Source organism: Pinus tabuliformis, chromosome X (assembly GCF_031772625.1).
Source record: "Pinus tabuliformis cultivar Carrire ecotype Pingquan chromosome X, CPIR1, whole genome shotgun sequence".
NCBI lineage: Eukaryota > Viridiplantae > Streptophyta > Pinopsida > Pinales > Pinaceae > Pinus > Pinus tabuliformis.
The window spans coordinates 152667689-152739777 of NC_142308.1; the positions used below are offsets into that span (position 1 = coordinate 152667689).

A 72089-nucleotide genomic window follows, 5' to 3' on the forward strand; every position below is an offset into this window, starting at 1 on the left:
ATTGCATTTTTCACCCAAACGACAGATGGAGAGGTCTGGGGACTCTAAACTTGTCCAAATTTCTCGACCATGTACCATCATTCATGATTTTTCATGCTGAATCCAAAAATATAAATTTTTTTCAATTTGGAGCTCCCTATCATAAGCGTCGCGCCAGTGGCGTGGCGCATAGAGCCTGGGCATAACGTTTTTTGCAGGAGACTTTTGGAGGCCTTTCTGGTGTCCAAATTGGGCGCAGGATAGCGCGTTCGAAAGGTATTTGAGTCTACTTTCCAACCCAACTATAATTTTTCAATTTAGAGTTCATTTTCCCTGTCAAAAATCAAATCTCCCAAGACTAGTCAAAATGTGCCCAGTGAGGCTGCCTCAAGGCAGAGTGCTGTTGCGGTCAACTTTTGAAGGTGTTCCTCAACTCAAAATTGAGCTCATGATAGCTAATTGGAAAGATATTTGTGTCTAGTTATCATTTTACTCATCAATCAAGTCATTTGGCTAACCGAGCTAGCAGAAAACTTGATTTTTCCAAGGTCACTTTAGAGTTGCATCAATTCTCCCGAGGCAATTGTATTTTTGACATTTCTCTAAAACCATGACACCTGTGTAAAAAGTGAAGGATTTTTTTCTTCCTTGGCCTATTTTGGACAAAAACCTCTCTCAGTTTTCCAAAATTCATCTTTTCTTGCTCAGAAACATCATTTGAGTGAATTATTGAACCTTCCTCTAGCCTGCAAGTATTATTGAAGCACTTTGAGAACAACAATTTGCAAACCCTAGACCTAATGACTGAAATGAGTCTTGTCCATTAAAAGATCAAACATTGACTATCATGGATTTTAATAACTTTGATGAAAAGACCTAAGCCAGCAGGTACAAGACATGAGGGGAATGAACTGACAAGACCCTTCCGTCAGATTATGGCATGCCTCTAGCGGAATGCAGCTGAGTGAATGGAGCGAGACACCTAAAAATGAGATGCAGAAAGAGTTTTGATCTCTGACGGAGGACTGACAAGACCGACTCTAACATTGGCTCCAATGGGGGATGGTAGCTCCAGCTCCTTGGAGGTGCCAAGAACTGCAGATCTTTGGGTGAGCAGACAGTGCCTTCGTCCATTGGGCTATGGAGTCATTATTTCGACAAACAACACAAGACTTTGACACATTTATTGACTGGAACTTGACTTAAACTGACATTAATTATGAAACCAACATGACTGAAAAAACTGACTCAATGCAAAAGGAAATGACTCATGACTGACTTAACTAAAACAAGAACTGACAAAAATTATTCAATGGCAGCAGTCCATCAAGATTCGAGGGTTTCAAATTATGATGATAGCCACCTGCATATTAATGCAATATGTACAATCATGTGTAATGTGTCTTCCAATATAACCAATCAAGCAGATGCCTTCTTGATTGATTCTCCTGATCAGATCTCCTGGTCAACAACAGATACTGGTAACTGGGCATCCAAAAACACAGTCGACCATGATCTCCTTCATCACTGAATACTGCAATAATCACCTTCACTGCTGATTGCAACAAATTTGCCATTGGATCATGAAAAACATGAAGATTTACCTCCTGTTTAGGAAACAAGATGTCTTTTTCTTTTGATGCTGATCTTCCTTCATAATGTTCTTCAGAAAAAGTATGGTCCTGGTCCTCAAAAATTTCTGAACAAGTGGATGAGCATATTTCCTCTTCAAAAAACATTTCAAAACATGAGACATATGAGGAAGAATCTGGAAGGGAATCCTGAATAGTCTGGTCTGTTGAAGTCTGAGTATATGGTAGGTCATCTTCATACGATATGACAACCAGATTCTCATTACATTCATCACATTCATCAATCATGAGAAAAGCAACTTCAGATGTTTTTTGAAACCTAACACTAACATTTCTATCATCTACCATAAATTCATCAAGAGGAACTTTTTTACTTGCTTGAGCAACGATCTCATCTTGCTGTTCATGAGCTGACTGGATTACCTCTTCATGAAGACTGTGTTCTGCTGACATGAGAACATTCGGATCCAAAACTCTGTCTTCTTCATCCCAGATGATTTCAGCAGCAGAGTTCTCTTTCATGGGACTTAGTACAAGGTTTTCTTGGTCATCACAATCTGAATCTGAATCTGAAATGGGTGACTTGACATTATCACATTCTGGAATTAGAACTGGACTTCCTTGCATGTTGTCTTCTTCTATGGACAGATCTGAACCGACACTTTTTCTTTCATCACTTTCAGCCATATGGAACTCTTCAACCTGCTGATCTATTTCATGTAATTCATGTTGACTGTCAAGATGAAAAATTCCTTCATTTTCCACCGTACAAAGATCTTGATTCTGCTGCAATGTTTCCTGAGCATCTTGATGGGACTCCTTTAGTTTCTCTTCATGTTTCTGAAATGGATTCTCGTACAAGGCTTCCATGATCTCATCATCCATAAAATTATCATCCTCATAGTATTTTTCAAGGCTTTCAATAAAAGTAGAAGCATGTTTACAACAGTCATGAACTAGATTTAATGATGGATAAGATTCTTGATATATTTCAATGAACATGGCATGAAAATCCTTTAAACAGTAAATACAAGCAGGCGGTAAACTTTCATACCAAGATTGGGCTTCACCTTCCAGAGTGGCCAGGAATATCTTCATCAAGCAATCTTCAAGAAAATCAACCTTCAACTTGCGAATATGCATGTGAAATCGAACTAGATGTAAAGCAGCGTCCTTCTTACCATCATCTTTAAACGTAGGCAGATTCCTTGACCAATCTACCTTCAGAATTTTATTTGGAAAACCTGGGATGTGATCTCGGCTCATGGGAGCGTATCTTCTTGCAACCCGCTCCATTTTGAAAATCTCAAAGCTACTGATCTCTCTGCAGTGGAGTCACCATGAAGGATTGATTGTTGGATTCTTTAGTGAATGGAGTCGCCAGGTGAATGATTTCAGCCTTCTTATGTCTGATCGTTGTTCACCATCAACAATCAGCTCTGAACTTGAGATATGTATTGGGGCAAAACAATCTTCAAGCAAACCATTTTCGTTCCCCAGTATGGTCGCCACTATGTTAGCACCTAAATTTGCCTTAGGCTGAAGGAAGGCAAAATTCAGGGTAACTACAAACCACGCTCAGCCTCGTAGCTAGCCCTACGAGGACGGGAGAGGGCTCTCTCCGGGTCAACTCAGTAAAAAATAAACAATATGGTCTGAGATGATTTAAAATGAGAACTGATTTTAGGCTAGTAAATAGATATGAAAGAGAGGTAATTGATTGAATGACTGAATTTTCTGGGCTGTATGGGACCAAAGGATAACAGGGGCTGAGAAATTAAATCAACGATACAGAATATTTCGTGAGGCAAGATAGGCAGGAGGTTTAACAATCAAATTTGAAATATTATGGAGTGGAAAGACTGTTGAGAGGCTGAAAAGGGCATATGAAATGAAATCCTTTTCAGACAGAAGAAAACACACAGAACATGAATGCTTTCACAAGGCAGAGCAAATAACATGGATTCTACCTCTCATACTTAAAAGCATTCAATTAGAAATGATCATGAATGGATGGTAAAACATAACAAGGTACATATGAAACAGAAGGAAGAACAAATTGCTAAACTCATACCACAGGAATCTCAGGAATCAGAGCTGCATTATTTCATTAAAATCTCTGCCAAAACTGTACAATGCAAGTGCTGGGTTTTTCCTCCACGCTGCTCCCAGAAATTCCAACCCTTTACAAATGATTTTCAATACCATAAATAACCTCAGAGGTGGGAAAGCAAATCGATTTGAAGATAGGGAGTCGTTCAATCATCATTAATGAACTGAAGTCGAAGAGCCAACCGTTTGCCAGCGTTGCATTTTCCACCCAAACGACAGATGGAGAGGTCTGGGGACTCGAAACTTGTCCAAATTTCTCGGCCATGTACCATCATTCATGATTTTTCATGCCGAATCCAAAAATATAAATTTTTTGCAATTTGGAGCTCCCTATCATAAGCGTCGCGCCGCATAGAGCCTGGGCATAGTGTTTTTTGCAGGAGACTTTTGGAGGCCTTCCCGACGTCCAAATTGGGCGCAGGATAGCTTGTTGGAAAGGTCTTTGAGTCTACTTTCCAACCCAAATAAAATTTTTAAATTTGGAGTTCATTTTCCCTATCAAAAATTAAATCTTCCAAGACTGGTCAAAATGTGCCTAGTGAGGCTGCCTCAAGGCAGAGTGCTATTGCAGTCAATGTTTGAAGGTGTTCCTCAACTCAAAATTGAGCTCATGATAGCTCATTGGAAAGCGCTTTGTGTCTAGTTATTATTTTACTCACAAATCAAGTCATTTGGCTAACCGAGCTAGGAGAAAACTTGATTTTCCCAAGGTCACTTTAGAGGTGCATCAATTCTCTCGAGGCAATTGTATTTTTGACATTTTTCTAAAACTATGACACCTGTGTAAAAAGTGAAGAAGGTTTTTCTTCCTTGGCCTATTGTGGACAAAAACTCTCTCATTTTTCCAAAATTCATCTTTTCTTGCTTAGAAACATCATTTGAGTGAATTATTGAACCTTCCTCTTGCCTGCAAGTATTATTGAAGCACTTTGAGAACAACAATTTGCAAACCCTAGACCTAATGACTGAAATGAGTCTTGTCCATTAAAAGATCAAACATTGACTGTCATGGATTTTAATAACTTTGATGAAAAGACCTAAGCCAGCAGGTACAAGACATGAGGGGAATGAACTGACAAGACCCTTCCGTCAGATTATGGCATGCCTCTAGCGGAATGCAGCTAAGTGAATGGAGCGAGACACCTAAAAATGAGATGCAGAAAGAGTTTTGATCTCTGATGGAGGACTAACAAGACCGACTCTAACAGGCCTCGTTTGGGTAAATTGTTACATCAAGTTCCTGGGGTCGTAACTTTGGCATACGATCTCCGTTTGGCTATCATAATACCTAGTTTCGAAGATCTCGAAGAGGCCAAAAACAAACTAAGAAATTAGTTAAGGTCTCTTCTGGTCTATCAATTTTCCCTAAAAACGTCTTTTAGTCCCTCAAAATGGCTTCAGAAGTTTATGACCCGAAAAACTACCAAAAATAGTAAGTTGTGCTACAATTAAGGAAACTGAAAAGAAACAACGGTGGGGGTCCAAGTAGAATAGGCGGGTGACCACCGATATCAACCTAGATCATGTGTATAGTAGAAATGTGGTATCTAGAAAAATCAAAGATGTTTTCAAAATGAAGTCGCATAAAGAGAGAAAGAGCAAAAAAATAAAGAAGGATGGTGAATCAAACTCTATAGAAGAAAATGAATAAGAAGAAGAACCACATACTTTGGCATTAAGGAGATTGGTTCAAGAAAGAAGGCAACTAGAAATGTATAGTCCACCTAATTTTTGTTCAAATTCTTCGTTGTTTATTACTAATGATGATCCTAGAATCGCAAGGGAAGTAGTGGATTTAGAGGATGACAAACCTTAGAAAAAGCACATGGTTGAAGAAATTTCATCCTTGGATAAGAATGAGGCTTGGGACCTAGTGGAGTTTCCAATCGGAAGAAAGCCCATTGATAGCAAATGGGTGCTTAAGAAGAAGTTGAATGCATACGACAAAGTAGAGAAATACAAAGCTCAGTTAGTAGCAAAAGGTTATTCCCAGGTAGACTTAATCGACTTTGTTGACATATTTTTTATCAATTGCCAAGTTAACTTCTATTAGATTTGTTTTATCTATTGCTACTCTATTAGATTTATTTCATCTATTGCTACTAATTTTGATTTATAAGTAGAATGGATGTGAAGACAACATTCCTACATGGGGATCTGGAAGAAGAAATCTACATGAAACAACCATAAGGGTTTGCTAAAGGAAAGAAAGAGTTGGTATACAGGGAGAAAAAATATTTGTATGGATTAAAACTATCACCAAGGATGTGGTATTAAACACTTGATACTAATATATTGGGAATTAGCTTCACAAGGAGCAAATCAGATCACTGTGTGCATTTCAAATTAGTCGGTGATTGTCTTATTTATTTGGTGTTGTATGTGGATGATGTGATGCTAATTGGAAATGTTAGGGAAATCATCTAGGAAGTGAAAACTTGGTTATCCTCTAAATTTGACATGAAGAATCATGGTGCTGCAATTTTCATTCTGGGCATGGAAAGTAAAAGAGATCAGGCAAATAGGAAACTATGGTTAAATCAAAAGAAATATGTTGAGACAATTTTGCAGAGGTTTAATATGAGAGAATGTAAACTGGTAAAGGTCCCTATTCCTAGAAGTGTGCAGTTATCTCAGGGAATTTTTTAGGGGAAAAATTATGTTAATTGACTATTTTTTGGATCATTTTTTCTGAAAAATAAAAATAATCCTTTAGTTAAAAAAATGACTATTTTTCACATAGATATGATTAAATTGATAACAATCACCAAAAAATTACCGTTTTTAATAGGAAAATACATGATTTTATTGAATATTCACCTATATTACTATATGTATGATTTTTAATATCAGAATAATAACCTAGAATAACATACATAGGTATACTAGTTGAATCCTTAAAAAATACCTTGAGTTATCTATAAAGCAGTGTCCCAAGACACAGGAAGAGGTAGAGGACACGTTTTGTGTTTCATATGTCTATGTAGTTGGAAGTTTGATGTATGTAATGATCTGTACTAGACCAAACATTATGCATGTAGTGGGATTATTGCACAAGTATATGTCAAAACTAGGGAAGCAACATTAAACAACAATAAAGAGGGTTTTTAGGTGCATGTCATTACTGGTTATGGATTGTGCTACCAAGGAAAATTAGGATTGAACAAAGTGTTGGATATACATGACTTTATTGATGCAAATTAGGTTGGATATCTGGATCATAGAAGATCTACAAGTGGGTATGCATTTAACCTATTTGGAGGAGCAATCAACGGGATGAGCAAGAGACAATTTGTAGGGACACTCTCAAGTATAGAAGTTGAACACATGACATCTACTCCTGCAAGTAAGGAAGTAGTATGGTTACAAAGATTGTGTCAGGTATTGGGTTCGTACAACACGCTGTGAGGATAAATTGTGATAGTTAGATTGCAATCTTCCTAGTGAAGAACTCAACATATCATTCTAAGACAAAGCGTATTGATGTTCATTATCACTTTATGAGATATATGGTTGAAGAAAAGAAGGTTATGCCAATGAAGGTGGACACTTTGAAGAATGTTACAAATTCATTAAAAAAATCTATGAGCAATGAAAAGTTATTTTGGTGTAGAGAAACAATGGGCATTATTTTTTTATCATGTACTCATACAACCTCCTCTATGTAAAGAAAACAACAAGTGAGAGAATGTTGGGTATGCGTTATATTATTTACACGACTATCTCCACGCATTGTACGCTGCCCTGGGTGAAACATGGGGGTCATTGGGGAGGTATTATGCCCCCTGATTTAGGGGGTTTGTAAGGGGGTAGTATCTCCCCTGCGTAGGGGTTTGGGGGTAGTGACCCCTCAAAAAAGTTTGGGCAATTTTTTGCATCTATTTTTGGTACTTTTCAACATATAACAAAAGGTTATTCCCAGGTAGAGGTAATCATCTTTGGTGAGATATTTTTTATCAGTTGCTAAGTTAACTTCTATTATATTTCCTTTATCTATTGCTACTCTATTAGATTTATTTCATCTATTGCTACTACTTTTGATTTATAAGTAGAATGGATGTGAAGACAACATTCCTACAGGCAGATTTGGAAGAAGAAATCTACATGAAGCAGCGAGAAGGTTTTGTTAAAGGAAAGAAAGAGTTGGTATATAGGGAGAAAAAGTCCTTGTACGGGTTAAAATTATCATTAAGGATGTGGTGTTAAACACTTGATACTAATATATTGAGAATTAGCTTCACAAGGAGCAAAGTGAATCACAATGTGCATTTCAAATTAGTTGGTGATTGTATTATTTATTTGGTGTTGTATGTGGATGATGTGATGCTAATTAGAAATGTCAAGGAAATCATATAGGAAGTGAAAACTTGGTTGTCCTCTAAATTTGATATGAAGAATCTTGGTGCTGCAATTTTCATTTTGGGCATGGAAAGTAAAAGAGATAAGGCAAATAGGAAACACTGGTTAAATCAAAAGAAATATGTTGAGACAATTTTGCACAGGTTTAATATGCAAGAATATAAATTGGTAAAGGTTCCTATTCTTATAAGTGTGAAGTTATCTCAGAGAATTTTTTGTTAGGAAACCAGCTCACAAAAAGATAGAAAAGAGAGATCAATGCCTTAGAATTCAGCCTCTTCGAGGGGGAAACCTCCTTTACATTACATAAATGAACAATCCTTGGATGATACAAATGAAAAGACCTCCTTTCTATATATAGGAGTCTAAGGGGTCATAATATAATCAGAGCCGACATAACAATAATAATGTAAGGGCACAATAATAACAATAGTGGGCTTCTATGGGGCACAATAGTAACAATATGGGCACTACATGGGTACATCAATATAATAAGGGGGTTGTACTAATAACAATAAGGGGTTACACTAGTAGTATAGGTGCCTAACATGCCCATATCCTTCAAAAAGTGTTGTCCTCAATGCTTGAGTAGTTATTGATGCTTCTGTATAAAATTCTTATCCTCCCATGTGGAATATTCAGTGGGTAAGTTCTTCCACTTGATGAGATACTCTGAAATTGATCGATTTCCTAGCCGTTGGGTTCTTGTTTCTGTGGCTGCTTCAGGTTCCAATATGATTTTTCCTTCCTCTTCAAGTTCTAACAATATTGTTTGAATTGGGATATTCTGCAACTTTTGAATGAGTGGCTCACTTCTTTGTCCTTCTTCCATTCATCCCTTGCTTCGTTTATCCAATCTAGTTGGATAATAGAAATAGCACAAAACAATGCTTCCACATCCTCATTCTTTCTTGAGAATGCATCTGCAACAAAAATTTTCTTCCCTTTTCTGTAGATGATGTCAAAGTCATAACCCAACATATTTGTGACCCATTTTTTCAGTTCTTCTAAAGATAATATTTGTTCTAAAAAGTATTTAAGACTATCATGATCCATTTTTACCTTGAAGTGTCTTCCCATCGGGTAAGGTCGCCATTTCTTAAGTGCATGTAGTATTTCCAACATTTCTTTCTCATAAATAGCTTGCTTGAGATGTAGCCGTAAAAATACCCAATCACCTACATCAAAACTTTTTTCACTGCGATGTTGATCTACCTGTTGTTTCATTCGATTCTGCACCAAAGTGGCATTATCCTTTAAAAGTTGGAGAACTTTTTGTTGATGCTCGATGTGATCTTTCACTGCTTGAACCTTTTTCTTCTTGATATGTCCTTCTATCTTAAGAGTATGAGGAGTGATAATTTCTTCCAATGCTTTAGAAGATATGGTCGGATTCATTTCTTGATGCTTGATGTGATCTTTCACTTCTTGAACATTTTTCTTCTGCGTATGTCCTTCTATATTGATAGTTTGAGGAGTGGTAATTCCAGCCAATGCATTACAAGATATGGTTGGATTCATTTATGCTTTCTTGATATGATATTTCACTTCTTGAACCTTTTTCTTCTTGATATGTCCTTCTATCTTGAGAGTTTGAGGAGTGGTAATTCTTGTTAATGCTTTACAAGATATGGTCGGATTCATTTCTTCTTTATCTGGGGTTTGTTCCTAGCGTATATCCTCTTATTTTGATGTTTCTTGATCCTTTTCTTCCTCCTCTTCATACTCTATGTAAAATAGTTTCTTCTCAGCACACTTATGACCTTTAGTGGATTTGCTATCACAATTGTAACAAAGCCCCTTTTCTCTTTTCTCTTCCAATTGTTGTGGTGTAATCCTTGTAGGTTGTGGAAGGTTAGAAGAAGAAAAACTTTTATAATTATAGTCATGAGTGGTGGGATTCCTTGTTTCCATAATTTCGCTTTCAATTTTTCTTGCCAACTCGAATGCCTCCTCCAATGAATCAGGTTCCCAAAAATGAACCTCATGTTGAACGTTATCCTTTAAAGTCCCTATGAAGACATCAATCATTTGCTTCTCTGGAATATAATTTACCCTTCTATTCCATTTTTGAAAGTTCATTGAACCCTTTTGTTTGAGATTTATCAATTGGCTAAAGAAGGAGTTTCTATTTGTATCCTCATAATGTGCTATCATTTCCTCCGTGAAAATTGACCACGTAACAAGTGGTTTACGAGAACAAAGCCCTTTGTACCATAAAAATTGATCTAGTTCTAAATATGAAGATGCAATACGTACCTTTTGTAATAGTTGCACCTCATGTAGATCGAACTATTTCTCCATCTGTAGTATCCAAGTTACCGGATCCTTGCCATAAAACTTCCTCATCTCGCTTTTTCTTGATTTTAGGAACTCGATCTTGAACTGTAACTCTGTACTTTTGGATCTTTAAGTTCTAAAATTATGACTTGCAGTAACCTTCTGTGTCCTCTTTCCAATGCCACCAGTCTGATTGAATTTAGATTCTCCAAGAAAGAGTTATGCACAATCTCCCAACATGACCTGATTATATACCTTTTCAGAAGAGCGAACTTGTATGAAGTGCCACGTGTCACTGTTTTTACCTTAGGATCTGAAAATTATACACAGGAAACTACAGTTTGTCCTCTTTCTATAACTTCTTACGAAATTGCAATCTGATGCCCAGAGAGATAGTTATGACGATTTTCCCATGGTCACCTGTTTGGAATGTAATTCAAGAGTCTACAAAAAAGGTCAACTTCCTCAGATAATATCTCCGCAAATATATTGCGAAAAGCTCTGAAATTCGAACCCCAGGCTCAGCGTGATTTCGTCTCAAATGGGTTTTTTGTTTCACTTCTGAAATGTCGCAGAAAAAAGTTATAGCGAAAATGCCACGATGACCTATTTGGAGCAGCGAAACCCTAGAATCCAAAGCTCTAATACCAAATGTTAGGAAACTAGCTCACAAAAAGATAGAAAATAGAGATCAATGCCTTAGAATTCAGCGTCTTCGAGGGGGAAACCTCCTTTACATTACATAAATGAACAATTCTTCGATCATACAAATGAAAAGACCTCCTTTCTATATATAGGAGTCTAAGGGGTCATAATATAATCAGAGCCAACATAACAATAATAATGTAAGGGCACAATAATAACAATAGTGGGCTTCTATGGGGCACAATAGTAACAATATGAGCACTACATGGGTACATCAATATAATAAGGGGGTTGTACTAATAACAATAAGGGGTTACACTAGTAGTATAGGGTCCTAACATTTTTTAGGGGTGAAATTTTGTTAATTGGCTATTTTTTGGATCATTTATCTGAAAAAATAAAAAATAAAAATAATCCTTTAGTTAAAAACTATTTTTTAGGTAGATATGATTAAATTTATAACATTCACCTAAAAGTTACCATTTTTAATAGTAAAATACATGATTTTATTGAATATTCACCTATATTTTATATGTATGATTTTTCGTATCAAAATAATCACCTAGAATAATATACATAAGTATAATAGTTGAATCCTTAAAAAATAACTTAAGTTATCTGCAAAGTAGTGTCCCAAGACACATGAAGAGGAAGAGGACACGTCTTGTATTTCATATGTCTATGTAGTTGGAATTTTGATATATGTAATATGTACTAGACCAAACATTGCACATGTAGTGGGATTATTGCACAAGTATATGTCAAAACTAGGGAAGCAACATTGAACAACAATAAAGAGGGTTTTTAGGCATTTGCATGGCATTACTGGTTATGGATTGTGCTACCAAGGAAAATTAGGATTGAACAAAGTGTTGGATATACATGACTTTGTTGATGCAAATTGGGTTGGAGATTTGGATCATAGAAGATCTACAAGTGAGTATGCATCTAGCCTATTTGGAGGAGTAATTAGCGGGATGAACAAGAGATAATTTGTAGGGACACTCTCAAGTATAGAAGTTGAACACATGACAACTACTCCTGCAAACAAGGAAGTAGTATGGTAACAAAGATTGTGTCAAGTATTGTGTTGGTACAACGAGCTGTGAAGATAAATTCTGATAGTCAGAGTGCAATATTCCTAGTGAAGAACTCAATGTATCATTCTAAGACAAAGCATATTGATGTTCATTATCACTTTATGAGAGATATGGTTGAAGAAAAGAAGGTTATGCCAATGAAGGTGGACACTTTGAAGAATGTTACAAATTCGTTAACAAAATCTGTAAGCAATGAAAAGTTCTCTTGGTGTAGAGAAACAATGGGCATTATTTTTTATCATGTACTCATACAACCCCATATGTGTAAATAAAACAACAAGTGGGAGAATGTTGGGTATGTGTTATATTATTTGGGCAACTAACTCCATGCATTGTGAGCTGTCGTGGGTGCAACATGGGGGTCATTGGGGAGGTATTATGCCCCGGGTGTAAGGACCTGCGGTTCCACCCGAAGTGCGACCGCGTTCAACGATGGATGAGCGGTTGGAAAATGCAAAGTGCGACTTGAACGAACAAGTTACAACACAGCTCTATGACCAATGCGTGAGGAAACATGTTATAATGTGCATAGAAGGATAGAGCGAAGGTTTATATAAGCATGGGAGCGTGGATGGTTAAACCATGGGCCGACCTACAATTAGTGCAAAGGCCGACATGCATTTGCAATGAGTGGGGGCGCTCCTTGCTTGGAGGACGAGTCGGCTTGGGCAGCTTGACTTGCCCTCACACCCATATAAGTAAACATTGCAAGAGTTCATTTGGACATCATAACTTCACTCATCACATGTAGGGAAGTGTGCAGATCAAGTGTGGACGTAGCAAGAAGAAAAAGGCATTGTTTGGTGATGCGCCCGCTCTTGGGCAAGGCCGCACGAAGGTAGCACGATATCTCAGTTTGGGTGAGACTTGACATGGGTGTCTCGGGTAGCTTGGGTGAGTGCCCGCCCGTCATGCAAGGGTAAACGGTGGAGACTTGGTGGAGTCGCCCGCTGGTGCGAAGTTGGAGAACGGTGGAACGTGGTGAAGCCGGGTGCACGGTGAAACGTTGGTGAAGCCGGTTGTGCGAAGGGGGTGTCTTGGTGACTTGGTGGAGTCACCCGCCCGTCGTGCACGAAGACAAGGTTCGGTTGTGAAGTGCGAAAGGCAGCTCGTGTGAGGGCACGCCCGCCCGCCTTGGGCAAGGAAATCTTGGCTATCACACGGAGGTGTGATGATGATGTAAAATTGGCTAAGTATGAAACTTGGTGTTTCCAAGTATACTTGTAAAGCTTTGTAATATTGAAAGACTGTATAATATATTATTCGGGCAGACTCATTGTTCAAGGAGTTGCCCCTCCCTTTATACTGTGCAATTGTGTTCTTTGTTTATAATTGCTGATGATAATGAATGTGTATGGGTGTTCATTGGTATAAAGGAAACATTAATAATTACTAGGTTGCGAAACACAAACTAAGTAGGATAAGTGGTTAGGCGTAGTCCACGAACATAAGTATTGATGAAAAGAAAGTTTTCGGTGGTGCCGCACCTCGCCAAGCGCAGTTGAAAGACTACCGTGGCTCCGACGTCGTGACAGGTGGTATCAGAGCAAGGTTTGCTCATGACTGAATACAGGTGGTATTGAACCTGATTCAAGGTTGAAGAAGCTTGACAGTTGGTGACAGTGAAGCAGGTACTTGCAGGTGAAGGAAGCTGTTTCACATACAAGTGGAACAAGAGCTGGTTCATGGTTGCAGGTGTTATCACAAAATCAAGCACTGAAGGGCTGCTGATCAGGTAGACTCTGTGTAACTGTTTCAGACCATACTTTAGATTAGGAATTAGCCTTCCTAATCAGAGAGGGCTCTCTCACGACTCTTGACAAAATCCTTCAAACACTAGAGGGCTAACTCTTCACACATTTATAAAAATATAGCTGGCTGGACATACATCAAATTGGTCTTCATTGGGCTATGGAGTCTCTCACAGTTAATAAACCAAATCACAGTCATCTCATGGAAGCCAAGGCTCTTTGCATCATCAGATGTTCAAACATAATTTACCTAAATCAAAGCCTGCTGAACATACAGGAAGTCAGAGCATTAAAAAATGAATTCTGAGTGATGTTCTAACATGCTTCACCAAAACCCACAGCTTGTCAAGCACACAGGAAGTCAGAGCATATAATATGAATTCTGAGGGATTGTGCCATAACAAGGCTGTAAAAAGAACATTAAGAAACTAAACCACCATCACATTTGAACAAAAAGATGCATTGAGAATCTTGGGAAGAAAAAACCCTGTTTGCCATTACTGTAACAGTCTTTTCATAAGCTCTAAAAAACTCTGTTTTTGTATATACAGTCCAACCCTTTTTACATCCTACCTTGGCCCATATATAGGCAAAACTAAAACACCTCGAGCTTCCTCCTCCAGCATGAGGGGAGCCTCGAAGGTGGCTATTAACTCTACCTACATGCTATTTAATTAATGCATTTATTACAAAGTGCTGAAATGTAATTGCACACAATCCTAATCAAACTAAAACATTAATTCCTTTCTCCTCGTATGCTTGATGCTTTTCTGGCTCTTGACACATGTCCTTTTGCTAGTTGGATTGAGATGGCTGAGCTGCAGATACAATGAATACTGGCTTGGGATGCTTGAAAGCGTTGATGGCTCATTTAATGACCAGAAAGTGTGTTCCTATTATAATGGTCTATGTCTCCCAACCTTCTCCGAAAGTGTAGCAACATGTTCCCAAATCATTTAACAACCCCAGGCATGAAGTACTACCATGTTTTTGAATGTACTGTAGGTGGCATAGACAGATGTCTCTCTTTCACAACTCCTGCTCACAGTATTACACTAGCTGCTCTGTGTTTTTTTTTTAAATCATCACCTACAGCAGTTTCGTAGCGCGCTACGAAACTGCTGTGTGATTTAAGAACACAGTCCCCCTCACTGGTTTTCTGCTAACACTGTGCTACATTTATTAATGATCTTCCTCATTCCAACAAATGAATGACAATTTGCAAATAATCCTGTTTAGCTGCCAGGCTTCAATGTCAATAGCTTTTCCTAAAAACAAACTCAAACAGCATGCTCGGATTCCTCTGCTTTCTGGAGATACTTTTAGGCCTGCCAAAAGGTTCTTGTAAAACCTATGAAATTCCAAGGTATCACCTCTAGCCTTGCGGACTTCAACCATAAAAAGAGAAGAAGCTACTTCAAATACCTCTGTAGCTACATTCAAATGACCCTTTCTTCCAGTCTTTGAACCTTGCATCTTCATCTTGTAATTTCTCTTTTGCACCAGAAGAAAACCATGAAGGGCATGTAAAATCTGATTTATATATCTTTTTATACAATGTCATAAGGTTTGGATCATCAAAAGGCAAGTAACCTGCTATTAAAACAAATAGGATGACACCACATGACCACAAGTCTGCAGTTGCCCCATCGTATATCTACCCTTTTTCCAGCCACTATAGTGAGCAAATGACTTCAGATCTGAGATCAACATGAAAATATCAGTCCCTAAGACAGATTTTTGGCCCACTAGTTGTAGTAAATTCGACCACAAGTTCAGCTCCACATTTTGAAGATAGACTTGGCACAAATTCTTGAAATGCAAGTAAATCATTTGTCCTCCTCTAGGGTGTAATTAGCTGATCGAAACCTTGCTTTGAAAGGCAGCAATATGGACAAATATTCCAGAACTTGGCTGAGCGAATGATTTCTAGGAATACCCTACACGGTCTCTCCAAAATTGGCACAACAATTCAACCTCAACTCCCTAAAAATGCACTTCAACTTCAACTACAGGAATATTACTTCATTCTCGGCTGTTGTACAAGCCCAACCTTGTCTTTCAAATTTTCACAAAGCAATCGAAGTGCCTTTTCGCAGACATTTGCATCTGAGTGTTTCAACAAGGATGTGATGCCCTTAGAGTAAGCTGATGGAACCATCAGTTTTGTGACAGTATTCAATAAACTATATGCAGCTTCTCTTGCATCATTCTTGAGACCAGAAGGAACAATTGGTTTTTTAGTTTTTCTATCAATAATCTGCAATTGTAAGACTACTTGTTCCATAAGAGCTCCTAGTGCTTCCTGCAAAGCTGCCTGATCATGTGCAATTTCAAGCTCAAAAGCCAATTCAGAATTTCTCAGGTAATTTTTAATAAAACTTGTAGCTTCAATTTGTAAGGTCCATAAAAATGAATCATCTCCTTTGCACTCTGGTTGAAGTAGGTCCAGAATATATACATCTGTTCTTGCTCCTTGCAAAAGGCTTAACTAAAGCTGGAAGCCATATTCTAGATGTGTATTGCCCACTCAGTTGTACAGAAAACTCAATTTCCCACTTTGAATCCAACGGTATGCCTTCAAGATTTTGTGCTTTCTGAGAGGATATTAAAGTTCTTGAAACCATCATCTCAATTAGTAATAACAGAAGGACAGGAAAACTTGCTTCTTCACCTACAACCCCTAGCAGATGTTTCATGATAGCCAATCTGCGATGCTGAGACATTTGTGGCAATGCATTGACGAAAACCTTCAACAACTTTTTAGGATCTTTAGTAGTCATTAACCAGCATGTAAACTTTGAGCTCGAAATCTGATGAAGCCTTGCTTACAGCTTGAGAAGTTTCTTGGTCGCCAGCTGGAGCATGTAACCGGCACGTTACCCCGTTTGTAGAAGACAGCATCTAAATAATACCATCCACCTTGACAAAAGAAATTTATCTATTTCGAACTCTGCCACTTTGCGCCATCCTTCTTTTATTTCTATTTAATGCGCACTCACCCTTTTAACGACACCAGTTAACCTAAAACCAGCTCTTGTGCCACTAAAAATGGCGGCCTTGTAGCATATAACACTACTCGACTACCCCTTTTCCGGCAAGGAAAAACAAATATCAACCAGGTGTCTCTGTCTTTCATCGGTGGCAGAGCAAATGAACGAACAGCTAATATCTTCGTTTGCCACATTTCTATCCCGGTGTCATTAATCATGGCGACCCTTTTCATACATATAGAAGCGATAAAGCATGCAACCGCTCTTGCTCTACGATAACATCGGCTTCATGTTTCCATTATAGTGACAGACAGCTGAATTCTCAATATCTGAAAACTCGACACTTGGGTTGTATCCTAGGCGCAATACGTGCCAGGAACTACTCAGAGGGCAGGTCAAGTTGTAAAATGTAATCAAACCCGGTGGCGGTGTTCCAAGCTTCCACAATACCCTGTCCTCATTCATGCTTTGCTACTTGTGGTAAATGTCAGTTATATCACGTTTCTTCCATTCTTTCAAGTTGTAAACATTCATTCCATATGCCCAACCACAAGTATTCGGATCAATTCCTGGGCTATGTGAGGATTAGAAAAGTTCAGATATTTGTCAAAGCAATGAAAACTTCTCGCTACATGTTTCAACTGCACCATTTACTTTTCCTTGGAGGTTGACAGACCAGAGTGCAGTCAAATCTTTCTGTACCACGATATCATCATTCAAAAAGAGGATCATGTCCAGTTAATATTTCGGAATGATTCATCAAACCTGTATATTAAAACCTTGGAAACTTGTGCATCATATAAAGCCAGGAATCGGGTACATTCATCATATTAACCATTGTTTGCCCGAAAGACAGATTTGATCTGCAGTCTTTGTGCCGAAGAAGATTCTTTGGAGACATGACAATCAAAGGATGCTCTGGCCATCATATCCATGAGGAAGCAAAACAACAAGTCCAGATTGGCGAAGCCATTTCGATTTCCCACTGCTTATGAGTTGATCAAAAATGACTTGGGCGCCATTTGCAAAATTACCAAATTAAACTTCCCACGGGATCAATAAATTTGGATTCTCTATTGAATAACCCAATTCAAAACCCAGAACACCGAATTCTGATAAAGAACTGTGGCTCACAGTAGACATCTCCTCAAGTTGAATCATGATAACATGGTAAATAACTTGAAGTATTTCATTAAAATAATACCGTGAACCAAAAGAACTTGTAAAAGAATTTGATGCCTAATGCATGCACTATGAACCATTTGAAGAATTTGCCACACCATGAATCTCTGTAAATCTCAAACTCACAAGGACTCCACCGGCATACAAGGTTTAGGTGGATTGTAGCCATTTAAACACACATTAAATATCCCCTGCTTCTGCACATAATCTTGCAACATGTTTTCATTCTTCACCAATATAACACCCCTGGAAACTTGCAACATCTCTCTCAAACATAAGCCAGACACTGATAATGGATTTTGATGAATAAGACAGCTGTGTAAGATTGGCTGTGGATTCAGACAAATTCCCCCTTTCGTAGCACGCTACGAAATCACTAAAACGGGCTGCGCTGCGAAAATTCTCACTCTTTAAGCCAGGCTAAAATTTTTTTACTACACTATTTTCAGTGATAACAGTGGCTCCACTTGGGATAGTGTGCCCTTGTGGTGCGCTAAGAACATGCAGCTCCAGTGCCTCGTCCATTTGCGACAGACAAAAATTTGCTTGACAAGCCTGACTGTAGGAGAAAGAAACTAATGCTACTGAAAAATAAATGCTCAGCCAACCTTGAGCTTATTTGCAATTTACCTACCTACCTACCCTAACCAATTAAACTTTCCTCAGCTCAATCAATATGAAACTTCCAATGCAGCCAGTCATTTGCTTTATCTGACATTTGACTTCTTTGCCTATCCCGAAGTTCAGCGCCAATGTGATAGTGAGATGACAGCTGCCACTGAAAATGTGTTTGACTGCATCGGATTTCATATCCAATGTGATAATGTAATGACCGCTGCCACTGAAACTGTCTCTGATCTTCATAGGTAAGCTAAAACACTGGAGAATAAAACTCTTCCATGTAATCAGCTATAGGATCCCAAAACACATGATCAGCTTGTCCTTCCTCGACACTTTCCAGCTGTGCAAACTGATCTTCAACCACAGTGTTCAGTTCCTCAAACATAAAAGAGAGGGGAACCAGCATAGTCTCCTTGCGCTCAGCCATAAAATATTTCTGAGAATAATGATCATGATCATGAAAATTATATTCCTGAATTTGTCCTTCTAAACCTTCAATCTCCTTCTCAATGTCTTTGGAAAATTCATCAAAAAATTTCATCTTATCCTCTGACTTGCAGTCAAAAGATTCCAGATATGAGGACAGGGACAAAGAAAAAGATTCATTTGTTTCTTCTTTATTATGATCATCATTCCACTGTTTAAAACCTTCAACTGAAGGAGATTTTACTTCCACCTCTGGCCTATCTATCCATTCCTCCAAGAACAAAAGCCAAAAGTCTGGCAATGACTTAATGGACTTGGCAGGCAAGCATTCAACCCACTGTTTGCATTTCCCTTGGAAAGAATCATAAAATAACCTTATGCAAACATCCTCATGTTTAATTCTAAGAAGCTGTGCAAAATGACAAAAATCTGAGATATGCTCCAACGTTAAACTCAAGTCTTCACCGTTAAATTTTGGACCATTCTTTAGAAAATAAACATCCTTGGGAAAATGGTTTGGGAAACCATGAATTCCTGAGAAATCTATGCATGCATACCTTGAACAAAGAAGGGCAGCTTCTGGGTCTTTCATAACTCCAGTGGAATCACCATAAATGTATAAACTTTGAATTCTTCAACAATGGAGTCGCCAAGGTAGTTTTGCAGCCTTGAAAATCATTTGAACTCCTGCTACCTTCAGAAATTCAATCTTAAGCTCCCGGCAGACGCACCAAAATGTTATCACAAAATCAAGCACTGAAGGGCTGCTGATCAGGTAGACTCTGTGTAACTGTTTCAGACCATACTTTAGATTAGGAATTAGCCTTCCTAATCAGAGAGGGCTCTCTCACGACTCTTGACAAAATCCTTCAAACACTAGAGGGCTAACTCTTCACACATTTATAAAAATATAGCTGGCTGGACATACATCAAATTGGTCTTCATTGGGCTATGGAGTCTCTCACAGTTAATAAACCAAATCACAGTCATCTCATGGAAGCCAAGGCTCTTTGCATCATCAGATGTTCAAACATAATTTACCTAAATCAAAGCCTGCTGAACATACAGGAAGTCAGAGCATTAAAAAATGAATTCTGAGTGATGTTCTAACATGCTTCACCAAAACCCACAGCTTGTCAAGCACACAGGAAGTCAGAGCATATAATATGAATTCTGAGGGATTGTGCCATAACAAGGCTGTAAAAAGAACATTAAGAAACTAAACCACCATCACATTTGAACAAAAAGATGCATTGAGAATCTTGGGAAGAAAAAACCCTGTTTGCCATTACTGTAACAGTCTTTTCATAAGCTCTAAAAAACTCTGTTTTTGTATATATAGTCCAACCCTTTTTACATCCTACCTTGGCCCATATATAGGCAAAACTAAAACACCTCGAGCTTCCTCCTCCAGCATGAGGGGAGCCTCGAAGGTGGCTATTAACTCTACCTACATGCTATTTAATTAATGCATTTATTACAAAGTGCTGAAATGTAATTGCACACAATCCTAATCAAACTAAAACATTAATTCCTTTCTCCTCGTATGCTTGATGCTTTTCTGGCTCTTGACACATGTCCTTTTGCTAGTTGGATTGAGATGGCTGAGCTGCAGATACAATGAATACTGGCTTGGGATGCTTGAAAGCGCTGATGGCTCATTTAATGACCAGAAAGTGTGTTCCTATTATAATGGTCTATGTCTCCCAACCTTCTCCGAAAGTGTAGCAACATGTTCCCAAATCATTTAACAACCCCAGGCATGAAGTACTACCATGTTTTTGAATGTACTGTAGGTGGCATAGACAGATGTCTCTCTTTCACAACTCCTGCTCACAGTATTACACTAGCTGCTCTGTGTTTTTTTTTAAAATCATCACCTACAGCAGTTTCGTAGCGCGCTACGAAACTGCTGTGTGATTTAAGAACACAGTCCCCCTCACTGGTTTTCTGCTAACACTGTGCTACATTTATTAATGATCTTCCTCATTCCAACAAATGAATGACAATTTGCAAATAATCCTGTTTAGCTGCCAGGCTTCAATGTCAATAGCTTTTCCTAAAAACAAACTCAAACAGCATGCTCGGATTCCTCTGCTTTCTGGAGATACTTTTAGGCCTGCCAAAAGGTTCTTGTAAAACCTATGAAATTCCAAGGTATCACCTCTAGCCTTGCGGACTTCAACCATAAAAAGAGAAGAAGCTACTTCAAATACCTCTGTAGCTACATTCAAATGACCCTTTCTTCCAGTCTTTGAACCTTGCATCTTCATCTTGTAATTTCTCTTTTGCACCAGAAGAAAACCATGAAGGGCATGTAAAATCTGATTTATATATCTTTTTATACAATGTCATAAGGTTTGGATCATCAAAAGGCAAGTAACCTGCTATTAAAACAAATAGGATGACACCACATGACCACAAGTCTGCAGTTGCCCCATCGTATATCTACCCTTTTTCCAGCCACTATAGTGAGCAAATGACTTCAGATCTGAGATCAACATGAAAATATCAGTCCCTAAGACAGATTTTTGGCCCACTAGTTGTAGTAAATTCGACCACAAGTTCAGCTCCACATTTTGAAGATAGACTTGGCACAAATTCTTGAAATGCAAGTAAATCATTTGTCCTCCTCTAGGGTGTAATTAGCTGATCGAAACCTTGCTTTGAAAGGCAGCAATATGGACAAATATTCCAGAACTTGGCTGAGCGAATGATTTCTAGGAATACCCTACACGGTCTCTCCAAAATTGGCACAACAATTCAACCTCAACTCCCTAAAAATGCACTTCAACTTCAACTACAGGAATATTACTTCATTCTCGGCTGTTGTACAAGCCCAACCTTGTCTTTCAAATTTTCACAAAGCAATCGAAGTGCCTTTTCGCAGACATTTGCATCTGAGTGTTTCAACAAGGATGTGATGCCCTTAGAGTAAGCTGATGGAACCATCAGTTTTGTGACAGTATTCAATAAACTATATGCAGCTTCTCTTGCATCATTCTTGAGACCAGAAGGAACAATTGGTTTTTTAGTTTTTCTATCAATAATCTGCAATTGTAAGACTACTTGTTCCATAAGAGCTCCTAGTGCTTCCTGCAAAGCTGCCTGATCATGTGCAATTTCAAGCTCAAAAGCCAATTCAGAATTTCTCAGGTAATTTGTAATAAAACTTGTAGCTTCAATTTGTAAGGTCCATAAAAATGAATCATCTCCTTTGCACTCTGGTTGAAGTAGGTCCAGAATATATACATCTGTTCTTGCTCCTTGCAAAAGGCTTAACTAAAGCTGGAAGCCATATTCTAGATGTGTATTGCCCACTCAGTTGTACAGAAAACTCAATTTCCCACTTTGAATCCAACGGTATGCCTTCAAGATTTTGTGCTTTCTGAGAGGATATTAAAGTTCTTGAAACCATCATCTCAATTAGTAATAACAGAAGGACAGGCAAACTTGCTTCTTCACCTACAACCCCTAGCAGATGTTTCATGATAGCCAATCTGCGATGCTGAGACATTTGTGGCAATGCATTGACGAAAACCTTCAACAACTTTTTAGGATCTTTAGTAGTCATTAACCAGCATGTAAACTTTGAGCTCGAAATCTGATGAAGCCTTGCTTACAGCTTGAGAAGTTTCTTGGTCGCCAGCTGGAGCATGTAACCGGCACGTTACCCCGTTTGTAGAAGACAGCATCTAAATAATACCATCCACCTTGACAAAAGAAATTTATCTATTTCGAACTCTGCCACTTTGCGCCATCCTTCTTTTATTTCTATTTAATGCGCACTCACCCTTTTAACGACACCAGTTAACCTAAAACCAGCTCTTGTGCCACTAAAAATGGCGGCCTTGTAGCATATAACACTACTCGACTACCCCTTTTCCGGCAAGGAAAAACAAATATCAACCAGGTGTCTCTGTCTTTCATCGATGGCAGAGCAAATGAACGAACAGCTAATATCTTCGTTTGCCACATTTCTATCCCGGTGTCATTAATCATGGCGACCCTTTTCATACATATAGAAGCGATAAAGCATGCAACCGCTCTTGCTCTACGATAACATCGGCTTCATGTTTCCATTATAGTGACAGACAGCTGAATTCTCAATATCTGAAAACTTGACACTTGGGTTGTATCCTAGGCGCAATACGTGCCAGGAACTACTCAGAGGGCAGGTCAAGTTGTAAAATGTAATCAAACCCGGTGGCGGTGTTCCAAGCTTCCACAATACCCTGTCCTCATTCATGCTTTGCTACTTGTGGTAAATGTCAGTTATATCACGTTTCTTCCATTCTTTCAAGTTGTAAACATTCATTCCATATGCCCAACCACAAGTATTCGGATCAATTCCTGGGCTATGTGAGGATTAGAAAAGTTCAGATATTTGTCAAAGCAATGAAAACTTCTCGCTACATGTTTCAACTGCACCATTTACTTTTCCTTGGAGGTTGACAGACCAGAGTGCAGTCAAATCTTTCTGTACCACGATATCATCATTCAAAAAGAGGATCATGTCCAGTTAATATTTCGGAATGATTCATCAAACCTGTATATTAAAACCTTGGAAACTTGTGCATCATATAAAGCCAGGAATCGGGTACATTCATCATATTAACCATTGTTTGCCCGAAAGACAGATTTGATCTGCAGTCTTTGTGCCGAAGAAGATTCTTTGGAGACATGACAATCAAAGGATGCTCTGGCCATCATATCCATGAGGAAGCAAAACAACAAGTCCAGATTGGCGAAGCCATTTCGATTTCCCACTGCTTATGAGTTGATCAAAAATGACTTGGGCGCCATTTGCAAAATTACCAAATTAAACTTCCCACGGGATCAATAAATTTGGATTCTCTATTTAATAACCCAATTCAAAACCCAGAACACCGAATTCTGATAAAGAACTGTGGCTCACAGTAGACATCTCCTCAGGTTGAATCATGATAACATGGTAAATAACTTGAAGTATTTCATTAAAATAATACCGTGAACCAAAAGAACTTGTAAAAGAATTTGATGCCTAATGCATGCACTATGAACCATTTGAAGAATTTGCCACACCATGAATCTCTGTAAATCTCAAACTCACAAGGACTCCACCGGCATACAAGGTTTAGGTGGATTGTAGCCATTTAAACACACATTAAATATCCCCTGCTTCTGCACATAATCTTGCAACATGTTTTCATTCTTCACCAATATAACACCCCTGGAAACTTGCAACATCTCTCTCAAACATAAGCCAGTCACTGATAATGGATTTTGATGAATAAGACAGCTGTGTAAGATTGGCTGTGGATTCAGACAAATTCCCCCTTTCGTAGCACGCTACGAAATCACTAAAACGGGCTGCGCTGCGAAAATTCTCACTCTTTAAGCCAGGCTAAAATTTTTTTACTACACTATTTTCAGTGATAACAGCAGGCAACTTGGTGAAGCTATTGGATGGTTGAAACTAGATCGCAAAGAAGAAGGAAGTTGTTAGCAATGGCAGTTGAATCTGAGGTTGGGTCTAGTCATGGTGCGAAGGATGCTACTATGGCATTCATTGAAAAAGTGTTGGAGAAGATGGAGGACTTAGAGACTTACTGGACTAAGAAGATGGACTTGGTCGAGAAAGATCAAGAGGCCAATTTGAAGATGAGGGAAGAGCTCGAGGAACTCCGGACTCAACACGAGTACACTGATCTTATGTGTACACAACTTGAAGTAAGCGTCAAGGAGATTGAAGAGGAAAGAGACCAAGGCTTGGCAGAGATCGTGGGCTTGCAGAAATCTCTTGACGAAGCCAGAGATGAGATCGCGGTGTTGAAGAAGGCCGTGAGGCATAACTCAGGTGGAGGAGTGCCTCATGTGAAAGTCAAGGAATCGGAATCTTATGATGGTACAAGGAGTGCAAAGACTCTTGGCAACTTTCTATGGGACATGGAGAAATACTTGAAACGCTTGGGTCTATCCAATGATGAGACAAAGGTGAAGGTAGCTGCTCAATTCTTGACAAAGGATGCTAAGATGTGGTGGCGAAGGAGGATGGATCAGATTGCCAATGGAAGTGCTGTTGACATTACTTCGTGGGATGAGATGAAGAAAGCTTTGCAGGCCCCTTTCAGTCCTCAGGATGAAACGTGGGAAGCAAGGATGAAGATTAAGTTCATAAAGCAGACAGGAACCTACAGACATATCCGCGGGAGTTTGCAAGTGCGGTTTTGGAACTTCCTGACATGGCGGAAAGGGACAAGGTGTTCAACTTCATTATTGTATTGAAGCCTTGGGCACGCAATGAAGTGAAGAAGCAAAAAATTAAGACACTTGAGGAAGCTTTTACTTTTGTGGATAGGTTGGTGGAGCATTATGATGAGACTTCTGATGATAGGAAGAAGAAGTCCGATAAGCTGAAAGAGAAGAAGAAGGATGATGCTTCGAAATTGGATGATAAGTCGAAGATGAAGAAAGCCTTGAAGTGTTGGATATGTGTTGAATCACATAGGGTGAAGAATTTTCCTTCAAGACCGAAAGTGGCCGCTATTGCACAGTCTAATACGAAGAATGAAGAAGTTTCTATGGGGATGATGCAGATACTTGGTGGTGTTGCTGCTACAGAGGTGATCTCTCAGAGGGATCCTGAGAGGAACAGTTTGGAGTATGTTCAGATGAAGATTGGGAGTGTTGATATACTCACTATGGTGGATAGTGGGGCTACTCACAACTTCATGAGTGAAGATACTGCGAGAAGGATTGGGCTGAAGTTTGTACCGGTGAAGGCACAAATGAAGACAGTGAATTCTCCTCCTGATTGTGTTCTTGGTGTGGCTGAAAAGGTGGACACAACACTAGGTGAGTGGACCGGGAAAGTCGACTTCACTATAGTGCGGATAGATGACTATGAAGCTGTGCTGGGGATGGAATTCTTGAAACAATTTGATGCTATGATTGTTCCACATTTGAAGAGGTTGTACATTTACGATGGAAGGGAAGATGTACCCATTGGTGTACCAACCATTGGAGTGACAAAGCCTGATTGTAAGTTAGTAGTGATGCAAATGGAGGATGAGAAGCGAATGGAAGATATGAGTAAGCGGTTATCTATGGTTGAGACAAAGCTTACCAAGCAGTCATTGGTCATCAGGACACTTTCTGATAGTATATTGGATTTGTCAAGAAGGCTAGAAGTAGTTGAGGATGATGACGATGATGATGAAGCGCATGTGAGGCCGAATGTCCGAGAGGAGGATCGGGTCACTTATCTACAGAGGATGGAGATAGAGAATCCTGATAGATGGATTGAGATGATTAGTGAGGGTGAGCCTTTAGGCTCTACTCCCTCCACATCTTCTTAGATGACATAGAAGATGGGGCTCATTGTTAGCTGCTCATGGCAGTGAGTCCTTAAAACAGGCTGAGAAGGTATGGCAGATGGTGCAGCGATGGCTTGGCATCAAGCATCATGACATGTTGCAGATGGGATGGAGTTTCCATGGACCTGAGCATGGGTGAGATTCTTGGTGAGTCCAGGATGTGGCAAAATCCGAGATAGATTGGTAAAGGCATAAGGATGTTCACTCTCATGGCTTGAGCGTGACAGTTGGATTAGCTACCCAACTAGTTCAAACATGGGGTCCGGAAGTGCATGGAGAGATGTTGGGATCAGGCAGACGAAGAGGACAGTTCACAGGATGGGACGACACATGATGGAGATGGCAGTTCTACATATGTTGCAGGGATGTTTGCAGTATGTGGAGGAGTTGACATCATGGACCAAGGATGAAACAGATGATCTTGGTGGATGGCTACTAGGATGATATGTTATCGAGGACGACAACAATTCAGGTGGAGGAGGATGTAAGGACCTGCGGTTCCACCCGAAGTGCGACCATGTTTGACGATGAACGAGCAGTTGGAAAATGCGAAGTGCGACTTGAACGAACAAGTTACAACATAGCTCTACGACCAATGTGTGAGGAAACATGTTATAATGTGCGTAGAAGGATAAAGCGAAGGTTTATATAAGCATGGGAGCGTGGATGGTTATACCATGGGACAACCTACAATTAGTGCAAACGCCAACATGTATTTGCGATGAGTGGGGGCGCTCCTTGCTTGGAGGATGAGTCGGCTTGGGCAGCTCGACTCGCCCTCACACCCATATAAGTAAACATTGCGAAGAGCTCATTTAGACATCACAACTTCGCTCATCACATGTAGAGAAGTGCGCAGATCAAGTGTGGACGCAACAAGAAGAAAAGGTGCAGTTTGGTGATGCGCCCACTCTTGGGCAAGGCCGCACGAAGGTAGCACGATATCTCGGTTTGGGTGAGACTTGACACGGGTGTCTCGGGTAGCTCGGGTGAGCGCCTGCCCATCGTCCAAGGGTAAACAGTGGAGACTTGGTGGAGTCGCCCGCCAGTGCGAAGTTGGAGAACGGTGGAACGTGGTGAAGCCGGGTGCATGGTGAAACGTTGGTGAAACCGGTTGTGCGAAGGGGGTGTCTTGGTGGAGTCATCCGCCCGTCGTGCATGAAGACAAGGTTCGGTTGTGAAGTGCGGAAGGCAGCTCATGTGAGGGCGCGCCCACCCGCCTTGGGTAAGGAAATCTTGGCTATCACACAGAGGTGTGATGATGATGTAAAATTGGCTAAGTATGAAACTTGGTGTTTCCAAGTATACTTGTAAAGCTTTGTAATATTGAAAGACTGTATAATATATTATTCGGGCAGACTCATTATTCAGGGAGTTGCCCCTCCCTTTATACTGTGCAATTGTGTTCTTTGTTTATAATTGCTAATGATAATGAATGTGTATGGGTGTTCATTGGTATAAAGGAAACATTAATAATTACTTGGTTGCGAAACACAAAATAAGTAGGATAAGTGGTTAGGTGTAGTCCACGAACATAAGTATTGATGAAAAGAAAGTGTTCGGTGGTGCCGCACCTCGCCAAGCGTGGTTGAAAGACTACCGTGGCTCCGACATCGTGACACTGGGGGTTGGTAAGGGGGTAGAATCTCCCCTCCATTGGGGTTTGGGGGCAACGAGCCCCCAAAAAAATTTGGGCAGTTTTTTGCATCTATTTTTGGCAATTTTCAACATATAGTTTTCACTTTTGGTAATTTTGTGGCGCAGGGTGGTTTAGCCTATGGTTTTGTAACTTTAGTTAAGGAATTATAACTATATTCTAATCTAGGGCAAATGGATTGGTCATTTATGGATGTAGTGGGATATATTATAACTATATTCTGATTTAGGGTAAATGGATTGGTGGTTTATGGATGTAGTGGGATATATATAGGCGTAGTCTAACTTATAGACGAAATAACCTTTTTCACTAGAATTTACCAAAATCCGAGAATACAATTTCAAGACTTTTTTGTTATTTAAAACACATTTTCAATGCATAAATGGATTCAACACCCTTGAAAACCCATGGGGCACTCGAATTATGCAGATTAAACAATTGAAAGTCAAGTTTATTATGCAGATTAAACAATTTAAAGTCAAGTTTTTAAAAATCTCAGCCATATTTTGATTAAAATTAACCACAAAAATAGTCGTAAAAAATGTCATTTCGTTTATAAGTTAAACTATACCCCTCTCTCTCTCTCTATATATATATATATATTTTCAATTAAAAAATCCAAAAATATATATATTCTATTTTTTTTAATATAATTAAAACAGTTAAAAACAATAATAATAATAATAATATCTCATATATATATATATATATATATATATATATATATATATATATATATATATATATATATATATATATATATATATTAATTTGTGTGAGATTTACTTTTAATTTCTATTTTATTATAAAAATTGAAAAATAAAAAATAATTATAAAATTATATTATTTAAAAAAACATCTAAATATAATATTTAAATTTATTTAAATTTTTTAATATTAAAATGAGTGAAAATACAATTTTACAATTTCCCAAGAGTAATTATATTTAAAATTTCCAAATTACTCACCTCAGTGATTTTTATTGTTAAACATAGACCATAAAAATTGCTCATATGAATAATCCAAAAATTCTTTAACATAAGAATTTACAATATTAAAATTATATTTTAACAATTTAATATTCTTATAATTTTGTTAAAATCTTTATTTTTTATTACATTTGTATTTGCAATTTCAAATTAATGTATATACATTTATTTGAAATTATATATATATATATATATATTTCAAAATATAGGGTGTTTAATTCTTCCCATAAAGACATGGACTCGAATATTTTTATTGATTATTAGGATATTAAATTTTATATTTATTTCATTTTTTAAATATAGTTAAGATAGTCACTTGTTCACGGGGCTTTGGACTCGAATATTTTTATTGATTATTAGGATATTAAATTTTATATTTATTTCATTTTTTTAATATAGTTAAAATAGTCACTTGTTCATGGGACTTTGGATAGACGTGATTGGGTATTCTAATATTTTCATTGATTATTAGGATATCAAATTTTATATTTATTTCATTTTTTTAATATAGTTTAGATAGTCACTTGTTCATGGGGCCTTCCATAGATAGACAGTGATTTGGTGCTAGAATATTTTCATTGATTATTAAGATATCAAATTTGTATATTTAGGCCGATAGGCCTTCCCTTTGAAAGAGACTTTCGTCGTCCCTTTCATTCTGAGGATGACACCTGGTATTTAGGTCGATAGCAGCATTTTTCGTTTTCGTCTACCTTTTGCCTGTATCTTGACACCTGTCACTTCATATGGTCGTCCGATGAGACAAATCTACAGCATGCAAAGGTTTTGAACTTTGTTCCACTTGTGTTATGTCATGGTTTTCAGTTGCGGGCGAAATGACCTCTGTTCCACTTGTGTTGCGTCATGGTTTTCAGTTACACAGTTACACGCAGAATGGTAGGCATTTCAGTTACCGAGCTGAACTCGGACTTGAGGAAGCTTGCACTGAACATGATTGTCTTCATTTTTTCATGATGGGTTTCACTCCCTAGCCTCTCGAGGTTGCTGACTGTTCCAGAGCTCACGCAGCAGATGCAGGACTCTAAGAACATGACTTGAGGAAGCTTGCACTGAACATGATTGTCTTCATTTTTTCATGATGGGTTTCACTCCCTAGCCTCTCCAGGTTGCTGACTGTTCCAGAGCTCACGCAGCAGATGCGGGACTCTAAGAACATGATATGCAAGGAAACCATGCCATGAGCTTTGTTCGTCGAGTGCAGTAGAAAGGAGAAGAGCGTAAGGTGATTGAGGTATGTGTTTTGTCTTGCCTGAGGTAGGATGGAATTTGAGAGGGAAAAATAAGGTCCTAGGAGGGGCCTATACCTCCAGGCTGTTCTGGTTCTGAAAGGGACGTCACTTTCTTGGTTTGTTTAGTTCATTTTATTTCCACCTATACAGTCGGGCAAGCAGGCGTGGGTATAGCCAGCAAGACCCTATATTCTTCAGCCGGGCGAGTAGAGACTGGATTATATATTTCAACAAGCTAGCTGGACTTGGATTGTATAGAGCAAGTTAGGTGAGATCAGGTAGGTTATTCACTTTCATCAACATTTACTACCACCTACACCGATCATTCATTAAAATTTAAAACATATGGGAGCGTTGCAGATCATCAGCATGGAAGGTACCTCACGGCATCCACTGAACCAACAGTAAGAACGGAATGCTGGGCTTTTATCATTTGTCTGTGAAATTGTAAGAAATAAGTATTTTTCAAGAAAAACAAGAGCAAAAAATCGATAAAGATACACTCTGTTTTAATGGCCTCATATCGATTATAACCATGGAAGTACATAATTATTCAATTAGCTTTTATTTACTATTTTTATTTTTATTTTTCTTCTTTGAAAAAGAATAATTTATTTAATAGTGAATGCTTCTTTCATATGGATAATTTCTATGAGCGGTGAGTATTATGCTTTTGCAAAAGAAGTAATTTTTCTCTTCTACGATGCGAAAGTAGCCAGAAGCTTGCCCTGATGCAATTATTATTATTATTATTTTGAATTAAATGATTCATTTAATAAGAAATAACTAAAAGGAATTTAATGTCTCCTCAGATCTTTGTTATAAATCTTTGTTATAATTATTATTTAAGGAAATGTGATATTTTCATTGTACAAATCAGGACTGGTCATTCTCTTTCTAAATGCAAAGTAAATGTTTCACTTATTTCTTAAGAAATCACATTGCAATATCACTTGTTTCTCTTTGCCCGGGCTACATTCCTAAATTTTTGCCTAGGGAACTTCCTTTAGATTGAGAGCACCACAAATGCATCTACATATGTCAAAATATATTGTTATTTCGGAACCTAGAAACCATGTAATTACAGCTCAGGGTCACGCTCAATTTCGATTGATTCTAAATTAATACAGATTGATTTGATTTTCCTGTTGCTTTGAGCTAGACTCTGTAAAGTATTTTTGCGAAGATTACTTGAATTAAATTTGATTCAGTTTCTGAGTAATTTCAAAGATCTTACAGGTTGTTACTTTGATTTACGTATCAAAATGTATTCCACGTATGGAGGCATAAGTTTTGCAAACCAGCTCAAAGTTGTGCATCTGGTTCCTGTCATTTCATTTTTTGTTTGACGAATGACTTAAAATGGGCTGCTATTTGTATCCAGTGCGTGACAGGATGTTCTTTCCATCACTATTGAATGAGATGGTTGTTGTGGATTGTTGCTTCAATACGCGTGCAAAACAGTTATTAGAATTGCACTTTGCCACTGGATTTGGGAAGTATCTTGCATCGCTGACAAGTACAAGTAAAAGGACCGGTGATCACTTTGCAACGATCAAAGAGGGTGATCACTTTGCAACAATCAAAGAGGGGGGAAATTTAGTAAAACATATTTCCATAAAGGCTCTCGCAATGCGCAAGATACTGAAAACGTATGGCAAGGTCGATCTATATGGACATTAATAACAAGAATTGGTTAATTTTTTTCTGTATAATTTTCAATACTAATGATTAATCTCAAGGCAAAATACTCTGATACAGGAGTTCATGTTCTCCTTCCTCCATCTCTACTTTATACTTTATCGTACAGGGTTAGCTTTTTTGTTTTGTTATTTGTAGTTTTACTAGATGAGATTTTTATTTTATGTATTTTTTTTTCATTTTGAGAGATGCTTCAGGTATCTCCTAGGTATGAGGTTAAACTTCAACTGGGATTATGTCTGGACTCAAGTAGGGGCTACATGACTAGGTCTACATGCTACTCGTAAGCACATGATTCCACTGTAATAATTTAGGTGATGATATACAAAGGATATTGGTTTATGTGCAGATACTATCTATGTTGAAACTGCCTTTTTGAACTACCTTTTTGGTCCTTTTGTAAGGCCGTAAATTGTTTTTGATCGGAAAAAAACGAATGCAGTGCCCACCTGTACTAAGTCTGTGCAAAACCAAACACCTTTGGTAAATGAAGCTCCACAAAAGCCAAAGGCAGTTTCTTCTAAATCCAGAAAATGGAAGTGAGGAAAATACACAGTATTCATGAGCCACATTACCTCTGAAATTCAAGAGAACTGACAAGTGGGCACTTCCTCCAAAACCTTCTTTTGTGGCTGCAGTATAGAGTCTGAAAATTTGGTGGTTAAAGCTTGTAACCTTTCTCACTTGGATCAAGTCATTGGCATGGCTCCCTACTCCATATTAGATACTTTTGAAATGTCGTTGAAACTATGTTGGCCAACCCCAGATTGTCTAACCTTATTGAATGCCATAACTCTTGCAGAATCCAAACCATGATCCTCAACCAAATATTGATGTTTCTGCAAACTAGGTTTGTCACATCAATATGTCTGAGCACAGTAATGGGGAAAACAAGGATTAAAAACGTTTTTCCTAAATTTGTATGCCTATACTTGTGAAATCCGTGATCTACTAATAGCTAGGTAGCATTTGCAAGCAAATTGAGAGATACACCTATATCATTATTCTCCTGGCTTGCAGTGTTTCGAATTCCTGAACCAAGATTGGATCTACTTAAATTTGATCGACTTCTACTTTTGTTATCATATATATATGAATACTTCTATCATAAAACTGAGTGTTTGCAAGAGGTTGCATAGATTTCAGGGAGCCCATCTATTAAAATAAGAGTAGAATGGGTACGCAGTAAAGAGATAATTTTGATAAACAACATTTCACACATTGAAGGTCGAGATAGAAAGAGAGATTAGCGTTTACCTCAAAGGAATGTAAAGATATAATGAATTCATTTCTGCCCTTGAATTATTTGTAGGGAACAAGTGTTACAGGCCGCCTAAATTGGCCTGTAAAAGATTTGGGACCTTGGTTGAAGAATCGATTTGTGGAGAAGAATGAGCATTACTGACTTATAATCAAGTTGGGGAAACATCCATTTTTGAAATTTGATAAACTAGAATACTACTTAGTCCATTTCCTTACTTGAAGTCTAATGTGGGTGTCAAGCATATTTGGAAATGAAGCATAGTTCTTGCTGTCTATACCTTATGACATCCCTAGAGGCCTTGATATCGTCTTATCGAACTCACAAATTTCTGTAAATGATGAATTGGGCTGCAAGCAAAGTATTCATGTCTAGAAACTTGTCTAGAAACGTCAGAATTGGGCTGATCTTCGGACTGACCGAAATGTCAAGTTCAGGTAACCATTATTGTTATAGAAGTTGTAGACTTAGAACAGGAATGACATGTGGAAAAGTAGGAATATGAAAAGAAACAAGAAGACCCCTCATGTCTACCTATGCAAGGTCTCAAACACCATGCCCATCTTTGTAAGTATTTCTACCATGCCCATCTTTGTAAGTATTTCTTTGACTTTAAATTCGTGTTGTAGCTAAGGAAGTTTAATCTATGCTTGTGCTTTCAATAGTCCTAGAAAATAAAGGGAGAAGTGGGCTTCCACCTTTAAAATAATTATTTTTAAAGAAACAATGCCCTCATGTTGTGGATCTATGAACTTTGCTAAAAATGGATAAGGACTAGGCATGGAAGTTATATGTTCCAGGGTACATGTAGGACTTAGCATGGTTGTTACATCTGCCAGGGTATTGTTCTTGTAGCCAAATGAATTGTGAGCACTATGTGGTATTGTTCTTGTAGCCAAATGAATTGTGAGCACTATGTGTAATAGATTGAATTCCAATAGCTGATATGTATGGTGTGAAGAACGAAGATGTGCTATATATATTTCATTGATGGAAGACTTTAAGTGTTGTTTCTGTCCTTTTGAAATTTCCAGGAAATATATTAAAAGAAAAACAAAAAAATAATACAATGTACACATTTTACTATGCCTTTTCATTTCTTTATTTATAAATTTTTCCTAACATACTCGTGGGAATTCTATTTAAAGTATTACTCGTGGGAATTCTATTTAAAGTATTTCACAATGATGGGAAACAATTAATTTATTAAACATAATTCTAAGAAAGGGTTGAGATGGAATATACTGGATGACGCTTGCAAAGTTTTCAAACAAATGCCAGAACGAGATGTTTGTTCTTGGACTACCATGATTGCAACTTATGCAAGGCATGGACTTGCTGAGGAGGCATTGAGATTGTTTCAATTAGTGAAATACAAAATACAACTACCTACACTTTAAGCAGCGGTTGTGAACTCAAATGCCCAAATAACTGCTTTGTAAATGTCCAAAATTGAACAGTGATCACAAATTACAATTATCAGTTTCTTAAGTAGCCATGGTCTTAAATACCCAAATAGCTGCTCTTAATTGTTCAAAAGTGCAGAGTGTTTGCAGTGTCGCTATCAATGAAGGAAGAAGGTGATGAGATATTTATCCCCAAAGCATGTAACCAAGCTCTTCGAATCTTCCATACGTCTAAGAGGGAAAATTAGGTGTTTTCATCACCATTACGGGATGTATTGTGGAGTGGGGATAGATTCCCATCTTTTGCTACTGTTACCAACTATGTGTTGAAATTTCAGTATGTATTTCATGTGGTTTTCTAGATTTAAGCAATATTTGAAATGTCCGTTAAATTTGCCTCTTCTGGTTGATTTTTAATGGAAGATTGAACGTTTATGTAACTCCTCTGGTTGATTTTTAATGGAAGATTGAATGTTTATGAAACTCTAATTTTCTTGTTGCTTAGGACCTCCACCTGGAAATTGAAAACGTTGTTGGTCACATGAGTACAACGATGAGTAATTGTTTTCTTTCCAACTGATTCTACAAATTAGTGTTCAGAGTCCAACAAGTTGAGCACATTTAAATCAGAGTCTAATGAGCACATTAAATCATGAATGGTTTCAAGGTTACCAGATTCTTACTCCAGAGTTGCAAGCTTTCTCCCACTTAAGGACCTTTACAGTCTCCCAAGTGAAATTAGGATCATCCCAACCCAAATGGCCATATGCAGCTATTTTTTGGAACCTCATATTGCCTCCCCGTCTTAGGTCAAGATTGATAGAAATCATGCTAGGGCAGAAGTCAAAATTTTCCTTGATCAACTGCAGGATTTCAGTATATAGAATCTATCCAATTCCATATGTGTCAACAAATACAGAGAGTGGCTCAGGCACACCAATGGAATATGAAACCTGCACAAGGCAGCAACGTTCTAGCCCGGCAGCAACAACACTCTTGGCAACTTGTCTAACAATGTAGCCACCACTACAATCCACCTTGGTGGGACCCCTTCCAGAAAAGGCTCCTCCATCATGAGCACCCCAACCACCATATGTATCAATAATAATTTTCCTCCCAGTGAGTCCAACATCCCCATGGAGTCCTCCAATTACAAAACGCCTAGATGGGTTGAAATGGAATATTGTATTTTCATCTAGATATTGAGAAAGAACAATCGGCTTAATGACATACTCCTTGAGATCAACTACAATCTGATCATTGATAACAGTTCCATCATGTTGAGTAGAGATGTGAACAGTGTGAACTCTTAACAGGACCATTTCCCCTCCCTCATTTTTATACTCAACAATAACTTGGGTCTTTCCATCTGGTATCAACCAGGGGCAGGTTCCATTATTTCTTACTTCAGTCAACTGTGCTCCCAGCTTTGTTGCCAGCACATGATTGAGAAGCATCAACACCGGGGTCTCAAATTGTAGCATACCCAAACATGTGGCCCTTATCTCCTGCACAAATCTCTTTAGGATTCTTAGTAAGATGGCCATGGACACCCTGTGCAATGTCGGGGCTTTTTTGTTCAATGTTCACCAGGACCTTGCAATTATCTGCACGCAAGCCAACATCCATTGACATGAATTGAATTCCTCTATAGGTGTTCCCCTCACTATCTTCTTATAGTCTATATTAGCTTTAGTTGTGATTTCTCCAAATATCATAACCATATTTGTCTTTGTGCAAATCTCACATGCAACCTTGCCTTCAGGATCTTGCTCCAAGCAAGAATCCAAGATGGCTTCAGAAACCTGATCACAAAGCTTGTCAGGGTGTCCCTCATTGACAGAATCTGATGTGAAGAGAAAGGTGTCCATCTAAAAAATACAGGCACATAAAAAGATCAGTAGGCAAGAGAAAATATGACCAAACACTTGACTTAACATGCAAGAATCACCATTTAATATAAACTGTTAAACAACACATAGTTAGCCAGAAAACTGAAAATTGACTGTGGAGTGAGAACAACTAGTATTACATAAGTGCAGAAGTGTATATGCAAAATATTTTATGCAATATGTTGATTGCATGGATATCTTTCTTATCACTAGAAAATATTACTAGAGACAAACATTCCTATGGAGAAGTTGTTGCAGACCAAATGGTTGGAGGATACTGTGATTTACTACAATTCTAAATGAAACTTATTGAAAAACATGTTGATTCTTTGGGTAAATTTTTGGCCAAAGCCCAACCAGTCCAACACCATTTCAATGCATTTTGATTCTTCAGATATTGTCTTTGATAAGGATGCAAGAACAAAAGATGCACTAATAAAAGGGGTTTTGAATTGGATCCATTTCCTAGGAGATATGAAACTAGGTTTAAACAGGGTTGTAAAGGAATTAAAGGGCTTCAAGAACTTGTACATAGCAGGCAAGGTGAAAGTAGTTAATTGGCATAGATATATGCTGCTAAGCATGTCAGTACCCCTCAAAAGTGTTTATAGTAGAGTCATCTAGCTTATAAGATGCTTCCTTTGCAAAAAGGAGGATGGATATAAAGGACCCCTCGGCATAAGTAAGGAAAGTATGTCAGCAATGTTTTTTCCAAATGTGAGAATACAAATACAGAGTATTTTATTTTATTTACAGAAATCACCCCATTTCTGGTCCAGCAAGTTGTATACTCCAGAGACATGTTGGTTCAGGGATTCTCAAAGTCCATACAACAATGCGCTGAGAATGTATTTGTGGTAAACTCCGACATATTTACAGATTTAGATCTAATTAATGTAGAAAAAATAAGATCCAACGTGCTAACCTTTCGAATAAATAGAAACAACCAAGGAAACCTAAAGAAAAACCTAGCCTCAACAGAAGCAGCTTGAGGGATTTAAAAAAAGACAATCAGGGAAAAGTGCAAAAAAATAATTATTTGTGATGTATTGGACAGAGAAGAATTTGTTTCAGCAGGTTGGCAACGGTTGAAACTTCATATAAACATGATGTCCCTAAAAACCTTCCCCAAAATGAGCTCAAATGTTCAAAAATATTAAGTATTCATCTGATTAGTTCGTGTCCCGAAAAGGGAAAAAAAAACAAACAAACAAAAGGTTCATTAAAAAGAGATCTTCGCTGAAATGGTACCTTAGCTTAAGACGTAGATGAATGGTATCCCCTCTTTTCTCCTCCTGTGCATAAGGGCCAACAGATGAACAAGAGAGTGCACTGATAGAAGTAGAGGATCACTTTCTGCTTTTATCGTCATCACTTGTAGCATGAGTTCAATGAATCTGGATGGAATTTGTTGCTACGGGAAACAAGGAAAGGGTCCCTCTGGTAGCGGAGTGGGTTTTCCTCCAATATTGCCACTCCTCCAACCATTCTTTGCACCTCATTCAGAATCGAACTCGCTCCACTCCTCCAACCATTCTTTGCACCTCATTCAGAATCAAACTCGCTCTAGGGATTTTAGGGATTTTAGGCATACACATAGAAGAGAAATAATACACAGAAGAAAAAATAACTGAATGGGAAACTGAAACAAATACATAGCAAGAACACAACAATAGTGTTGAATGCTAGAGTGTTTTTCTTATTCAGTCTTGACAGAGAAAAATCTAAAAACAAAATTACACAACAATAGGACTTGAATTCTGTCGGAGATCGACAGAAAATTTCTGCCTCAATTTCCATGCTTAAACAACTTTAGAGATCAACCCTAATTTCTCTGCATAAAAGTGCCAGAAATCACTTTGAATCTCTTGCAACATTATGTTGTTAATAACAACAATCTGCACTTGAAAGAGGCCAGAATTGGCAAATAGCTATTTTTTTTTTTTTCACGGAAGAGGTCTGCCACATTTTTTCTCACACATGGAAAGATTTATAAGACATATAGTTGGGTACCTGGTTGTCTTGGAGAACTATAAAATGTCTTTAAAGTTTTTTGATAACAGAGAAACCATTTGGATGCTTACGAGGTTCATTGTACGATCCCCTTAAAAGTCATTCAAAAATAAAGTTAGTCAAGCTTGATGGCTTAAAACTTAAACGCTGACAGCATTTAGAAATTTCACTTTTCATTAAGAACTACAACACCTGGATTACTGGTTAAAGATTGGCTCAATCACACTTGTTTTACATCAAGTAAAACAAGAGAATTCATCTGAACTATTGTTGTAAACTTCTTCTATGGCAGTGAGTCATTAAGAGAATTCATTGAGTATTGGTAAGGAACACAGGCTTATTTTTGACATCTGAATTCTCTTAGCAATGAATATAAAACATTATTTTGTTCTTTCTTGTGGCAGATTTTATACAAACTTGTCTAAAGATGACTTCATCATTGTGTATTTTTACATGAACATTTAATGGTATGCTAAGACAAGATTTTGGAATTTTTTGATAGAGATATGAAAAAGGAAATTTTTTCGAAATTGTTTACTGAGGAAATGGGAAAGGGAATTTTTTTCCAATTTAACAATCTTATCGGCCTCTCTTTGCACCTTTTGGGGCAATTGCTAGTTATTTCTTTTTTTTAATATAGTTAAGATAGTTACTTGTTCATGGGGCCTTGGATAGACCGTGATTGGGTGCTCTGTTCAGACACTCCTTGATGTGAAGTCATCGGTTCAATTCCCCACCCTGTGCTTTGTTATGACACTCCATGTGAAGTCATTGATTCAATTCCCCACCCCATGGAAGGCTCAATTGGCAATGGGAAATGAAGTCTCACTAAACTGGAAGGCTCAATTGGCAATGGGAAATGAAGTCTCACTAAACTTGAAGGCTCAATTGGCAATGGTCGTGGAAATGAAGTCTCACTGAATTGGAAGGCTCAATTGGCAATGGGAAATGAAGTCTCATTGAACTGGAAGACTCAATTGGCAATATCCGTGGAAATGAAGTATTCCAATTAGCAATATCCGTGGAAATGAAGTATCACTGAACCATTCCAATTAGCAATATCCGTGGAAATGAAGTATCACTGAACCGTCGTGATTGGGGTGAGAAGTTGGACATGATGAAGATGTAGTCCTACCAAGTTTACAAATATATATATATATATATATATATATATGTAGGTAGGTAAATTTCTTAATATAGTTAAGATAGTCAAATACAAATACTTATAAAATATATTAATTAATTTGTGTGAGATTTATTTTTAATTCGAGATGTGATTAGTGAGACTTTTTGGAAGCTTTTCCCATGGGTTTTTCTTAATATAGTTAAGATAGTCAAATACAAATACTTATAAAATATATTAATCAATTTGTGCGAGATTTATTTTTAATTCGAGTTGTTTTTAGTGAGACTTTTTGGAAGATTTTCAGGTGGGTTTTTCCAGTCTAATTTCTCTAAAATCTAGCATGAATTTATTGAAATCACAAGCTTGATGGGTAAACCCTACACAATGGAAGTGCCCCAGGGGTTTTTGAGGGTGCCGAATCCATATATATAGTAAAAAAAATGAGTTTAAAAAACACAAATCAAGATTTCACTTCAAAATTTTCAGCCGGATTCCCACATCAAAGTCCAAAAAATTGTACTAAAGACAACTCCTTTTTAATTTTTATTTTATTAAAAAAATTGAAAAATTGAAAATAATTATAAAATTATATTATTTGGAAAAACATTTAAATATAATATTTCAACTTATTTCAAATTTTTAATATTAAAATAATGAAAATACAATTTTACAATTTCGGGAAAATTTTGTGAGAAAAATAATTATATTTAAAAATTTCCCGATTATTCATATTAGATTTTTTTGGGTTCGGTAATAATTTATTGAAATCATAAGCTTGATGGGTAACCCCTAGACAATCTGAGTGTCCTAAAATTTTTCAGGGTGAATCCATATATAGTGAAAAAATCAATTTAAATAACACAAATCAAGATTTCATCTCAAAATTTTTAGCCCAGATTCTGACATCTGAAAGTCCAAAAAATCATACTAAGAACCACTCTTTTTAATTTTTATTTTATTAAAAAAATTGAAAAATAAAAAATAAATATAAAATTATATTATTGGAAATACATTTAAATATAATATTTCAATTTATTGCAATTTTTTAATATTAAAATGAATGAAAATACAATTTGGGGAACTTATTTGAGAAAAATAACTATATTTAAAAATTTCGCTGCTTACTCTAAACATGGACAATGAAAATTGCTAATATGAATAATCCAATAATCCTTAAATATAACAATTTACCATATTAAAATTATACTTTAACAATTTAATATTAGATATTATTAATATTATTTTGGGAATTGTACTAAAAACAACCTTTTTTTAATTTCTATTTTATTAAAAATGGAAAAATAAAAATAATTATAAAATTATATTATTAGAAAGATATTAAACATAATATTTCAATTTATTTCAAATTTAATATATATATATATATATATATATATATATATATATTTGTAAGCTACGGAGGGATTATTCTTTTTCCATTAATTTGAATTGAAACCAGTACATTTTCATGGTGGAATCAACCCGTCCCGAAGGGAAACTGGTCTGTTGGCCACCTTAAGTTTTTGATAGCCATCCAAAAACAAAAAATACTAATTCTTCTTGTCCAGGCTAAGTAAACTAAACATTCAAAAAGATTACTACTACTTCTTATTTGCATTATAAACTGAAACTGGAACCAAAACCTATCCACCAGCATTCAAAAAAACTACGGAAAGCATATACATATCTTCAGATATTAACCAGCCATGGCTTCCTGCTGATCATCTTCTTTCTTTATACCCGGGTTGATCTTCTTTATCTGCTGCTGTATCTCTTCCAGTTTTTTGTCCTGCATTATCAGGGTGACCTGAATGTTCTGCATTTCTTTCTTCAAATTAGGAATTCCCTGGGACAGTTCAGCCATTTCCATGGCTACCTGCTCCATAGCCTTAGCCAATAGCCTTTTCATAACCCAATATACATGCAGGGCTTGTTTATACAATGTCATACGTCCTCTAGTATTCCCTGGATCCGGTAGTAGGTATTCCCAATCTTCCATTTCTGATCTTGATTGGCCCTGGGTCGCTTCTTCCTCCAATTGCTGTATTATTCTTCTGATATCTTCATTAGTGTTTTCACAGTAGGCTTGCTCTGCGAACTGTATCTTCTTCTTCAATGTATTTCTATATTTTCTTGCCGGTAATGGTTCGTACTCCTCCCGTTTCTCTTCCGACCATCCTCTTCCTCTACTGCGTCGGCCTCGTCCCCGTCCTGCTCTTCCTCTATTCCTATAATTTCCCCTGCCTCCCAGACCTTTCATACCCGAAGTGCTCCCGAAGTCGCCTCCCTCCTCTCGCCCTTTGCTTCTCCTATCTCCATACTTCCTTTCTTCCTGTGGTTTGTCCTTTGATAGCCTCTCGTCCTTCCATACCCTCTTTCTTGGTTGCTCAGATCTGTCGTGGTCGGAATCAAACATTTCCACTTCATCCTCGGTATCGTCCTGAACTGTCTGATACTGCTCCGTATTTTCTCTAGCCTCGATTCCTTTCCCTTTCTTCTCCGGGCTTTTCCGACCTCTGTTCTCCTCGTCCGCTTCGTTTCTCATTCTCCTCCTTGTTGCCATTCGATTCCTCCTTCCGGCGCTGCCTGGTTGTTCTCTCTGCCTCCTCTGCCTTTCTATGAACCTAACTAAAGTTTTCACCACCCTGTCTCTTTGCGAATTCTCTGCGGTTTCATTTAACGACCTCCTTCCTTTGTCTCGCCTTCCTCCTTTATGATTTCTCCTCCGCCATTTCTCCTCATTTCTCTTCTCCCGATTCTTCTGCCACCTGCCGTTTTCATGACCGCCCACCTCCCTTCGTCCTTCTTCTGTGCCATCGTACCCACGTCCAATCTCTGCAGCATTACCTCCACCAACTTCGTCTTTCATTACTTCATCGCCGCTCCTCCTCGGAATGATATCCTTTCTACTGATCTTTCTGTCCGCCTTCATCATTACCCCTATTCCTTTTGCCTCGTTATCATCCTTTACCTGATTTATATTAATTGCCCTGATCACCGCCATTATCACCCCGATTGGGGGCAAATTTTTAATATTAAAATGATTGAAAATACAATTTTATACTTTGAGGAAACTTATGTGAGAAGAACAATTATATTTAAAATTTCCCCGATTACTCTAACCATGGACAATAAAAAAATGTTAATAATTCATGTGGTGCATATTTATTGGTTCAGTGAAAAATTTCTCTAAAGTGATTTCTAATTAAAAAAAAAAAAAAACCTTTGCTTAATCCAAAAATCCTTAAACATAACAATTTACCCCCTTAAAATTATAATTTAACAATTTAATATTCTTATAATTTTGTTAAATTTTTTATTTTATTACATTTGTATTTGCAATTTCAAATAAATGTATATACACTTATTTGAAAAATTATGTATATATATATATATTCCGAATTATAACGTTTTTAATTATCAGATATTTTCATTGATCATTCGGATATCAAATTTTTATTGGTTATTCGTATATCAATTTTTTATTAAATATAATTCCAAATTGTAACGTTATTCATTATCCGATAAAGACGTCAACGCGAATATTTTCATTTATTATTCGGATATCAAATTTTATTGATGATCTCAAATTTTTATTAACAGCAACCTATGATTCCGTAGTTGATCGCAGTCCTTATAACCGACTCGGCGGGGTAGTTGAGTTACATTGTTCCATAGAGTCCTCAGGTATTGGGATCGAGTATTGGGATCGAGTATTTGCAGCTGCGCTTGAGTTCGAATCCCCGTGGGCTGTGTTAGATATTGATAAGAGAGTTTACAATGGCACCCATAGCAGTCGGTGATAAGATTCCAGATGGCGTTCTGGGCTATTTTGACGAAGAGAGCAAGCTCCAGCAAGTTTCCGTCCACTCTTTGGCCGCTGGGAAGAAGATTATTCTCTTCGGCGTCCCGGGGGCTTTCACTCCCACTTGCAGGTCAGGGTTTTTTTAATTCTTCTGTAACTTGAATTTTTGCTTGGTTTGAGCTATGATTGATAGTTCTATGCTCTGGCTCTCGGATTATTAGAATCTTGATTTAATTATTAGGTTGTACGGTTAAATGGCTGATTGAGCCTCTTCTGGCTATTAAATCGATAAGTCTTATGTAACTTGAATTTCTGCTTGAATGCTTGATTTGAGCTATGATTGATAGTGCTATGCTCTGGCATTTGGATTATTAGAGTCTGGATTTAATTATCAGGCTGTAAGGTTAATGGCTCATTGAGTTTCTTCTTGCTATTAAATCAATCAAATACACACTGAGATGTTGTCGCCGTGGCAGTATGAAGCATGTTCCGGGGTTTGTTGAGAAGGCGGAGGAGTTGAAAGGAAAAGGGATCGACGAAATTATCTGCGTAAGTGGTAAGTTTTATGAAGTTTGATTTAATATCTGACTGGAGTTAGGGTTTTGTAAATGGTGCAGTTTATATTGACTTCTTGATAACACAAAATACCTGTCTGTGTGAGAGTAATGTCTCTCTAAGGTTGTACCATTAAGACCGGCACTTCCCTTTGTCTATGTTGCGGCTATAGGGGTACTATTCCTTCAAAGTTGTCTAGTGCGGTCACAGGGGTGTCAACGCTTATTAGTGTCTAGGGGATGGATGGGATCTTGATAGGTGGCCTGGAATGAGGTCATTAAAACACGATCCCGTCAACAGTTTGATTGTAAGCTTATTGGTGCTGGGAATCGTACTTTGGTAGTGGTTTGGCCGGGTTTGAATTTCAAAACAGACTTACCTACGGTTTTCACACCTCGTTGACCTATTTGCACATTTCAAGGAAAGATTTTGACGGTTTTGCAATTTTTTTAACTATATTTGACAGGCTTACCATTAAATCACAATCCTATTAACCGTTTGGATGATTTTTAATTATTCGTTGTACTCTGAATCTGTCTGGCCTGATCCAATCATTGTATTTTGGATGGATTCTGTCATGTTGTGCTCAACACTGGTTGCCCTGTTTGCTTTTAACCTGATCTAGTCAATGAATTTTGACTAGATTCTGTATTATGGCCGTGAATGTTGATTACCCTGTCAGGTTGGATCTCAACATTGAATCTACGTAGTGTAAATAGATTTGCACATAGGTTTTTAATCTTTGTTGGTACCTAAACTGAGATATTTTAGTATAAATTTATACTAATATGTATTTGGTTTTTTATGTATTTTATTTTTATGTGAGAAACACAAAATTCAAAATTTATTCCTGCTTTCTGAGCACCGATGTTTTGATGTTCTCATGGTGATGTCTGAACTGTGTCTAAAATGTGGTTCGAGAGCTTCGCACCACTTGCTTATAAATGGTTAATCACTATTCACTCTTAAAAGCACGCTAAGGATCCAACTTGAGGGATCAATGCTTATTAAACACCTATTTTCGTATAGTAACGTCTGAATCGTGGTTCGAGAGCTTTGTACCACCTGCTTGTAAATATTTAATCACTATTCACTCTTAAAAGCACGCTAAGGATCCAACCGGGAGGGGATCAGGCATCAGGCCTTCATATGAAGGCACACGTTTATAAAATAAGTTTAACCACCGTTTCAAATAGTCAGGCCTTCATATAAAGACACATGTTTATAAAATAGGTTTAATCACCGTTTCAAATAGTGTGCCTCTGCATGTTCTAAAGAGAGGGCATAGTCGACGTAGATTGATGATTACACCTATTTGATCATTCATATACCTTTTTTTAAACCCTTCTAGGTAATTATCATACCATACTCTTTCTTGACATATAACTTTGCCAAAGCCACAAATGAACAACTCCCGATTTTTTTTAGCAACTGAGTTATATTGAGTGATTTTTTTGCATCCCCACTTCGAACCCATGTGGTTAGAGTTATCTTTATTTTACTTATTTTAAGAAATACAAGGAGCACACGAACTGTGATTGTTTCATTCCTAACCTCTTTATGCGCTTTTGAAGTTATCTTCATTTTTGTTCGAAATGCTTCAAGAAACGCATGAACTATGATTGTTGCAGCCCCGCTCCTAACCTCTCATTTTTTTGAAGTCATCTTTATCTTTATTGGAAATGCTTCAAGGAACACACACAGAATCTGATACATTAAGTAGACATCTTTCAGATTTTTGGTGTCAGGTTTGAGGGGTAGTTTTTTCTATTCAATTTGTCCGGCATTTACACCTGGCCTCATTTCCTTTAAACCCGTGCTGGTTGGGGGAAGGCTACATCAATAAGTTACCTGGACCTGCCCAAGAACGGTACCCTGCTGAGCTTCATATTCTGTTGACCTGAACCAAACCCTGCTGGTCAAAGTTGCCTTTTGCATTTATCTCCATGGTGGAGGACCAAGTGTATTTTATACTAGTTCCTTTGTATAGGCACTCATCTATTCTTGTAAATACAAATTACCCAAGTTGGGTATTCCCCTGCAGTTCAAAGTTGCTTTTCTTGGTGGAGAACCAAGTAAATTTGATACTCTAGTTCCTGTGGATCATTCTCATGTTTTCTTGTAATTAGAAATTACCCCGTTTAACATTAACTCGGATGTCGGGATAAAGACATGTCAACTGTGGTTCGAGCTCAAGTAATATGTGTTAATTGCTTGCTTGTAGAATACAGATTAATAATAACAACAATTTTTTTTAAGTCATCCGACATTGCGTAATGTTTTCTCGTTATCACTCTTTCAGGCTTCTCCTAGTCATTAAATGTTCATAGATAGATATTGAGCAGAAGAATTAGCTGAATCGATGCAAGCTGCCCCACTGAGCAATCTGTGTTTGCATCAATTCTTTCTATCTATGTTAATTATGCTAAAACATTGGATTTTCATTACTGAATTTTCTACCGTAGCCCCTTTTCTTCGTGTAGCAAATTTCTAACATTTGATAGATCCACGAAACTTTGGCTTTGCTATTCATTGTCTTGTAGCCATTCTACGTAATGTTCTTAAATATTTCTCGGCCCTGAACCATATAATCGAAATTTTTCAACAATAGCTTTTGCTTCTTTTAATTGTTTCCTAAATTATGCTTTTACTGTTCTTTATTATATTGACCCTTAATTTTTCCATTCGAGAAGGATACCAAGTTTGGTCGGTCTTTAAGCATTTGCTGTAAATTCTACGCTGAATTTACCCTCAAACTTATCTAGGTTTTTCTTCCTCGGTTTTTTTGTCATCCTAAACTATGCTGCTACCCTGAGGTTCGTGAACGAATGCGGCCATAGATTATCTGGGTTGTCTTTTCCGTTGACCTTTTTTTTTCCAGAGAAAATACTAATGCGGGCATAGATTCTCTGGGTTGTCTTTTCCGTTGACTTTTTTTTCGGAGAAAATACTAAACGTTGTCGTAGTTCAAATTTTTGCTGTCAATTTCTGCAGTGCATCTACTGTCAATTCATTTAGGTTTTTCGTGCTCCTTTCTGTAGAATTTGCGACAACAATTAATAAAGTTTAAATTAATATGTTGTAAAAGCCAAAATTTAAGGAAAATTTGGGTAATTTGTATAATGGTGTTGGTTAATGAAAATAGTGGCAGTTTATGTAATGCATGTATCGGTGCCAAGATAGATATATTTATGTAGCCTAAAACTTGTATTTTTTTTCTTGATCAATAAAATAACTTGCCTTCTCCATGGATGCTTTTTTGATATTATCAGGATTTTACACGTAAAGATCGTGTTGTGCGAGTGATTCATTTTTCTATGTCATTATTTCTTTGCAAGTAATATTTTATTCAGACTCTAATTACCAACAAGTGGTATTAGAGGCAAGTGCTGGGATCTGGTGTTCTGGATGCGAGTTTGAAACCCATCAAGATAGGAATCCGCGCATAGAGAAGACATTGGTTGTGCAAGAGCGACATAGGAGGTTTGTAACCCTGGCCATCGAGTAAAGTTTGAAGTTGCTTCTATCCACGCATAGGGTTGTAGTCGCATAGTTTATTTGGTTGCGTGCTGAAAACGCAAATTATCTGCAAAGAAAAGCGGAACCCATGGGTGTCTGCGAGAATGTGCGTCAGTTCGGTTTGCTGGAAGACACGATAGAGTAGTGGTCACTGTTTTTTAAAACCCTAGCAGCGGAGGAGGTGCCAGTCTTGTTGGGTGCAGACCCATGCTTGTCAGTGTAGAGGAGTTGTCGCAGAACAATAGGGGTCTAGTTGGAGGTTATTCAAGTGGGCAAAGAGGAGTTTGACCCACTAGTGTGCAATCACAGAGAAAAACTACTCATTCCTCGAGCAAACTCAAAGTTGTTTGAGCAGCTGTGGAGCTTATTTGAGGTTTTTTTCTTTTTTTTTCTTTTTGGGTCCATGCAGTCTAATTGCATAAAGGTGAAGGCGTGAAGGGGGTCTAGTTTGTGCTGGACAAGAAGGTGTTAAGGACATATGGTTGGTGCTGAACGAGGTGGAGGTTGTGCAGTTTGGTGGTAATGTGTAGAGTAGATTCAATTTTCGACGAAAAAACACACACACATATCCTTTAAAAGAAGCCGAGTATGGTGAAGGCCACAGGATTTGATCTTTTTGGTGAAAGTATATATGGATCAAAATTTTTGAATTGACGATTTAAAAAAAAAAATCGATTTGGAGGGAGCTTGTGTTTAGATAAATAACGGTGAAGATGACAAATGTCAAGTTTGAGGTGGAAAAGTTTAATGGTAAATATAATTTTGAATTATAGAAGCTCAAGATGCAAGATTTGTTTTTGTAGCAAGGACTGCAAGATCTAGATGCAAGAGCTCTCAACTCTATTTAATGATATGTCTTGCCGATGGTGTTCTATTTAATATTATCAGAGAGATCAGCATTAGGCTTATGGAGTAGTATGGAGGGTTTTTATATGACAAAATCCTTGACAAACCATATCTATTTGAAGATGGCAACTCTTATATGTTGTGGTTGGAAGTGTGAAGATTAAAATGTTTGATGGTATTATAAGGACACTAACAAAGGTTAGACATGTGCATGAACTAATTGATTTAATTTTTTTGGGAGCTTTGGAAGTTACAAATTTACAAGTGAAGGTGGAGCACTAAAAGTGTTTAAGATCCCTTTGAAGGCTGTCTAATAATCTTCTCCTTGATAATAATTTACTTAATATCTTGCCCAAGCCCATTCTCAGTAGCAGTGGTATCTGAAGAAGCAAATGAATCCCCTTTTTAAAGATATGGTATGGTATAACTTCTTAAAGATATGAAAGTTGCTGGGTATAAGTGCGTCTACAAATTGAAGATAGGTGTTGATTGTAAAGTTGAAAGGTATAAAACTAGAATGGTTGCAAAGGGGTACTCTCAAATCGAAGTTATACATTTATGTGAATTTTTTGCTAGACGTTAAATTTCTATTTGTATTTTTTTTTTCACTTCTGGTTCACGGATACCCGGGTCAATGGGTAGCCGCTACATCCAGGGTTGTTCAACACTGAGTGGACGCACCCGAAGGCATCAACACCCCTCGGCCTATTTACTGACCTAACCCCAAGAGCTTTCGGGATTCGACCCTGTGACCTCCCATTGGCGAGGCACTTGATTTGACCGATTGAGCTAACTCTTGGGGCTCTATTTGTATTGTATTGGTACAAGTTGCTTTACTTGATTTATATATAGAACAATTTGATGTTAAAACAACATTTTTACATGGAGATTTGAATGAGGAGATATACATTGAACAACCAAAAGGATTTGTTCAACATTGCAAAAGAAGGTTAGTTTGCAAGCTCGAGAAGTCATTTTATGACTTGAAGTAGTCCCCCAAGTAATGGCACAAGAAGTTTGATTCCTTCATGATGAGCCTAAATTATATTAGAAGTGAGTATGGTCATTGTGTTTATTTCAAAAATTTGAAGAATATATTCATTATCTTGGTGTTATGTGTTATCGATATGCTTTTTGTAAGCAAAAGGATGGATGAGATCAAAACAAATCTTGGGTGTAGAAATACACAGACAGGAAAATGGTAAGCTTAGGTTTTCACAACAGAAGTATGTAGAGAAAATACTTGTGAAATTTGGTATGAATGATGTGAAACCTATACAAATATCCCTTCAGCTTTCCCATTTTAACCTTTCTTCAAGTTTATGTCCTCATATTGAGGAAGAAAAGGATTATATGTCTCGTGTACCAAATGCCAATGCAATAGAAAGTTTAATGTATGTGATGATATGCATTAGACTAGATATTTCACATGTAGTGGGTGTTGTCAATGGAGATCGCGTTGAAATGCAGTGAAATGGGTGCTTCAGTATGTTAGAGCCACACATGATAGTTGCATCACTTTTAAACGATTGTAGTGATTTTGTGTGTGACTATGTTGATTCAGATTTTGCAAGTGGTTTGGTTAAGAGTATATCTACTTTAGATTTTACTCTTGTACGAGGTTCTATTAGTTGATGTCAAAGCTTCAAGAAGCTAATTGCTCGATTTACTACTGAGGTAGAATATATTGCTGTATTGCATGCATACAAAGAGGCAATTTGGTTGAAGGGTTTTTGTGAGTGAGTTTGGAAGAATGCATGACAATGTCACTGTATTCTGTGATAGTCAAAGTGCTATTCATTTGGATACCAATCTATCTTATCATGGTAAGTCTAAGCATATTGATATAAAGTATCATTTTGTAAGATAAGTTATGGATAAAGGTGGAGTAGATCTTAAAAAGGTCCACACTCGAGAAAATTGTGCAAACATATTAGAAAACTAGTATTGTTAGAGATGCTGCAGATGCTTCTCTGGACTTACAAAAGAGATAAAGAGGTGATGAATGGGCTTGGGCAAGATATTAAGTAAATTATTATCAAGGAGAAGATTATTAGAATTTGTGACAACAATCAATAAAGTTAAAATTAAATACATTGTAAATAAAAACCAAAATTTACTTCATATAAAATTTTGGTAGTTTGTATAATAAGACTTATAAAACTAGTGGTAGTTCCTTACACATAAAATGTTGCCATATTTATATTGTCTAAGAGATGGGTTGAATTGGGTTGTATGTTTACTTTACAGTCAAAATTTTACCACATTTTGATTTGTGTGAGTGATTCATTTTCCTATCATTATTTCTCAGCAATAAATATTTTATTCAGGCTCTAATTACCAACGCTTTCATTGTCATCCTAAACTATGCTACGGAACTTGGGTTTTTAATAATTGCTGGTATATATTTTCTGATTTGTGTTCCCCTTTAATTTTGTGCTCGGAGCATATGCTAAATTCTTCCATACCTTGAAAGCGTTTGCTGTCAACTCCTTCGCTTGTTGTGGGTCAAATAAATGCCTTGCTACTGATACATGTTGATATGTTTTCAGTGAATGATCCATTCGTGATGAAGGAATGGGCGAAGACATATACAAACAACAAGCATGTCAAATTTCTGGCAGATGGTTCTGCAAAGTACATCCATGCACTGGGCCTTGAACTAGATTTGTCAGATAAAGGACTGGGAATTAGATCTCGAAGGTTTGCACTGGTTTGCGATAACCTTGAAGTTAAAGTTGCAAATATTGAAGAAGGCGGAAATTTCGAAGTTTCCAGTGCCGAGGAAATACTCAAAGCAGTGGCATCTTGAGTGATTTGGATGACACATATTGCTAGGCCATGGAAACTTGTAGTAGTTTTCACGGGTATAACTACCAGTTGTAAAATAATTGACAGGTGTGCAAGAACATGAATTTGGGCATATTACGTCATATGTTGATAACTAAACTGGGAACTATTATGATATCACCGTTATTAGTGTTGTCTGTTGTGCAATGAGTATCTTGCACTTAATATTTACATGGAGAATTTGGCTGGTTAGGTAAAGTCCTTTTGTTATTTGTCACTGGATCTACAGCATTCTCCTATCGAACTTTCAGCAAATCTTGGAAATGGCTGTTTTATTTGATTGCATTTTGAAGTGAGTCATTGATTACAGCATAACTGTTTTGAATGTAGTAAAATATGATGTGAACGAACTGTGTCTCTTGCCTGGTGCCAATTTTATTGGGGATTTAGTTTGCATGGTTTTTTCTGCATCGGTCCCTTCCATTAAATGCATTCTTTATTTTTATACAGATGAAAGTATCTATTCATCAAATATGAACAAGACAACTTTGACTCTGCATGATGGACATGCATAAAGTAGGAAAAAGACTATAACTTTACTGGGCATGATGGATATGCATAATTATTAAGTGTTAGTAAAATGTCAAAATGGAAGGGATTTACTCTCTGGTATTCCTTTGGCTAGTGATGCTGATTGTTTCCCTTGGAACTTGAACTTCATCCTTTTTTACAATTATCCAGGAAATATATTTTTACCCGTTATCATTATGTAGGTTCATCCCGTTCCGCTTCCTTATTTAGGATGAAATATCTGGTCTTCTATTATCTAATCTCTTCTCACCCGATGAATGCTAAGGCTTCTATTCGTGAAATGTTCCTTTCTATTTACTATTCTAGTGAATCATTCAAAAGTATTTTGGATTTTTTTTTTTTTTTAACCTTAAGTAAGGAATGTTCCTTTCTATTTACTATTCTAGTGAATCATTCAAAAGTATTTTGGATTTTTTTTTTTTTTTTTTTTTTAAACCTTAAGAGAAGTGTTGTACATATATATGTTATATTTATCTTATTTTTTATTTTATAAGTACATAGATTTTTACTTTGATTTATTTTATTTATCGGGATGTTCAATAGATTTAGATTAATACTTGAGATGAATTTTGTACTTTTATTTATTTTATTCGTCAGGCTATTCAATAGATTTATACTTGAGATGAATTTATGTTGATTATGGATTTAGTGAGTCCAAAGTTGCATATCATTAACCTTCTTAATATTAATGAATTGAACCATCCTTAACATTTAAAGAATCTTATTTTTGACTTTATAAGTGCATGGATTTGTATTTTGATTTATTTTATTCATCAAGATGTTCAATAGATCTAGACTTGAGATGAATTTATGTTGATTATGGATTTAGTGAGTCCAATGTTGCATATTGTTAACCTTCTCAATATTAATGAATTGAACCATCTTTAACATACAAAGAATCTAGATTAAGATTGCGACTTGGAGCGATGGAGTAGCGCATGAAGACCTAGCCTTCTGGCCCGCGCTACAGTGCCTTTGTGTTCTGTGCCTTGGGAGCTTCTGCCCCACGGCCCTGGGCCCTCCACCTTGCCTCCTCTGCGCCCTTTGTCTCTGCGCACATTTGCTGAGCGTGCTGACCCTGCGTTGTGTGCGTTCGTTTGCTGTTGGGAGGTGGCCCGTAAGCTAGGGTTCGCCCCCATGGAGGTCCCGGGCTCGTCCCAGGCAGGCCCCCTCCCCTCCTCTCCGCGTTCATCTACGGATGCCTTCAGTGGGCTCTTGGCCGGTTTGCCGCAGAAGAAAAAGAGTGAAGCAGCCAAGTTTGTTAAGAGGCTAGAGGATATTCTTGAAATCTCTCTGCCGTCAGAGACCTCGATCCAAGTCGCCTTGTCCTTGGCTGAGCGTGCCCTCGTCGGCTAGTTCTCCAGACTATGGCCATCTCCTAAGTCCACTGAGATTTGGGTCAACAAGAACTGGGCACCATTGATCAAGAATAGCGTCACATCTTATTTTTTGGGACGAGGGTTTTTCCTCTTCGAACCCACAAGCATGGTGTCCAAATGGAAAAGGCCCCCAGTAGGCCCCTGCTCAGCAATCCCCTCCCAGAATGGAGCAAGAAAATAAATTTGCCCTCCTAAGCTCGCAAATAGAGGAAACACAGGAAGCAAACACCCAAAAATCAACCCCACTTGCAAAAGGTACCCCCTCTTCTCCCAAGGGGGCAAGTCTTGCTGAGAGCTCCAAAGGTAACACTATAGAAATTGAGGAAGTGGAGCAGGAATCGGAAGGCTCAGAGGAAGAAGGCGAAATAGGAGAATCCCAAGCTCGATAAGGAGATCCACAAGAGGCCGCAAAACAGATCGGGAAAAAAGAGAGCAGGAAACTTTCAAAGATAAGCTACAAGGCAGCCAACCAACTCTTGAGAAGCTATTAGCGTCAAAACCAAAGATGGTGAGAAACCAACGCCAAGGCTCTAAGGGGGCCAACCAGAAACGCAAATGATGAAGATCGTCTCTTAGAACTGTAGAGGTATGGGGAGCAGAATCAAAGAAGCTATCAGAAGTTTAATAAGGATAGAAGCTCTTGACATATTCCTCATTTAGGAGACCAAACAGGAGGACTCTGCCTTCCTTCATGCAAGTAAGAAACTCTGGAATAAATGCGAGGCGAAAGCAATCTTAGCTCGAGGGGCTTCTGGTGGGTTTGGCACTCTTTGGAATGCTAGCAAATTCTCAATCATTTTTGAGACCCTCAACTCTCACTCGTTGTTTTTAAAACTGCAGCATTTAGACTTAAAAGAGATTTTTAGTCTCTTCAATGTGTATGTCCCTGTGAACGCTGGGGAAAAAAGGTTTGCTGGGAATCCATAAGAAACCAAGCAGACCTTGTGAACTTGGAGAATACCATCATTGCCGGTGATCTAAATCTCACTCTTCTTTCAGCAGATAAGAGAGGAGGCAGCGTTGTTCGCGATCCGACAAGGGAATGGGCAGAGGATCTTATGCAGCACTGGGACTTGCTGGACATCAAGCCAATCTCTGGTAAATACACTTGGACTAATAAAAGAGTTGGCCCTGGCCACATCGCTGCTAGGTTGGACAGATTCTTTCTTCAAAGCTCTTTTCTTCTGCTTGGTTTAGAGGTAAGAGTCCATATTCTCCCATGCAGCGCTTCTGATCATAAACCCATCAAGCTTGAGCTCTTGGCCCAGCTTGATCATGGGCCTATTCCCTTAAGATTTAGCCCGCTTTGGGCCAAGGAATCTGATTTCATGCAAATAGTTGAGGCCATTTGGTTGCAGTCGGTCAAAGGCCCCCCCTTTTTTGTCTGGCAGGAGAAGCTTAGAAGAGTGAAAAGGGCTTTGAAAAGCTGGGCCAAATCTCTGCCCAATCCAGCCAACGAAAGAAAAAAATTCAATGCACACTGGATAACCATCATCTCCACGCTGAAAAAGCTGACATCACAAAAGAGATTCTAGATAAAGAAGCCCAACTCCAGCAAAACTATCACAAGCCTTGTGTCGCTGAGGAAGAACACTGGAGGCTCAAGTCACACAGTCTTTGGCTTAAAGCAGGGGATAGGAATTCCTCCTTTTTTCACAAGCAAGCTCAGGTAAGGAAATGCACCAATTTTATCTCCGAAATCAAAGATGGTACTACCATTCACAAGGATATTGTAAACATAAAAAAAACAACCTCCCTTCACTTTAAAACCCTGTATAGTGAAGATATAGATCTGGACCAAAACTCTGATATGATGGACGTGGTCCACCTCCTTGAAGGTAAAGTCACCAAGAACGAAGTCAAGGATGCCCTCTTTGCCATGGACCCAGACAAAGCCCCTGCGTCGGACGGATTCTCAGCCAGATTCCTCCAAATCTGCTGGTCGATTGGGAAAAAGATCTTTATCTTTTCAAAATGGTTCTAGAGTCCCAAGCTTGCCAGAAAATCGGTGGCAGTACGAACTCTGCTTTTCTTGCTCTCATCCCCAAAGAGAATGGAGCCAACTCCTTCAACAAGTTTTGCTCGATCTTGCTTTGTAATATTGGACACAAATTGATTACCAAAGTAATCGCTAATAGATTGAAGCTCGTCCTCCCCAAAATCATTCTGGAAAGCCAAGGAGGCTTCATTCAAGGTAGACAGATTGTGGACAATTTCATTTTGGTCCAAGAGGCAATCCACTCAAGTCTGAGTCGCAATGAAAAAGGTATGGTTGTCGAACTTGATTTAGCAAATGCATTTGATCGAGCTAGGCATAGTTTTCTGCGGAAAGTCTGACATAAGCTTGGATTCAGTGCGAACTTTATAAACTGGAGTTAGGCTTGCATCTCGGTGCCTTGGATTGGCCTGTTAGTAAATGGTAGAGCTGTTGATTTTTTCAAAGCCACGAGAGGCCTCAGGCAGGGGTGCCCTCTCTCACCCCTACTATTTGTTCTTCAAGCCTCAGTCCTCAGTTTTTATTTAGACAAGAAAATGATGGATCAGGAAATCGCTGGGCTCTGCATAGCAAGAGGCGTTAAAAACATCAATCATGCCCTCTTTGCTGATGACACCTTGTTGTTGGGAGCTGCTTCTGTGCTCATGGCTTCCAGATTTAAAGGAGCTCTGGATGAGTTTTGTAGGGTCTCGAGAAGCATACTAAACAATGGCAAATGCCACATCTATTGTTGGAATACATCGCTTAGTTTGCTCAACTCCATTTCCAGATGCTTTGGTTTTGCTGCCTCCTCAACTTGGACTTCCTTCAAGTACTTGGGTCTCCCTATTTTTCTCAAAAGAGCCTACAGCAGAGACTGGCTCCCCCAATTGGAGAAATTCAAGAATAAGTTGCTTGCCTGGGGCTTTTCCTGGCTCAACATTGCTGGTAAGTCTGTACTCATCAAATCTGTTCTTAACAACCTTCCCTTATTTCAGTTTTCTGTCCTTCTTGCTCCCACTGGTATACTCAGAAAAATGGAGGAGACCATTTGAAATTTTTTTTGGAAGGGGGGCAAGCAGAATGAGAAAAAGATACCGCTAGTCAATTGGGAATCCATCTCCACCATTCGAAATTTTTTTTGGAAGGGGGGCAAGCAAAATGAGAAAAAGATACCGCTAGTCAATTGGGAATCCATCTCCAAACCGTTGTTGGAAGGAGGTTTGAATTTCAAAAATCTTTGCAATCATAATATTGCAATGGGTGCTAAATTAATTTGGAGAATCATTGCACCTAATCCAAGCTGGGCACAATTAGCGCTATGGAGAAAATATTTCAAAGGCCAGCGCTCTCGCTACCTAGATCATCCTCTGCTGCATTCAAATTCGCCTTTTCTGAAGCTTTGTGTCAAAACCTGCCCTCTCATCAATGCTCATGCCTATTGGGTTCCCGGTAATGGTAAAAGGATCAATCTATGGATAGATAGGATAATGAATAATGATCCTTTGGGACACTGCTACTCACTCCAAGCGCTGTGCAGATGGATGAACAAGGCTGGTTTGCGTTCTCTGTGGGACATTTCCATCTGGCATGGTCCTCGTTGCATTGGTTGGAAGCTTCAAACGCCCCCAGAGCTACTTATGGAGCGCGATGTTCTGTTATCCAAGCTCCACGGTTCGACTCCAACGTTGGCTCGAAAATGTGACTCAAGAGGATGGGGTGCGTAGGCTGGTGGCTACACCGTAGCTCATGGTTATGCCAAGCTATGTGAGCGCCCTCACGTGGCCACGAACCCAGCGCCATGGAAGGGGATATGGCATTATCCTTCCTTGCCAAAAATTGACTACTTCAGTTGGTTGCTTTGCCACTCCAAAATTTTGACTGATGAAAATCTTTAGAAGCGAGGTTTCCACGACCCTTCAAGGTGCAGCGTGTGTAAGGAAAATCAGGAACCCTTCAAGGTGCAGCGTGTGTAAGGAAAATCAGGAAAGCGTAATTCATCTTATGCTTGAATGCACTTTCACAATGCAAATTTGGTCTGAGCTGCTGGGAACTTTGAGCTCCAACTTTGCACTGTCATCCTCCATTTCTGATCTATTCGCTAATTGGTTGCAAAGGTACCTTGGTCCCCCACCAAAAAACAAGATTATCAACGCTGCCTGGTCTACTCTCCCTAAAATAATCTGTTGGCAGGTTTGGCTTGAGCGAAATAAAAGGATCTTCATAAACTATGAACAAGATGCCAAGCTTGTGGTAGTTAAGATAAAATGCCAGTTAAAAGAGTGTCCGAGAGAGCATAAAGACGATTCAAGTTTAAGGCAACGAGATATAAATTGGGGCTCTTCTCTCGATCTTTAGTGCCAAAAAGTTGCAAATAGTATCTCCTTCCCCAAAGATTGGCAAATAAGGACTACAACAAAAGAGTTCCAGGGATGGATTACAAATCATCCGAGACATTCTCTATTTTTTGATGGGGTTGCAAAGGGCAACCCTGGAAGAGTTGGCGCTGGAGGTGTCATATTGAACCCAGATGGCATAAGGATCCACAATTTCGCTTGGGGTTTGGGCATCGCTTCCAGTATTCAAGTTGAGGCTTTGGCTCTTTTCCAAGGTCTCGAGCTTCTGAAAGGGCTGAACATCAGGGAGGCTAATGTATTTGGGGATTCTCAGGTTATCATTAACACTATGGTGACTCATTCTAAGCCTTCGGACCTCAGGGTTGCAAGGCTAATCTCCATAATAACAGATCTTGGAGACTCATTTCAGAAATTGAATTTCTACCACGTGTTGAGAGATAATAACAAGGAGGCGAACACAGAAGCCAACAAAGCAGTGCTTCTTACGGCTGGAGCTTTGCTCAGAGGCGGAGATGAAACATGGGATCCAATTCCTTAATTTAGTGAGCTGTCATGTTTTACTGCCTATTGTTAAATCAGTGTGTATGTACCCACAAGCTTGGGAAAATCATTGAAATTGACCACATAATAGCAACTAAAAAGAGATGTGATCTAAGCATAAATGGCATGGCCTTTCACGGTTGTGCGGCACCAGTGGAATTAGGCTCACCTTTTGTAATCTGAATTTTGGCATTAACGCCAAGTATCTAATAATATCCATTAACCATTTCTGTTAAAAAAAAAACATACAAAGAATCTAATAATCTCAATATTAATAAACAAAAGCATCATTAACACACAAAAAGCTAATGATGAGAAATTGATAACCACAATAAGAGCTCTTGTAAAAATTTTACACAATTTTTTACAACAAAGCAATGTGAAAAGAAAGCATCCAACTAAAAAAAGGGATAATAAGGCTTCTTAAATGTATTAGAAGGTTTATTGATTGGATTAAAGTGCATATTAATAGAGAACTTCAAATCCTCAATGAGAAGTAAACAACTAAGGTATATCTAATGCCAAATAGTGGGAAATAATTGAATTTATGAACAAGGGGCGAATGAGGATTTTTTAATGTATTCATTATAATGGTTAATTGATTGGATTAAAGTTTGTGTTGAAAGATAATTTCAAATCGTTAATGAGAAATAAACAAGGTATATCTAGTACATTATTTTATACTAGATATAGTGCAACAAGTATTTTGTTGAACAGTGGGAAAGAGTTGAATTTGTGAAGAGTCTTTAATAACAAGGGTTTATACCTCCCTTGTTGAGTGACATTATTAAAGACAATTTAACATATTTTTGGTATTCTTATTCTTAGTAATAACAACACCAAGAAGGATTTTAGGTGGGTGGATGGAAAAGGTATAAATTAATTTCATGGGAAGAATAGGGAAATGATTGAAAAGCTCATGGGGAAGTACTAATTGTGATACCATTAGGAATTGATTAGATGGAAAATATTTTCACTGAAAAAGCATAGGGAAGGCATTGAGTTGGAAAGTGAAAATTATCAATAATGCCTCATCCGAAACACTAATGTAGAGATGACACAAAGAGATGTTAAATATTCTTTTGTATAGTTTACCATAATAACATTGAACTTTTGGGAAAATTCAGATGGAATATCAACCCTCTTTTGTGATGCTGATAAGTGATCATGTTGGATCACTACCCCTTTTACTTGAGATAATTAACCAACTATTGTTATTGAAAACTAGCAAAGAGAATATTGAGACATGTTAAGAGATGCATTGAGTCAAGGATTGGAATATCTACCCAATATTTATTTGTAATTAGAGTTTGCAAGCTTTAATTTTAATGCCCCCATGAATTTTTATTACACAAAGACCTATTAAGTGCACAATAATATTCCTCACTAGTTCTAGTGTCATTCTTTGCTTAAGAGCCTCGTGTTTGAACTTCTTAAACTTGAAGGCCATACAAGATGAAAGTAAAAACCATTTTTCTAAGATATCAAGGAAGAATGATCCCGATGTCTAGGCAACATAGTTTCATCATTTTGAATTTGCATAGTACTAATAAAAGTTTTTACAAGATTCAACCATTGGCTACTATTATAATACATATAAGGTTCGATTGTTGCATGCTTAGCTTAAGATTATTAGCTACAATATAAAATATTATAAAACAATTTATAATCATATCGTTCTAAAAAATTGCCAATGGTTTTATCTATGGTGTGACACATTAGAGTGTTGAAAATTTGGTTATGTTAAGGGGGGAGAGATGTGGCATATTCCAATTGTAATTGATCGAATGTATCATTTGATAATGAGCTTTGAGGCACTAAAGATGTATTATATTCAATGTCCACTACAAGTTAATGATATATCTTTCCTTACCTTATGACTATTGGACTATCTTTCTCGCAGTGTCCTTACAACCAAAACTTGTGGTTCCTTTTTTAAATAATCCTAATGTTGGAAATTTAATGATTTATAAATTATCTTTAAATTTACAACAAATTATGCATAATTTACAATTGTGAGTTAATGTCCAAAACATGTTACAACATTGATTTTCTAAGGATCTCTTAGAGATTCATTATCTTCTCTCTACATTATCTTGGTATTGTAACATGCATAAACTCTCCACTATCATGCCCCCCCTAGTGGCCCAATATGTAGACACATCTTGTATATTTAGTAAATGGCGCCTCTATATAAAGTGGAAATTATATGTATCATGATCCTTCTAATTATAATAATTTACAATAAATTATGTATAATTTCTATTTGTGAGTTCTAGTGTCAAAACATGTAACAATATTGATTTTCTAAGAGTCTCCAAGTGATTCATTGATAATTCTCTATACATTGCTTTGGTGTTGTGACATGCATAAACTATCACTATTATGCTCTCCCAGCGGCTCATTATGTAGATACATCTTGCATCCTTAGTGAATGGAGCCTCTCTATCTATATAAAGTGGAAATTATACCTATCATGATCCTTTTACAATTGGATATATATATATATATATATATATATATATATATATATATTTGGTCAAGTAAGAGTGGAGCCTTCAATTAACCGAAAAAAAGATTACATATGGTACACGTCTTTACAAGTGTAAAGACCAACAAAAGACAGACCCGTTGATGATAAACAAACAACAGGGTCAACAAAACCCAAAACATTACACACAAAAACAAAATTAGACCCCTGGTCATTATTCCTAAGTGTTCAGACTGTTGATCTCTCCCCAATTCTTATCACTCAATCTCCATCGTCAATATTACCTTCAATCAGACGGTTGATATTCTCTCTGATCAACAGAGTTGCACGGTGATCCTGCACCGTAGATAATCCTTTGCTGTGGAACTTTATATCTCATTCCTTCTGCCTTCATAACAACTTTGGTTAATCCTATAACCGTGCGTGTTAGCTAAACCCTGCTTCTACATGCCATCTCGTCCATTAACACAATCACGCCTATAACATTCTCGGTTCCTCTCTTTCCCAAGCCTTTCCGCTATTCTTCAATCTCCGCCGTTGATTAGTTTCACGATCCAATAGTCGACGCTTCATCACATTCTCGGCTTATCGCACATCGCAGTTTCCGCAAGCCGCCAACACTTGATTCCTGCGACAATTGGAGATAATTTAATTTTCATGGACATTTATCATTATTTCTTTTCTTCATCATCTAATAAATGGTACTTTACTAGTTTAGTCTTCCATCTCCCAACTATGTATCATATGTATCACGTCTTAGAAGCTCAACCATGACTTAATGCAAATACATTTGTATTCTTTTTTTTCAAATTTAGTTTGTTTTTGAGTCTGTTAAATTTTAAAATTGGAATAACCTTTCCTAGAATTGTCACTTTTGGGAAGAACACAACCTTTCAATTGAGGGATGCTCCATCGGGTGGTGGTGTATTTTTACATGTGAAAGAAAAAGATATTCTCTCTCAACATGTTGTAGCGGCTACAACCACCCTCCAAATTTTTGGCTCGCATGAAAATTTCGAAGCCTACTTGCGATGCTGTGATCGATCATCCTTGGTCACTTATTGGTAAGCTGATGATTTCAAGCTCCCTTCCTTGAACCTAAGTGTTCTCGACGATCTCATCTTTATGCAACATATGTCATTTTGGGGCGTATGGGTGTTGTTTGTCGTGCAAAGGGAATGTTGTTTTGCTTCAAGGGAAAGAATGTGCGCATGAGTGGTTGTCATCACATAGACATGTTTCACACTCACTTCACGCACTCTTGTCACGAAGGTTGTTGCATCAAGAAAAGTATGTCTTATGCATTCTGGATGGTCTACGTTGTGTCACTAAGTGTCTGTGTGCGATCATAGTCAAGTCCTATCATGTTTACATATGTTTCACTGATCTCACACTTAGCCATTTTCCCGAGCAACCTAGCCTCATCCAGCTTCTCAGAACTATGCGCTTTGCTTCTGCAACCATCAAGCTTCCTCCCTTGCCTGCTGAAACCTCGTAGTGCGTAGAGACACCAACCTCCCTTGCCTGTTGAAACCTCGCAGCTCGCAGAGACCTTAGCCAACACTGCTCTCCAAAAATGCGCAAAGTAGTCAGGTAGCCATCACTGCTCTCCAGAAATGCGCAGAGCAGTCCAATTGCACTACACTCAGAAATTGTGCAGAGGTGTCCTCCCAAGACCCCCATCCCCTAAAAACTGCACAATGTTGTCCAAGCTGCCTTGTCTGTCTTGCATGCAGAAACTGCGCAAACGAGCCTCCCAGGGCCTCATTTCGACAACAGTCACTGTCTGTTGAATTGCGCAGATCTACCTCTCAGTGACTACAGGAAAAGGTGACATGTTGAAATCGCTTCCAAGGAGTTGAGGAGGACCAAGGAACCAAGTAATGGAAAAGTCTAGGACCGCATGCAAACTCTCTCGGATGCATGATCATTTTGAGGGTAAGTTTGGTAAGTAAAGAGCACCTTCCAAAGTACACCTCTTAGTTGAATTTACATGACGACTTGTGAATGTCATATTATCCTATCCTCAGTGACATGCATGCGCGCAAACACGAAAGATCATTGTATGTGTTTTTTCTACATGCCTTGCTTCCTTTTCACTTGTTCGACCAACTATCATATTCGGCATGCTGATTTCTATGTCATGCTTGCGACCCCGTTCTGGTGATGTTGAAGGTTTTGTTTGAGTTTTGTTCGCTATGTAAACATCTATCACATTCACACGCGATGTTGTAAGCACTGTCGCGCAAGTGTTGTCATAGTTGTCCGAATGTCTATCTCAAGTGTCGCACTGGTCGCTCGCACCCGTCGGTTAGTCAAATTGAGTGTATGTTGTCTTGATGGTCCGAGATGTCTTGTCTTTGAGTCATGTTGAGTGTGTGTTCGCAAGGTCATGCATGCACAAGTTCACTCACTCACACACTTAGTCATTTTGCTGAAACTCTGTCGACCAGACCTCCCTTCAACAACTGGACCTTTGCTGAGCTGCACTATCAGTCTCAGCTCTTAGTGAACATCTACTACTGCCTAGAATTGCGCAGAGCTTGAGGCTTCTTCCCAGGCAGTCTGCATTGAGAAATCCTTGAGTTGACCCGACTTACTGTCACTCAAAACAATGCAAAAGTTTCTTAGGAAGCCATATCAATTTGCACTGCTCGCAAGCAACACCATCAAGCCTCTAGCTGGTCAACCAGAGAGTTTGACCGAGCAGTGACCTCGTGCCTCACTCATCCAAAAAATTGCGCAGAAGCTGCCAAGCATGCCCGCTTCCATTGACTGAAGAAACTGCGCAGACATGATGGACGGACACCCGCTGCCTGTCACTGCACTGCCCTAAAAAATTGCGTAATTTTTTCAACCAGTGAACCTGTCAACGGACTTGCTGCTCACCCAGAAAACTACGCGGTTTCATGAGAAGTCTCCCAGCGGCCCAACATCCTGGTCAACTCAAAAACTGTGCAAGGATGTCCAGCAAGCCAGCCTCCTAGATTTTTGCGCATTTTTTTCAAACATCCTCCCGCAGCGTGCTGCTAGCTCCTTGGAGAAATTGTGCAGAATTTGCTGCCAGTATCCCTCTGTTGCCTGCACTGTCTCCCTGAAAAAATTGCGCAAATCTTCCCTCCAATCAAGCCAGATCCCACAGAGAGTCACTGCTGATCCGGATTGCCCATCTTAGCCTCCCAGTGACCTCTGCGCAGTTTTCATGAACAGTGCCCGGAGCTCACATCCTGGTTTGAAATATGCCTTGCACAGTTGCAGAGCCTTGTCCTCTCCCTTGGTCACTTGCATCCGAAAGCGAAAGACAATGCATCATGGTAGACTAGGAGATCTTTGGATTTGATATCGTCTAGTTGAGTGATTGTAGATACAGGTACATGGATGAGACATGGCGCGACAACGAACGAGATGAACAAAGAGCGCATTCGAGGAGACTTGTTCACGAATGGATGAACACATGAAGCATGCCAAAGTACAAGCGAATGAGAAATGTGCACATGCAACATCAAGCGAACACCAAGACTTTCGAAGACTCTGCACACCTTTCCATGCAGAGGTGAAGCTATGATACACCAAAAGCACATCCATCACTCAACAACACTGTAGCTCGACATGCACACCAGTAGCAATATGAACATACCAACTTTGTCGTGTCGAGTCATGTCATGAGTCATCTCGGCCACATCACTACTATGGGCCACACTGTTGTAATCAATGTAATGTAATGTGGAAGTCCAAGAGACCCACATGTAAATATGAAGAGTCATGTAAAGTTGAAGAGTCATGTAAGTCAAACAATTATGAGGGAAGTCGAACAGTCACAAGGGCCAATTTTACCCTTTTCTATAAATACCCTCATTTGTACATGCAAAATACTTTTCACCTTAGCTCCTCCCACATAGCCTTGAGAGTTTGTAATATTTTCTTTGAGGAGCGAGCAGTGGCTCCAACGCCCTGCTATCAAGGTTAGTGATGTAATGGTGTATGAATATGTCTTGGAACTTTTGCATAATTCAGAACCCTATTACCAAGCCAACACATTTTCACACATGTATTGTATTCGTTTGTAAGACTATTCTTTGGACGCTTGTAATGCATGTTGCTTTAACTTGTATTAAGATAGTTGAACTATTTCGGTTGTTTTAATACATATGCTATTGAAAATGTGTTGTATCAGTTGCTAATGCTGTCTCGCCTGTGTGTGCTATCCCGCTAAACACTCGACAAATTCATTCTTGCAAACTTGTTATAATGCCTGTCGCACTCATGTGGACTATTCCGCTGGGTGTTGTACGTGCTATCTGTTCACCTTGTGTTTGTGACTGCCACATTTGTGTGGAATACTCCGCCGGAAGTTGCGCATGTCATGTTGTGTTGTGTGTCTCTAGCAGGGTTGAGCCTATTCCCTTTCAACCTGAGACTCACTTCCACCCTCTCCCTTTGCAGTGAAATAACTTTGACATAAGCGGCACTAAGCACTCACTAGGAATGCGAACCTCACTGTTCGAGGACAAAGCAAACCACTCTCAGGTGCTAACAAGCAAGAGCTAAGGCATATCTTTAAGATAATGGCAACCGAGTCATTGTATCGGATGAGACTCATACACCAAACGGTGTGAGGTCTAGTTGGGACTTCATATCGGGGAGATCCCTTGAATGTTGGTGGGCCCAGCACCGTCAAAACAACATTATAAAAGAAAATTAATTCTATAATTTGTACATAAAAATTACAATACATATAAAACAAACATTTTGTTATTAATCCTACTATTAAACTCGGTTTGTACATGAATGTAATTCTATTAAAATTTGCAAATTTTCAACATAAAAAAACAAATGCAATTCATGAAGAAAAATGATGATGATCCAACCCTTATGAGTTAACATACAATTACTAATGTTATCAATTTAATATTATTTTAAAATGTTTCCGAAGCATGCCAATTTATCTACATAAAGAGGATTGTATAAAAATTCAAGATGTAATAATTCTTCCAAATTATAATAAACTCATAGAGTAATGCATCTTGCAATTTTAGTTAATCGGCAACTAGCTATATATTTACACATATTAGCTTGGAGAAAGTGCAGAAAATGAACAAAAGTGGCGCAATTTTAGAGAGCTATAATTTTTATTTTAAAACTCCAAATTAAACACATGTATAGTCATTAGAAAGATAATTCAAAGGAGAATACGATAAAAGGTTGAGGGTGCTCAAAATATATATCTTAGAAAGTTGTAAGATGAGCTTTTGGACTTGATTGGACAAGGTAATTGTCAATAAATAATCTCCAAAGTTGTAAGCACTGTCGCGCAAGTGTCGTCACAGTCATCTGAAGGTCTATCTCAAGTGTCGTGCTTGTCACTTTTAGCTCTAAGACAGTCTCATCGAGGGCATGTTTTGTCTTGTTGTACTGGTGGTCTGTGTTGTCTCATCGTCGAAGTATGCTAAGTGTATGATCACAATGTCAAGTCTACACAAGTTCACTTGCTTTCAACACTTAGCCATTTTCCTGAAAATCTGTCCGATCGGACAACCCTCTTCCACCGGATCCCGACTGAGTTGCACTGCACAATCTCAGCCCTTAGTGACCTTGCTTTGCTGCTTGCAACTACATAGTGCTTGAGGTTGTCCTCCAGGTCAGTTGCACTATGCAATCTCGGAGGTGAGCAATTTGTCTGCCTCCCAGAACTGTGCAGAAATTGCCTCCATGTCCAAACTGAATTGCACATTTCTCAAGCACAGTCATCAAGCCTCCTTCTGGTATTCTAGAACCTTGCACTGCACCAAGACCTGGGTCTGCACTGATCTCCAAAACTGCGCAGACATGTCCTGCTGGTCCTCTACTGCCTTGCTCTGCACTGCCTTCAAAAGCTGCGCAGACATGTCTAACAAGCCTCCTACTGCCTATCCTACACTGATCTCGAACACTGTGCAAACATGTTCAGATGGTCCTATGTTGCCTTGCTTTGCACTGCCTTCAAAAACTATGTAGACATGTTTAGCAGGCTTCCTACTGCCTATCTTGCACTGATCTCCAAAACTGCGTAGACATGTCCAATTGGTCCTCTGCTGCCTTGCTCTGCATTGCCTTCAGAAATTGCGCAAACATGTCTAGCAGGCCCTCTACTGCCTATCCTGCACTATTCTCCAAAACTGCACAGTCATGTTTAGCAGTCCCTCTACTGCTTGTCCTACACTGTTCTCCAAAACTGCGCAGTCATGCTCAGTAGGTCCCTTGCAGCCTTGTCATACCTTGCTCTTGAAAACTGTGAAAAAATGCCCAACAGGTCCCCTGCAACCCTGTCTTGCCTTGCCTCTTGAAATTGCGCAGAAGTGCCCCTCAAGGTCCCACCTTGCAGCTACATTGGTGTCCTTCACTATGCAATTCTGCCTCCCAGTGGTCACTGCGCAATTTTTGTCGACAGTGCAGGATGTCCTCCCAGAGTTCCTTATTCCAGTCTAAGCTGTCTCAGTGAGTTTTCCTCCCTCCTTGTCACTCAAAACACGATAACAATGCATCATGCTAGACTAGGAGGTTTTGGATTTGATGCCGTCCCGTCATAAGTGAATTGCAGGAACATGTATACTGATAGATCATGGCGAGACGACGAACGAGATGAAGGAGTGCACATGTTAGAAGACTTGCTTGTCGCTTGACAGACATACCAAGCACACCAAGCAACAAGTGAAAGAAACATATGCATTGAACCATCATGCAAGACCAAGACCATCGAAGACCCCGTAACACTATGCCATGCTGAGGAGAAGACAAAGAACACCAAGAGTACATCCATCTCTCAAAAGTGCAACAAATTGACATGGACACCACAATCAGCAGTGCCATGAGTTGTCTTGACCACATCACCACTATAGGCCATATCCGTTGTAACTCAATGTAATGTAAAGTGAAGTCCAACAGACACACACAAGAAGTTGAAGAGTCATGTCAGTTGAAAGTAATTGGAAGTTGAATGGTCATGAGGGTAGTCCAAGAGTCACAAGGGTCAAGCATCACCTTTGGCTATATATACCCCTCCCATTGTATGAGAAAAAACTTTTTGACCTTGGCTCCTCCCACATAGACTTGAGGGTTTGTAGTCTGTTCTTTGAGGAGCTAGGAGTGGCTCCAATGTCCCACCACTGTGACTAGTGATGTATGGTGTACAAATGTGTCTTGGGACTTTTGCTTAATTCAGAGGCCTGTTAAGGCCAACATGTTTTCACATATGTTTTGTAAACGTTTGTAAGACTACTCTTTAAACATTTGTAATGCATGTTTGCTTAACTTGTACTAAGATAGTTGAACTACTTTGGTTATTTTAGTACTCACATTGTTGAAGATGTGTTGTATTGCTTATCACTGCTGTCTCATCCCTGTGGACTAATATGTGGGATACTAGACAGACCACCTTTGTGTATTTTTCTATCACCGCTGTCACATCCTCATGGACTACTCCACGGGATACTCGACATACCATCTTTGTTTTCTGGTTATGGTGTATGTGTTGTCCCCTTCACCTCAGTTTTAACAACTGCCACATCTGCTGTGGACTATTCCGTTGGGTGCTAGACAAGCATTTCTGGTTCACGTGTCTCTCTTCCTGGGTGGTACTACTACCTCTCATTTAGAGGCTCAATTTACTCTCCCCCTTTGTAGTAAGATAATCTCGACACAGTTACATTACGCCCTCACCAGGCACACGTACCTTGCTGTTTGAAGATACCAACGTAACGCTCTCATGTGCTGACAGTTACAGCCAAGGCAGATCTCTAAGTATATGGAAATCAAGCCTTCATACTTGATGGGAATCCTACACCAAACAGTGTGAGGTCTAGTTGGGACTTCACATCGGGGAGATCCCCTTTGTTGGTGGGTCCAACACTGTCAACAAAATGGCGCTAGAAGGAGGGCCAGATGATAGGCTGTGCCCATAGAGTCTGGTTTGAATCTCTTATTTAAAAATGGCTCTTCCTAACATCATAATCCCAGGATGTCTTTCTACAAAGTTCGAATGTACCATCCTCGTGGAAGTTATCCATGACCTATCCAAGTTAAAGTTTAGTGGTGAGGGTGAACCATCTTTTCGTGTGCATGTGCACCAAGTTATAAACTTTTGCCTACACCACAAGATAGAGTACGAAGATGTCTGGACTGTATTACTCACCCTCACATTCGAAGGTCGTGCTCAATGTTGGTGTTACACATTACCCTTTGCCTCTATCGATTCATTTGGTCATCTTGCCGAAATGATGATTAAAACGTTCGATGAGTATAGCCACCGAGATTTCCATGAAAAAATTTGCCATTTAAGTATGGAGCCTGATGAATCAGTTGAGGACTTTGCTGATCACTTCCTTCACCTTTGTTACAAAATTCCTAAATAGCTTGTGAACTTTGACTTCTTGAGAGAAGAGTTTAAATGCTTGGTTCATAGTTCTCAATATGGTGAACCTCCTGATTTCCTTTCCTCCCCAACTCTTGCGGATCATGAGGCACCTCAGATTGTAGAGGAGGAGCCTAATACCCTGTTTGTTCCTTGTCATCCTCTCTTTCCGGTCCTGACGTGGGTGCCCCCTTCCAGTGATTGAAAAGCTAAGAAATCCGAGCAGTGGGTGCCCCCTTGTGTTGATTGCAAAGTTGAGAAATCTACGCAACATGTCCCCAACCCATCTTCTCATCCATCTCTGACTTCAATGGAGGAAATTACAGAATGGCTCAGGAAGCTTACAGCGAAGACTCACTCCATTCCGTAAGAGGACGTCACCGTGCATAACTCAAGTATCGAATATGATCTACATATCTGCCATCCTCTATCATCTACAAGCCATGACTCCTTATACCATGACTCACTTGATCAATCTGCTTCACTAGCCAGTTGTTCACATTCACTTGATTCTCAAGCTGCTGGCTCAAATTGCGGTTAGGTGCAAGGCAGTCACATTACACAGGCAGAGGAGCAGAAAGGTGAGGACTCTATCAATCTTCCCTCTCTGTTTCAAAATTGTTCGTATCAAAATAATGAGCTTCCATTCTTGAATGATACTCAATCTACTAATCTCGGTGGAACATCCTGTACAATCAATTCTTTCGATCAACCCCTAGTCTTGGGCAATCATCACTCCCATGCTTCCATATGCCATGACGAATGCCAAGCACATCATGTGATTTTTTGTTTTCTCATGAAGACTTTAACTCACATCTAGAATATGCTTCGGTCAAAGAAGACGTCCATATTGAAACTTCCTCTTCACCTCACTTTCCTGTGTGTCCTACCATTCACGACGCATCTACATGCGGTGAAGATACTCCATGTTTTCTTGCTTCTCCATCCGATGATTTATCTCCTCAATTGACAAAAGGCAGTGAGTCTGTCCATGATGAAGTTGAAAACAGTCTAATCACAGTGTTCTTCCTGTTCCCCGTCATCTCTTCATGCGCATGAAGACGACTCTTCAAATCAACTTTCTGAAGCTAAAAAATCTGGTGTAACCTGTGATAGAGATGGATGCTATCCTGAGAAAAGTTTTGAAATCAACAACAACAACCATCCTTAAGCCATGCATGATATGCTTCAAGCTTCAAAATACGATTATGCAATTATGGAAAGTTCCAAGATGTACCAAGGAGTCAAGGCACTTCAACGTACGTTGATGGTTATGTCAGGGCCTTGCGACTCTGGTAAGCCCCTTGAACCCAATAAGATCTAGTTTATCACGCACAATCCGTCTATCTACATGGTCTCGATCGATGTGGATTCCCATGTAAAAGATTTTTGGTATTCCAGGTGTGGTCTTGCAAATTATCAAATTTTCACTTATGACCGAATCCACGAGTTTGTTATAGCACACCTGTCTTCATGCACATTTCTTACATCAAACTTGGGTTGGGAGTGTCCGTCCCTCATGAAATAATGGAATTGTAAAATTGATCATCTCAAAGACTACCTTTGCTCGCAATCATACTTATCGAAATTTTCCTCTCATGATCAAATTTGTTTCGGATAGAATCACCCTAGGGTCTTGGGTTGGAAACCCCAACAGAGTGGAGAGCATATAGCATAAAAAGACACACAAACAAGCAGTTCTAATACTTAAACAATTAAATTTGGTACAGAAGGTCTTACTCGTAGGTCCTACGTTTGAGGTTGTTCCTGTAGGGTCCAAACCCTCTGCTTTTTCCTTGCGCTTTAAGACTTGAAATTCACTGAAGGCAAAGCATATACACCAAAAATAACTGAAAGCATGTTCATGATATCAAGGTTAGATCATATAAGCATGTAAGAAAATAAGAATTAACGTGAAATTTTATAAGAAAATCATGACAAATTAATGCATAAAGACCATAATCATTAGGAACAAGACAACACCTCATTATTAATGTAAGATAAAGAAAATACGGAAGAACTACAACCTGAGTTGTTCGCCAGCTCCAAGAGAAACCGTCCTCTGGATCCGTCCTGTCCAGGCCTCAACAATCCTCCTTGATAAGTATACACAAGGATGTCATGAAGGGATGATGAACATATCAAGAAGGAACAAGGGTTTCGTATGACTTGGGAGTGCAAAAGGCACAAAGATATCTTCAGACTTGATCAGGGATTTAATCAACTATAATATCAATATCTAATCTTTTTTCTTCCCTTAGGCCTTCCCATGGAGGTTTATTTATACTTCTCCAAATTATATTTGTTTTGTTTTGTTTGTTTGTTTTTTGTTTTCAGTTGGGAAACAGTTAGGCCACAAGCTATAGTAGGTGGGTATCTGTTGAGGGAATAAGTCCCCCAGGGCTTTGGGTCGGAACCCTAGCAGATCAGAAGTATTATACAACAAGAAACAAGCATTCAACTCAGGCAACATGCTTAAACAAACTAACTATGCGAGGATGAACATACCCGAATGTCCTTTGTTTAGATAGTTCCAGCTAGGGTCCAAACCCTCTGCAACTCCTAATGATATTCGAACCTGCAAATCAGCCAATTCGAATACACATAGCAGCGTATAGATAAAGCATTATAGTGAAATCAACTTTATATCATATATATAGATGGTTAGTTATACATTGAAATAGTCATTCAGATATAAACCATAGCAATAACATCAGATGCATAGACAAAGTTGATATCGGGAATAAGATAGCGTTTCTTTATTGTAGAAAACTATAATAAAAACATGGAAAGAGTTCACCTGAGTCTTCCTCTTCCGTCTCCAAGCGGAACCGTCCTCCAAGTCTGTCCAGTCCCAGTCTTCAACAGGCTCCTTCCATAACCAATACCATGATATCTCCAAGCATATGAGAGAACATCAAAACTCAAGGAAACAAGGGTTTCCTGAACTTGGGGAAGTGCTTGAAGCACAGGGATTCTTCAGACTTGATCAGGGGATAATCTCAGTATAGTAATTCTATCTCTTCTCTCCTCCTTAAGGCCTTCCCATTGAAGTCTTTTTATACTTCTCCCAAATTAGTTTTTTAGTTGGGAAATAGTTGGGAACAGTTGGGCCACGGGCACTAATAGGTAATCAACAGGTAAAACCCGTGATCTCCGCCC

General features: G+C 38.5%; 2 protein-coding genes and 1 pseudogene across 2 annotated transcripts; 2 read left to right on the forward strand and 1 right to left on the reverse strand.

Moving 5' to 3' along the window:
* Positions 1–35308: 35308 nt before the first annotated feature.
* On the reverse strand, positions 35309–36533 carry LOC149138902 (S-adenosylmethionine synthase 1-like; annotated as a pseudogene).
* Positions 36534–43360: 6827 nt separating this feature from the next.
* On the forward strand, positions 43361–51553 carry LOC149138903 (peroxiredoxin-2B-like). Its single transcript, XM_089449775.1, has 3 exons — positions 43361–43628; positions 43975–44054; positions 50971–51553. Exons 1-3 carry the CDS (start codon positions 43474–43476, stop codon positions 51228–51230), a joined length of 495 nt encoding a protein of 164 aa, XP_089305901.1. The 5' UTR covers positions 43361–43473; the 3' UTR covers positions 51231–51553.
* A 4329-nt stretch (positions 51554–55882) lies between these two features.
* LOC149138904 (uncharacterized) lies at positions 55883–58048 on the forward strand. Its single transcript, XM_089450524.1, has 2 exons — positions 55883–56101; positions 57638–58048. The coding sequence occupies exons 1-2, from the start codon at positions 55883–55885 to the stop codon at positions 58046–58048; spliced, it is 630 nt and encodes a 209-aa protein (XP_089306650.1).
* Positions 58049–72089: the final 14041 nt, after the last annotated feature.

Bases quoted from the DNA above. Each gene is read 5' to 3' on its own strand.
- LOC149138904 (XM_089450524.1), top strand. From the start codon at position 55,883: ATGGCAAATGCCACATCTATTGTTGGAATACATCGCTTAGTTTGCTCA. The intron at 56,102-57,637 runs GTAAGTCTGTAC...GGGGTTGCAAAG, and splicing joins TTCCTGGCTCAACATTGCTG to GGCAACCCTGGAAGAGTTGG.
- LOC149138903 (XM_089449775.1), top strand. From the start codon at position 43,474: ATGGCACCCATAGCAGTCGGTGATAAGATTCCAGATGGCGTTCTGGGC. The intron at 43,629-43,974 runs GTCAGGGTTTTT...TCGCCGTGGCAG, and splicing joins GCTTTCACTCCCACTTGCAG to TATGAAGCATGTTCCGGGGT. The intron at 44,055-50,970 runs GTAAGTTTTATG...ATATGTTTTCAG, and splicing joins CGAAATTATCTGCGTAAGTG to TGAATGATCCATTCGTGATG.